General features: G+C 40.1%; 1 long non-coding RNA gene across 1 annotated transcript; it reads right to left on the reverse strand.

Annotated features, from left to right (window-relative positions):
- Positions 1–2,692: 2,692 nt before the first annotated feature.
- On the reverse strand, positions 2,693–46,765 carry LOC129060130 (uncharacterized). The gene is made up of 4 exons (XR_008526556.2): positions 46,714–46,765; positions 39,929–40,026; positions 36,408–36,544; positions 2,693–2,849 (listed from the first exon to the last, which is right to left on the reverse strand). It is a non-coding gene; the product is annotated as an uncharacterized LOC129060130 (long non-coding RNA).
- Between the last annotated feature and the right edge of the window lie 25,324 nt (positions 46,766–72,089).

Raw genomic sequence — 72,089 nt, forward strand, 5'->3', positions numbered from 1 at the left:
TTTATGTATACTTACCACTGAGCACTTGCTTTGTTTCAATTTATTTATTTTTGCCAGTTACTTATATAGGTCTTGACGAGGGAACAAGGGCATCACCTCCGTTGATGTCCGCTTTAAGAGTCCTCCTCCCTCATCCTGTAAACTGACTCTTCATCTGTAGAAATATTTATTTTATCAAAGTCTAAGTACTTGTGAATTTAGAACATCAGATTACTAAGGGAAGAAAAGGTAGAAAGCCTTAAGAGCAGAGTCCCCAAACCTACCTAATTACAGACACAGAAAACATGGAAAACAATATTAATGCTTCGGCTGTTTAATTGGCGACAGCTCACCAGCATTTTATGCATACTTCATATTTATTCTAACTGTTTTGGCTATATTACCATATAGTGAGATTAATAAATTTTTTAATGGGAAGTTATATTTCTGGGTGATGCATGAAAAGATGAACAAAGTACACTTGTGACAGCTCATAAATGCTAAATTAGTGCAAGAGAGCTCTCTAAATTTAGCTACTAGTTGAGTTTACCCCTATATAATAAATCTGGCAATAACCCTGAATCTCATCACGGCACTGAATCAATGGCAGTAAAATAGTAACTTCTCTTTTTAGTGCCTTTGCAAATTCAAGGCTGGAGGCTAACACTTTAGTGAGCTCATAGCTCTGCTTCTTATATTTTAACTATAGCAAAGGACATGCTACCTGGGATCTGTGGGTTCTCCCAATTAACCAGTTTTCTCTCTTCAATCCCTTCTGTCTCTCCGTCTCTAGAGAGGGAAGGAAAGCAACAGCAGAGCTCTTTTTTGGAAAAATTTGAAGTTGATTTCTCCTTAGTTTTGGAGGATTGTTTCTGCAGTGCCTTCATTTCCAGATGCCACGGAGACTTAACGTTTGGGCACAAGGACTGCAATTGTAACTCATTATACTGTTCCTTAAATAATGTTCAAAACTCGAAAGTCTTCTGGCAGGGATGAAAAGGAATTTTTTTTTTCTTCTTTTTGTTACTGAATCTGTGACAGCAACAGAAGCTATATTTACAGACACAGGTGATTTCCTTTTGTTGTTGCCGGCTGCTTTAAAAATGTATGAGTGCTTCCCAAAATACACAACTTTTGCAAATACTTGAAATTAACATTTGTGAAAAAGACAAATTGCAGATTGAGTGTCAAGCCTACCAACCTGTAAAGTACTTGAAAGTAAATTGCACTTAGGAAGGAAGAAAGCCTTCCCCCTGCTCTTGGGAGTGGTTTCTCAATAACTGTGGAAATTGATAGTAATTTTCCTAGGAAAAGGAAAGCTTAAATTAAAGTGAACGTGGAGTGAAATAACTCATAACAGTAAAAGAGCAAGAGAGACCTTTTAACGTGTCTCCCCTATGGCACATTCCCTTACTAGAAAGGCAAGTGTGTTCCTGATGAAACTCACTGTGTCCCTCCCTGGCAGAGCAGGCCTACATCAGGTGGCAGATGTAGGCTCTGAAATACATCCATATAGGAGATTTCAAATTTCCCTGTAGAAACTCAGGATAGTCTCCAAAGAAATGGAATGACAGGGACCTAACCACAGCACTCATGTATACAGAATGGGTGTTAGAAACAGAAAGGAGGTAGAGATTCCAGAGTTACTTTTCATAGAAAATTAGCTTGAAATGCTTTCTTCCAATCTGGAAACTACTAGTCAGACAATTTTAGGGGCCAGAAAACCTTTAGGTGTAAATCAAGAGGAAAAACAAAAAGGATATTGGGGGAGAATAATGGTGTGTGAGTCAGTTTTGCATTTCTGTAAAGGCATACCCGAGATTGGGTAATTTATAAAGAAAAGAGGTTCATTTGCTCACAGCTCCGCAGGCTATACAACCACGGCATCACCATCTGCTCAGCTTCTATGAGGCCTTAGGAGGTTTACAATCATGGCAGAGGGCGAAGGGAGAGCCACTGCATTGCATGGCAAGAGAGGGAGCAAGAGAGGGAGAGGTGCCAGGCTCTTTAAACAACCAGCTCTCTCATGAACCCGTAACCACGGGGAGGGGACCAAGCCATTCATAAGAGATCCTTCCCCATGACTCAAACACCTCACACTGGGTCCCACCTTCAACACTGGGGATCATGTTCCAACATGAAATTTGGAGGGCACAAGAATCCAAACCATATCAAATAGTGAGGTTAAATTTCAATTATTCTATATACTTCCTGCTGCTGTATGGCTTCCAGCTGTCATGGGGCTGGAGCCCCATGTCTACATAACAAGGTACTTACAGTTGTTCTGGGTACTTATTTTAAGTCCACATTTGGTTAATTCCTTTCTGTATGCAATATTGTCTGCAAATAGTGAGTTTACCCAGAATTATTTCCTCATCGACAATAAATCAGAATGCCAGCATGTAAACATTTGCTATCTTCCACTTTCATTCTGCCTTAGAAAAAAAATTTTTCTGTTTGCATGACTCAATAATTTTTGGGAAATGTTAAATGGAAGCACTGTAAGAGAGATGACATCCATTCTCACTCCACTTTCAAATCTGAGAATGACTGCTAAATATCTAGATTTATGCACATATATCCAACAGTGTGATACCTGTTGATTTCTTTATGCTATCTTTATCCCAGAGGTATCAGAGGAAACAGTGCCCACACTTCCTCCTGAAATGCTGGAAAAGTCATTTTGCCTAAAGGACTCTGGTAAGGACAGTATCCCCAAGGCATTATTTATTCAATAAAAACCCATGGGAGAGGAGAAGTGAATGTGGTGCTCAGCATGAACACAGATGGCCTTGTTCAAGGTTGGGCGTGTAACTCACTCAGCCAACCCAGTCATTCTTCTGTCCTGGAAAAGCCCTGGGGATTCTAACCTGTTAATAAAACACAATTATAAGAAAAACTATTAAAATGTGTTCATTGCATTTCACTTTAAGTTTAGCTTTAACTGGGCAGGAGATTTTTTTTTCTGTGTAATTATTAGTTTTTATTATGTATTTGTACTGCATCAATCATTCTGAAAGTATAATGGACAAAGCAAATGGATTTCAAAGCCAAAGAGTATAAGTCATGTAAGCATATCCGCTTGGCTTAAATAAAATGGTAAAAATAACTCTGGGGTTTGGGGGCTGGGGAAGATAAATGATGAAATTTTAATCCATTGCAATCCTTCATGTAATGCAGTGCAAGAAGCAACTCATCTACTTACCCATTTCCACATCGTTTATCTGCTAATACCTTGGTATTTAAAGGAGAGTATTAGATGAGATCAAAAGAGAGAGGGTATAGATTACATTTTCTCCTCTTAAACCTGAGAAGCCTGCTAGAAAGCTTTTATAGATATGGGTGTTTAAACCAGGGAAGACCATGAAGTTTGATGGAATAAGGCAGGAACTTGCAGTCAGGTGACCTCTGCGGTCCCTCCTTCCAGCTGCCCATTTTCTCAGACTGAGGTGTTGGCTTCAGTTCCCCCATCTGTGTGTTGGAATCAGAACGCCAACCCTGTCCAGCTCAGATTATGTTCATAGGACATTATATACATACACAGATATGGGACAACAATATACCTACATTAAAAAGCTTTGCAAACTATGAAATGCCTTGTTAACATCAGGGGAAACTAGGTTATGCCAAGAATACTCTTCAGAGGAGATACGTTTACAGTTTTGTTTTTGAAATCTTGATTTTCCTCTGTTGCATTCACTCAGGAAACTAGAAAAGAGAGAAGTTAAGTCACACAGACACAAGCAGAAAGCAGCCTGACCTCTCTGTGTTCATCCTGATCCTCTGTGCATGCAAAATCCACCGATTCCAAAACCCAAACGAGGGCTCAGAAGAGAAAGAATAAATATTTATATGAAGTTTCATTCATTATATTACTTGGGTTTCAGTTCATTATATTGGTTGTATGTTGCCTAGCACAGACCTGAACACGTAAACCCTTAAGTGTAATATAATAATTTCTGAACAGAATTTCTTTCTTTTTTTTTTAATTTTTTTAATTTTTTTTTTTTTTTTTTTTTTTGAGACAGAGGAGTCTCGCTCTGTCACCCAGGTTGGAGTGCAGTGATGCAATCTTGGCTTACTGCAACCTCCACCTCCTGGGTTCAATCAGTTCTCCTGTCTCAGCCTCCCGAGTAGCTGGGATTCCAGGCACACGCCACCATGCAAGGCTAATGTTTGTATTTTTAGTAGAGACACGGTTTCACCATATTGGTCAGGCTGGTCTCGAACTCCTGACCTCAGGTGATCCACCCACCTCAGCCTCCCGAAGTACTGGAATTACAAGCGTGAGCCACTGCACCCAGCCTAAACAGAATTTCTTAAACATAACTTCTGGTTTCATCTGATATATCTATAAAACCAGCTTTAGAACACCATTTAATTAAATTCCTGGTTTTGCTTTAATCCAAGACATTAAACATCTTTTCCGTTGTTCATACAATGTATAGTTGTATATTTACTAGGAGGGAAGTATTACTTCCTCCACATTTGGGAAACTGAGATGCAGGGCCATATTCGGAGGGCCAAATTCAATTTGCCCTCTGAATTCTACAACAGGATGAACAGTATCTCTTAGTTTCTTTTTTATTTATTTTTATTCTTTTTGAGACAGAGTTTTGTTCTTGTCACCCAGGCTGGAGTACAATGGTGGGATCTTGGCTCACTGCAACCTCTGCCTCCTGCACACCCAGCTAATTTTTTTTTTTTTTTTTTTTTTTTAAATAGAAACAGGGTTTCTCCATGTTGGTCAGGCTGGTCTTGAATTCCTGACATCAGGTGATCCACCCACCTCAGCCTCCCAAAGTGCTGGGATTACAGGCGTGAGCCACTGCACCTGGCCTTAGTTTCTTTTTTCTAAGGAAATAGTAGCCAGCCACTTTCCTTGAATGTCTTTCTCACCTGGGTGATTCTACTCATAACATTCTTTAACCTAATTGCTGTGGTCCTTCAGAAGTAGGCCTCACTTACATTAATCTCCCAGAGCACACCAAATTAACGCTGCTATTTAAGTCTGTGTATTTCAATCTCAACATTTACAGATAGAAAAAAGGCATTAACTTGCTCATTTTATTGAATTTGTCATACATGGCGGGGAGGGGCACTTGAAGGAGCTTCAGGAGAAGTGATTTAGAAGAGTGATCGGGTCCTTTGGGAAAGTGTTTAACAATTTACCACAAGTCGGGCAAGTATGTCTTTTGATACCTTGTACAGTTAGGTACTTATGTTACATTTTTGAAGCACAGGTATACATCAAAATAATAATTAGAAAAGATCTCACAAAACATAAGCTACTCTATTGCCTGTCAAATTGGTAACTCTGCCTTGAAGTGAACAGAGTAAAAATTCATGTGCTAATCTTCCAGCCTTTGTTCTGCATCTTTCTGCACAGGTAGGAAGTGATAGGATCCTCTGTTGTTAGCAGTAATAAGGGCCATATAAATACATGTTGATAATTAAGGCTAAATCTTGTATTAAGAAAAATTCCAATTATCCTCACAAGGACATGTTTCAAATCTTCTACCCAAGTGCCAGAAGCAAGTCCAATTATCTGAATACAATTGTTAGACATTATTTGATAAACATGAGGATAGTGCCTGTGATTGCATGATTTAAAAACCAGGAACCTCTGCTTTTACCTATTTAAGTATTTAGATTTTCAGCCCAATGAATTCTTTCTCCAGTTCTTTCCAAAATGACTTTACAGAAGGTGTCATATGTTTATATTAAAGGACCCCTGGAGAAAAGTGATTACTATGGTCACGCATATATTCAAATTGCATATTATGGAGTCGAATCTGCTTACACTGAGTTAATTTAAACGATTATGACAAGAACTTCTGGGAAATATGTCAGCTAAATTACGTGTTTGCAAACTCCTCTGGCTCTTCTCTTCAACCCACAAAAATAATGTCATCAGACACGAATGCAAGGAACTAAGAATAAAGCAAAATTCCTCACTCTCAAACTGAAAACTTGAAAGCATACAGTTTGGATGAGTGGAGAGCATTCCAGACACACCATGGTGCAGTGTTGAGGTTGGGCAGGGGTTCAGTGCAGGAGGTTCTGAAGACCCCCCTGGACCCCCTAACTAGGAAGGAGAGACGCACAGACCACAGGATGGGAAGGCATACCCTGTGCTGTTGAGTTTCCCTGTGTAGGGTGTCAGCAGAGACAGTGGAAGAAAAAGGAAACAAATATAGCAAATATTGCATAGATTTTTTTTCTTTGACTTGGCTTCCAAAGGAAGAGAGCTAAGATTTGCCGTAATTCTTTGCAGTCTCAGATCACAGGTGACCAGAGAAAGAATACACACTGACTCGCAAAACCAAATGGCCACAGGTTTTGGGGCATCACTAATTTCTTCTGTCATCCACCAGCTTCACAGCTCAAAAGCAGGGCAACACATTCAAACATGGCAAAGGCCAATCCCTCACCTGGGAGCTGACCTATGGAGCAGAATCTCAGTTAATTCTGAGGAAAAACACAGAAACAAAGCCTCTCGGGCCCCAGCTGTCTCCTGGCCTAGATCCCCTCAGGTAATTATACAGCTGGACAGAAAACATGCAGCATCAATACTCAGTCCTCCAAATCAAGAGCTCAGGGGAAGACCTCAATGGGGCTTCATGAGAAGCCGCAGAAGGATTCACGAGGGTTTTACTTACACTAAGTTCAGGCAAATAGCAGAAGCACGTAGAACCCCCCACCCCCATCAAAAGTGAGTAAACAAAACAAAAAAAAAATTAGGGCTGGGTGTGGTGGCTCGCTCCTGTAATCCTAGCACTTGAGGAGGCTGAGGCAAGGGGATCGCTTGAGATCAGAAGTTCAAGATCAGCCTAAGCAACATAGCAAGATCCCATGTCTACAATAAAAAAAAAAATTAAATTAGCCAGGCATAGTGGCATGGCTACTCAAGAGGCTAAGGCAGGAGGATCGCTTGAGCCCAGGAGATTGAGGCAGCAGTGAGCTATGATGGCAACACTGTACTCCAGCCTGGGTGACAGGGCAAGACCCTGCCTCTTAAAAATAAAATAAAATAAAATAAAAGCATTCAGAAGGGATAGATTAAAAAATTCCACATTAAGAAAACAAACAAACAAATGAAAATACCCTGCAAATGATAGATGAGGAAACACTTTTCCCAGGGAACAGGAAGACCATTAATCTACAACAGATTCTTAAAGAAATTAGATGACAACAAAATAATAGTTTTAAAAAGCCTGATATAATTGAGTTAAGTAACTGTGGAGAAATCCACAATGGCATGGAATTTAAAAATGAACCGGAAACGACTAATAGTGAAACCAGCAGAAAACTGCATTGGTGCAAGGGGGTATCTTGACAAAACCACACAAGATGCAAAGAAATGAGAAATGATAATTAGAAGAATATCGACAATAGAGATTTAAATACAGAAACATCTGATGATTGGCAATCAACAAATCCAGTGATAAAACAAAAACTATTTAGATATATTAGAAAAAATAATGTCTTTTGAAACAAAGGTACATGAACTTTTGTATGTTAAAGGAATTCATCATATTCCAGAATAATGTCATAAAGTTTTCCAATACCAAGACATGTTCTGGTGAAGCTTTGGAAGATTACAGAAAGAATCCCACAAGCTACCAGACAAAGGAAGCAGGTGACTTACTAATGTAAAAATAATAATCATCATTATCATCATCTAACTACAAAATTCTTACCAAATTTAAATTTTAGAAAAGGATGAGAAATGTCTATAAATTTAAGAGGAAAGTAGGTGTAGTCTCTTTCCTCCACCTCCTCCACTCCAATAATTTGACTCACGTATTCTGGAAATTTACAGAAAGTACAGGTAAAGTTATAAAGACACACCAGAGCAGAACAACAACTAAGTAATTTGGGAGGAGCGTTGGGTACAGCTGCCCAATTGGTGTGAAGGCAGCACGACGGAGGAGTGAGAAAGAGGAAACAGTATGAGAAGATGCCTCGGGCTGGGGAGAGGCTAGAAAGCCCAGGTGCTCTAGTCAGGGCTGGGTGCTGAGGGGGCCTACAGGTGGGCTCTCCAGGGCTCTGCCCTCATGAGCGAAAGCAATTCCCACCTCTTTCCTTCCTTGACCTGCAGCACTCCCAATTCCAAGTTCTGGCCCAGAGCACCAGCTTATCTGACTTGAATGGGTCCCCTTCTTTGGCTAGTGACTCCTGGGCAGGCACATTGATTGCCCCTTGGTCCTGGAGAAAATCGGAATGCTGTTTCTAGAAGAGGAGGAAATGTAGGCTTTCTTGTTGCCTGAACCAGATGTTTTGTTCAGACCACAGTGTGATACATCTGTGAATGCATACCAGAAGAAGAAATAATTAAGATGTCCTCAACTCTTTGAGCAGGTTAAAATGCTCTCCTAAGAAAAAGCAAAACAAAATTAAAAAACAAACAGGGTAGAAAAAGGAATACAACTGTAAAATGGATTGTGTAGAAGACAATTATAATGAGAAAGATAAATATATAAGGTATAAAATATACTGACAGCTGTACTCAGGGCACCTTATCAGAAAATAAGTTATTTATAATAATAGAAAGAGAAACCAATTAGTTAAAAGGTATAAAGATAGCAAAATGGGTACACACATACACAATCTGGTTCTTTAGGAGAAACAATGAACAAAACAAGATACAATAAATGATAAAGGAACAGAAAGAACCACTAATGAAGAAAAAAATCTCTGTACAATTCTAAACTAAAATCTGGATGAAATATAAAAACATTAAGAAAATATAAATTATCAAAATTGACTTAAGAAGAAATAGACAACTCAAGCCAAATTGCATCAAAAAAATTTAAAGCATTGTCAAGGAGCCAACATTCCAGAAAAATGTGCCAAACCCAGATGGTTTCATAGGTGAATTTTTTCAAGTCTTTAAATAAGAAATCTCTCCTGTATATATTTTTCAGAGAGAAGATATCTCATTTAATTTTTATAAATTCAACAGAAAATCAAATCCCACACCTTTAGAAACTAGCATTCGGCGGGGCACGGTGGCTCACGCCTGTAATCCCAGCACTTTGGGAGGCCGAGGCAGGCGGATCATGAGGTCAGGAGATGGAGACCATCCTGGCTAACACGGTGAAACCCCGTCTCTACTAAACATACAAAAAATTAGCCGGGCGTGGTGGTGGGCGCCTGTAGTCCCAGCTACTCAGGAAGCTGAGGCAGGAGAATGGCGTGAACCCGGGAGGCGGAGCTTGTAGTGAGCCAAGATCCTGCCACTGCACTCCAGCCTGGGGGTCAGAGCGAGACTCCGTCTCAAAAAAAAAAAAAAGAAAGCAGCATCCAAAAGAAAACTATAGACAGTTTTATATGTGAACATTGAAGTTAAAATTCCTAATCAAATATTTTTAAAATAAGTTGGCAGTAAATGGATGGTCACTGAGTTATTCCAAGAAAGAGAGGGTATTTTGCCATTATAGGTTCAACTAATAAAATTAACCTTAAAAGCCTCGTGCTTCTTCTAGTAAGTGCTAACATTGCATTTGATAAAATTCTGTGTCTAGCCTATGTTTTAAAAAAATATATATTACTTTTTGAAATTATAAAAGAAGAAATCAATGATAGCATGTGATAAAACTTCAAGCTGAGTTGAAAGCCAGCATAAGCACGACGGTTAGCTCTAGCAGTGTCCCCTTAAAGCCAGGAACAGAGATACAAGGTGAAATTAAGTATAGATGAAGAATGATGTGGGATTCTTTTTTCTGTGGTAGAAGATTATATTATTGTACAGCTGGAAAATAAGAAATTGACTCACAAACTGCCAGAAAAAGTAAGAGATTCCAGGAAGATGAGGAGTTAGAAAATTAACATTAAAAAGTCAACATCTTTCCTATATATATGGAAGAAAATTTCCCATTTATAATTCAATTAAAAATAACCTTGAGAATCTGGGAATATTTTGAAACAAAATTATACAATGCCTCTCTGATAATGACAACTAAATTCTACTGCAGAACGTCAACATAATCCAAATCCAAATCCCCATTGACATTTCTTTTAATTTGATGAAGCAATTCTCAACTTTGCCTGAAAAAAACAATATGAAAATAACCAGGCTGTTTCGAAAAAGAAGAGTGATGTTTACTGAGTGGGAACCTGGGTATATACAAAATATAATCTGTAGCTATATAAAACATGTGTGGTATTTAAAATATATCTAGTACTTTACATAGTGTGATTCTCACATGAACTGATTGGCTAATTTCTAGCCATGATTCCACTAATCTATCAATGTAGATAAAGAGGCTGAGAATAAACATACTATTTCAACTGATGAAAAAAGATAGATTATTTATTAAATGATATTGGTGCAACTGGTCACATTTTATTTTTTAAGGCTAGAAACCTATCACACTCATTATGACAAAATTAAATCACAAGTGATCAAAGATTTTCTTTCAGAAAACAACAGAAGTCTGAAAGCACAAAGTAAAAATAACATTGATATTTAAAATGTATAAATACTTTATTTTTTCTAATAGAAAATACCCCATAAACAAACTGAACTGAAAAACAACTAATATAATAATATTATGAATATGTATTACAAATAATCATAGCCCTAATAAAGAATTTTTGCAAATTGATAACTAAGTAATGAACACCTGAACACAAGAGGAAACTAGAAACGTCCCACAAACAGCTGGGAAAAGATGCCCTCACTAGAAGTCGTTTTAAAAATGGACTAGTTTGCTCATTCAATTTGCAAAACTTCAAAACATTGTCAGAGCCCAGTGGAACTGAGGTTTCAGAGAAACCTGCATGCTCTTGCACTATTGGAGGCAGCAGATACAGGTGCCATCTTTCTGAAGAGCGGTTTGGAAATATGCATCAAAATGTTAAAATGTCACTTGGCCTACAAATGTCACAAAATGTCACTTGGCCTACAAATCAAACTTTTAGTGTCATTTCCCAAGGATGGTACGTAGGTATGCCAACGTCCCTGGGCATAGTTGTACAGCATTGTTTACAATAGCAAAACAAAACTTATTACATAAATCATTGCATATATGCCATATACACCCAGTGAAACACTGTGTAACAATTAAAAGTGATGATGCACACATACAGTTATTAAATGATGTCTTTGACATGTATTGAAAAGAAAAACCAGGTTAAAGAACAGCATGTATAGAATGATTAATTTTCCACTTGTTGTGTTACTCATGCACCCTTAATCTATTTATCTAGCTGATATGGTTTGGCTGTGTCTCCACCCAAATCTCACCTTGAATTGTAACTCCTACAATTTCCATGTGTTGTGGGAGGAGCCCAGTGGGAGGTGATTGAATTATGTGGGCAAGTCTTTCCTGCATTATTCTCATTATAGCGAATAAGTTTCATGAGATCTGATGGTTTTTAAAAGGGGAGTTTCCTTGCACAAGCTCTGCCACCAGGTGAGACGTGCCTTTCACCTTCCACCTTGATTGTGAGGCCTCTGCAGCCATGTGGAACTGTATGTCCAACAGACCTTTCTTTTGTAAATTGCCCAGTCTCAGGTATGTCTATATCAGCAGTGTGAAAATGGACTAATACAGTAAGTTGGTACCAGTAGAGTGGGTCATTGCTGAAAAGATACCTGAAAATGTGGAAGTGACTTTGGAACTGGGTAACAGGCAGAGGCTGGAACAGTTTGAAGGGATCAGAAGAAGACAGGAAGATATGGGAAATTTTGGAACTTCATAGAGACTTGCTGAATGGCTTTGACAAAAATGCTGATAGTGATATGAACAATAAGATCCAGGCTGAGGTGGTCTCAGATGGAGATGAGGAACTTGTTGGGAACTGGAACAAAGGTGACTCTTGTTATGTTTAAGCAAAGAGACTGGTGGCATTTTGCTCTTACCCTAGAGATTTGTGAAACTTTGAACTTGAGAGAGAAGATTTGATTTAGGGTATCTGGTGGAAGAAATTTCTAAGCAGCAAAGCATTCAAGATGTGACTTGGGTGTTGTTAAAGGCATTCAGTTTTATAAAGGAAGCAGAGCATAAAATTTTGGAAAATTTGCAGCCAGACAATGTGATAGAAAAGAAACATCCATTTTATCAGTAGAAATTCAAGCTGGCTGCAGAAATTTGCATAAGTAACAAGAAGCTGAATGTTAATCCCCAAGACAATGGGGAAAATGTCTCCTGGACATGTCAGAGGTCTTCATGGCACCTCCTCTCATCACAGGCCCAGAAGCCTGGGAGGAAAAAATGATTTCATGGGCCAGGCCCAGGGTTCCTCTGCTGTGTGCAGTCTATGGACTTGGTGCCCTGTGTCCCAGCTGCTCTAGCTGTGGCTGAAAGTGGCCAACAAAGAGCTCAGACTATGGGTTCAGAGGGGGCAAGCCTCAAGCATTGGAGGCTTCCATATGGTGTTGAACCTATGAGTGCAGAGAAGTCAAGAACTGAGGTTTGGGAACCTCCACCTGGATTTCAGAGGATGTATGGAAATGCCTGGATGTCTGTGCAGAAGTTTACTGCAGGGGTAGGGCTCTCATGGAGAATCTCTGCTAGGGCAGTGTGGAAGGAAAATGTGGGGTTGGAGCCCTCACACAGACTCCCTACTGGGTCACTGCCTAGTGGAGCTGTGAGAAGAGGACTATTGTCCTCCAGACCCCAGAATGGTAGATCCACTGACAGCTTGAACTCTGTGCCTAGAAAAGCTACAGACACTCAATGCCAGCCCATGAAAGCAGCCAGGAGGGGGGCTATACCCTGCAAAGCCACAGGGGCGGAGCTGCCCAAGACATGGGAACCCCCTTCTTGCATCAGCATGACCTGAATGTGAGATATAGAGTCAAAGGAGATCATTTTGGAGCTTTAAGATTTGACTGCCCTGCTGGATTTCAGACTTGCATGGGGCCTGTAGACCCTTTGTTTTGGCCAATTTCTCCCATTTGTAGTGGCTGTATTTACCCAATGCCTGTACCCCCATTATATCTAGGAAGTAACTAATTTGCCTTTGATTTTACAGGCTCTTAGGCAGAAGGGATTTGCCTTGTGTCAGGTGAGACATTGGACTGTGGACTTTTGAGTTAAGGCTGAAATGAGTTAAGACTTTGAGGGGACTGTTGGAAAGGCATGATTGGTTCTGAAATGTGAGGACATGAGATTTGGGAGGGGCCAGGAGTGGAATGATATGGTTCATCTGTGTCCCCACCCAAATCTCATCTTGAATTGTAACTTCCACAATTCCCACATGTCATGGAAGGAACCCAGTGGGAAGTGATTGAATTATGGGGGTGGGTCTTTCCTGTGCAATTCTCATATAGTGAATAAGTCTCTTGAGATCTGATGGTTTTAAAAAGATGTGTTTCCCTGCACAAGCTCTCTTGTCTGCTGTCATATGAGATGTGCCTTTTACCCTCCACCGTGAATGTGAGGCCTCCCCAGCCATGTGGAACTGTAAGTCCAATAAACCTCTTTATTTTGTAAATTACCCAGTCTCAGGTATGTCTTTATCAGCAGTGTGAAAAAGGACTAAAACTCTAGCTCTCTCTCTGGAAGATATGAATGACAAGAAATAATGCTTTTCTCTGAATTATGGAAACTCAGGTGAATTTTACCTTCCTTGTACTGTTTTATGTTTGTAGACTGCTTCTTTCTTTTATTTCATCCTCTGCCTCATCCTCTTTCTCTTCCACCTTCTCCTACTCCTCCTATTAGAGTGTATTAAAGTTAGTAAAGAAAAAAACATCTTCATTTTGAAAGAAAATATTCAAGATTTTTCGATACTTTCAAAACCCTTTAAAAAGTGCGTGTGGAGATGCAGGTGCCTATGTAACTGAAATAGTAGTTAGGAAACTCAGCTATTAGCCATGAGCTTTAAATCGATAGGAGACACACATTTAGAAGCCACATGATGTTTGGGAGTTTAATCTCCTAAGATAATCACACTTCTGCTGTGCTCTATTGTACAACTTGTCTCTTTAATGATATTTTCAAATTGCCCCATCAAGCCTAGATGAAATATTGCCACTGAGGACAGTTAACTACATCCTATTATTCCCACGGCAGCAAGCTTTGTTATCATAAAAAATTAAGACTCAGAATTTAAATTTAAAGTTTGGCAATTTGCAGTGAGGTTTCCAACTTTTAATTCCAACCTCCTCCTTTGGGAAATCCTGTGCTTTTGTGAGTTGTGTAACTCCTGTCTTTTGGGGAAAGAGCAGTCTAGACTCCACTTGGAAAGGGTTTTTGTAATTTCCCTGTGGCCCACAGCAGTGGTTCTCAGGCTCGCGGGAGCATCAGAATCTCCTGGAGTGCAGCCAAAACACAGATTGCTGGGCTCTACCCCACAAGTGCTGAGCTAGGAGGTCTAGGGGCCTTCTGAGGGTCTGCAGCTCTCACGAGGTCACAGGTAGGCTGAAGCTGCTGGCCCAGGGACCACATTGTGAGTACTGGCTTACAGTAATCCAGCTTATTTACAGGTCTGTATTTCCCATCTTTTAAATTGTAAACCTACAGATGATGCTTTTTAAGATACATTAAGAGGGTTGAGTCATTAAGCATGGGGTGCTCTTAAAAGGAGGCAAGAGGAGTTCATCTTGATCCTCCCCTCATGATTTCTGCAAGTGAGCACATATATGGCATATATACAGTGGCTTATGTTCTGCCTAACGGAACAAGACTTGACCATCATGGTCAGACTCATGAAAACCAGGCACCTGGAATAAAATTAATCTGCTGGGTTTCACCTCTTGTCTTTCTTCCTTCTCATTTTGTTTGGTAGGGAGGTGGGAATTTGTATTTGTTGTGGGACCTTTGAGTATGTCTTTATTGAAACTTTTTTTTACCCCTTTAGAGTGGGAGCAGTTGAAGGAAGGGTTGGTAGCCAAGATGAGGGAGAAAAGATGACATTTTAAAAAGAAGTTGGGCTGAAAACCAATTTTTCAGGTTAACTTCGAGGTTTGAAACAATGTTAGTCTAATATCGAAGCCAAAGAAAGTTAATTCTGGCAGGGGCTTGCTAATGAACTCTGTATAGGAGACAGCCAGAATCACCTCACCTTCTATTTCTAAATTTGTGGGTACACCTAAGGAGCTTGCACACTTAAATCTTCCATAAATCATACTTAGGTGAGATACTTCCTCCTGCTCCATTTCTGCAATGATCTGTTGAAAAAAACTCTAGATCTTTATGAGTTGATGTCCATGTTCATCATTAATGAGATTCCCAGTTTAAAAAAACCCTTTTGAGTTCTGTGTACTTCAGCTATCTATTTTTCTTTTCTTATCACCAAATTTTATTTCTTTCAGGAATATTTCAAATTTTTATTAAGAATTTATTCCTATTTTATAGAGAAATGAAAGTTGGAAAGGGGAAGATTTTGTTTCAACAAAATAAAAATCTTTTGAGAAGGCAGAGAGGTGTTTTAAATGGGGATGAAGTGACCCCCACACATTCCTTATTTCTGAAGGTTTTCCAGCACAGGTTGAACAACAATAACAACTGCAGAAGACACTGAGTGCTGTGAAAAGAATTTCAGCCTTGATGGTTTCTAGCGATGACTTCATAACTCACTGATCTTGTGGGTTCTGTCTTTGGGCAGTGGTTTCTCTTCCTTGGTTGGTAGAGTGATTTATCCGTGACATGAAAGCATGACAAACATTTAATGTAATAATACCATTGTTTCCTATGTGCGAACTTACTGGCTACCATCTCCTCCCCATCATCCTCACTCCCTTCATTTGTCATCCTGGAAATAGCAGCAGTGGCATGTGGCCTGAAATAACTGCAGAGTCAAGAGAACAAAATTGAACTTTCAGTGCCCAAGATTTATGCATCAAAAATGTCTAGGTCCCAAAACATGCTTTATGAGAGCTAAAAAGGAGATCTAGTCTCTCTGTCTCAGGTGACAAATGGGCCATATGTCTGTGAGATTTACCTGCTCATTGGCACCTGATACTCGGCAAACCTCTGAAATCATAAGGGATCATTCCAGGGTGCAGCATGGCCTCAGCCCAGTCATAGTAACAATCATCACTCATCATTGCAGTGGGAATTCCAGACTAGCAGACTGTTTAAGAAAGATACAGGGAACATGCAGCCAAGTGATATATATTCACTGTATAATTATTCAACAATCACACATCTTCTCGAGTTACAAAAATGAGAAACTACCTCAATATTCCTGACTGCTGAGCACAATGTCTATGTTGAGTAAGATGTTATTGACATTGATCCTTGGGTCCCCAAACCTACCCATTTCATCCAATATTCAAAGAGTCCACTGGTGTAGAAACAGAAGCAGGGTAGCTTTCAGGTTTGGAAATCTTGTGGCTTTCATTTGATGACCACCTCCTTCCATTCCTATTTCCCTATTCTCTTGAAAAAGCTTTGTTGCTAGTCATTTTCACTTTCTGGTTCTCTGTTTCTTATTATTCATCCATTTAAACTATAAACTAGTTTATAGTTTAAAACTATAAACAAGGTTTAGTTTATAGTGGACTATTATTATGTTGACCACATAATACAACTTATTTTGTTCAATTAACCAAACCATCTATATCTGTGGGGAGGAAAAACAAATATGTACAAAAGTTGTAATGCACGTTCTTGTCTGCTTTTCAAAGACCTACTTTCCTCTCAGAGAGAAATGGGAGCTGTAGCCTACTACAGTTAATTTCCATCTAAGGTCTTTCAAAGGATACTATGTCTTTGTTTTGAGTTAACATTTTTGTTTGTTTGTTCCTGGACATTGGCTGCCCTAACACACAAGGACACTACTACTTGTCAAGGAAGATAACTTTATGTTTTATTTTTAAATAAAAATTACAATTTTTGAAGGATGCTTTCTATGAAATTGTGTTCTACTCCAGAAGTACAGTTAAACCAGTATCTTTGTCACATGTTGCCAAAGAACGGTCTTTATGGCAGTGCCATAAACGGAGATTCTGAGCTATTTCTAGACATGCTTGTCTGTTATGATGACACAGAAGTCCGTGATTTCAGCACACTCATTTAACTAGTGGGTTCAAATAGCCACAAATGATAGCTTTTCCATTTCACTTTTTTTGCTTGCCACTATTACTCACTTAGTTTAATGGAATATTTTCATTTCAGTTATGATTGCACCTCAATTACTAGGTCTGGTTGTTGATGAAATCAATCGAAGTAGCCACTGCTGAAATGGAATATCTTCTGGGTGAATCTTTATTACTTTACTGCCCCAGTAGATCTATACCCTCTCAGGGGTATTGGAAAACTTTCATTAAACCTTTTGAGAGTTATGATCTAACTGGGGAGACAAAATACAAACAGGTTAAAACTAAGTAAGATCACTAGATCTAAATAGAAATTTTCAGTAAAACATATGAGGTGCCACATGGTGGTCTATGATCGTTGTTTAATTCAATGGTGAATCTAATTCTAAGGCAGGATGTCTGATCTTCCAGAGATATATGTCACCTAATAGTTGCTACAATTGATTGGGTCATGCTGGCTGGCCCATATCTGCTCTCCTTCCAACTCCCTTATTTAACTTACCTCACCTCCTGTACTCTATGAAAATGTCATGTTCAGTCATTGAATTCTACTTCCTGAGGTGTAGCAGGGCCAATATTCACACGAGTAGCTGATGCATTCTGGTGTGCAAGAGGAGGAAAAATCATATCATGAACCAAAAAGGAGTTGGGAACTGTGACCTGGATCTTCAGCTCGATTTTTAAGGGTGGTAAGATTTGGAAAGCTTGAGTAGAGGCTTAAAACTGTGTGAATAAAAAGGTAGAGAGGAAAACCCCATCAGGTTGGAAACGATAGGTTACTTGGGCAAGTACATTGGAAAGAGAGGTAGCACCTTATTAAGATTTGGGAGTCATCGGCCAAAAAGTGACTGCTAGCATTGTAGAAATAAATAGGATCGCCAAATAAGGGAATTCAATGAGAAAATAACTGAGGCCTGAAGCTTGAGAGGAGGAGGGGAATGAGAATCTAGTAAAGGAGAAAGAGAAGGACCTCTGTATACTCAAGGATGAAAGGCTCGTTGCTAAGAGGGATATCACATAAATTGAAAATGGGCAATGGTTTGGACCAAATGCTATATAAATCGATACTTTTCATTAACAAAGTGCCTTGTAATTTGATTTATCTTATTTGAAGACAGCATTACTTTTAAAGGGATATTTATGCTCATAAGTTCAGGCATAGAAACGAGCATTAATCAAAGACATTAGCTCATGTTAATTTTTCTTTGCTACATTTATGCTTGAGCCAGGAATACCATTTTGTGCTATATCTACATAAAAATCTATATATTGAGAGAATGAGAGAGAGCAATGTTGTAGGGTAAAAAAGAAAAAAAGTCCTTTTGGCAATTAAGTGGATGGTTGATTCCCTTAATATTCTAAGAGCAAACACAGCTATCATTATGAATCACTATAGTTGATGAGTCTAATTCCTTTTAGTGCCATTACAGCAGATGCTCACATTTCAATCCTCCATGGACAGATCAATCTTCGTCATCTCCTCATACATATTCTAACATCTATACTGGAGTTTTAGCATACTGCATTGGCATGAGATAGCAGCATCACTTTTTGGTAAACTAGCAAAACAGCTGCTTGGGAAACCAGAATAAGACAGCACAACAATTCCTGTTATTTCCAAAAATAACAGTGGCCACCAGTTACCTGTGCATGTGAAGCTGTGAGTGTGAATGCACACACTTGGCCAATGCTGGCTTTCTGGAGGAGTTTCCTCTAAAGGAGAGGTAGTTGAGGCCTTAGCACTTGTCACATGCAGTAGCGTTAAAACAGAACCAGCAGTAGTGTCAATGAAAAAGCCTTTCTAATGTAGGAGATTGAGAATGGCTACACTTGGTGGTCTTTTAAAAACAACCACCACACATACACACACATACACACACACACACAGAGTCACACACATGTGCCAGATTCCTGATTATTCCTGATTAGAATACCACATATGATTTTGGAATAAAAGGTGGCAAAAACTGCCTCAGAAAAGAAAATTTTTGAGTGTTTTTTTTTTTTGTGAAAATTCTAGCCACTTTGATTAGCCGGAATCCTTGAAGAATTCCAAAGACTCTAGCTATTTTTTTTTTTTTTTCTGTTCTACCTGGATAGAGGTTCAAAACAAGGCCTATGGCTGACTGTATCAGTTTCCTGAGGCTGCTGTGAAAAAGTCCCACAAACTGGGAGGCAGAAACAACAGAAATGTATTCTCTCACTGTTCTTGAGGCTGAAGTCTGAGGTCAGATGTCCGCTGGATTGGCACCTCCCCGGGCTGTGTGGGAGAATCTGTCCCAGACCTCTTCCCAGCTCCATGAGGCTTGCTGGTGATCTTTGAAGTATCTGGGCTTCTGCTGCCTCACCCTGATCTACGCCTCCATCATCACATCATGTTCTCCCTGTGTCCAGATACCTGTGTCCACATTTCCCTTTTTCATAAGGACAACAGTATTATATTATGGACCGATCCTACACCAGTAGGACCTCATCTTAACTAATTATATCTTCAATGACCCTATTTCCAAATAAGATCACATTCTGAAGCATGGGGAGTTAAAATTTCAACATGTGAATTTGGGGGGTATGCAATTCAACCCATAACACTGTGGCTGCTAATCCCCCCAAATTCATGTTCTTCTCACATACAAAATACATTCACCTCATCCCAACATCCCCAGCTCTTTCCAAAGATGATCATACCACATCTTCCATCCAACATACATTTTTGCAATGTCACTTGGTCTTTTCCACAGTAAGAGGGAAACTATTTCATCTCCCTTTGCTTTCGGTTACTCTTGACCTGTTCTAATCAACAGAATGTGATGGGAATGACACTGTGTGGCTTCTGAGGATGGGCCTTACAAGAGCTGTAGCTTCTGCCTTCACCTCAAGGAATGTCCATTATTGGGACCCAACCTCCATGTCAGGACAAAGCTCAAACTGCCACTTGGAGAAGCCCCAGTCTACAGCACACTGAACCCAAGCCAGGGATCAATACCAATTGCCAGCCATGATAGTGAGAATACTCTGAACCCTCCAGCCATCCCAGCATTTCCTATAACACCACATAAAGTGGATTCCTGGCCACATGAAGAACTATAATGAATAATTGCTCTTTAAGCCACTATGTTCTGAGGTGCTTTGTTAATAGCAATAGAAAAAGTGAAACAGAATTTGGTATCAGAAGTGGGATGCAGTGAGCAATAACTGCACCATCGTACTCCAGCCTGGGTGACAGGGCAAGACTTTGTCTCAAAATATTTTTTAGAAAATAAAAAAAGAAGTGGGATGCTTCAATAACACAAACCCAAAGCAGATGGTGTTGGCTTTGCTAGATAGAAACTTAACAAATAGCAAGTAGATTTATTGCAGACCAGGAAGGTGGTAAGAAAATTGCCACTCAAACCTGGGAAAATGGTGACCTGCATTCTGTAGTTGAAGAACATTTGGCAAAACTAATACTAGCAGGAACATAGAAGATAGAACATGGACCTAATGAACTTGTGAATTTGGCTAAGGAAATTCCCAGGCAGAATGTTCTAAGTGCCAGCAGGCTTCTTTGAGCTCTTGATAATAAAGTGTGGAGAAAGACCGATTTAAAAAGAAATGGATTTTTAAGCAGAATTTAAAGAAAGTGCTCCAACTTAGATTTTGCTGGGTTAGAAAATACAACTATTTCTCATTTCTAGCCTGTCCAGTGGGCAGAAGGTTCTGAAAGTAAGAGGTGGCTCAGACAAAAATCAAAGACACATACTGCCAGGACCATATGGCTTCAGGTTTCAGGTCAAGTCAAGGACATGGATACAAAATCCTTTGTTAAGGTCAGAGAATGTGTGAAAACGTGCTTGTTACTCCTGAGCTAGTCAAGTTTCTCCTAAGATTCCTAAGAGCATTTACCCATGGAACTCTGATTTATAGCTAAACAGAGAGAAGGCCCATTGCACAGAGATATGTAGGCAGAACTTTTGTCTGGTGGGTTGGATTATAACTGTATATCCTGAAATCCCACAGAGTTGTTTAAGAAGCTGTATCAGTTTAGCCTGAAAGGGATAAAGACAGTGCAACACAGAAAGAAGTCTCCTCTCCCTCAATGTCCTGAGGGCTGTCAGAAAACTACCTAGTTGAAAGCATAGACTATTTCTTATAGAAAAGGAAGGGTGATTCAGAGGGTAGAAACAAAAGCTTGAAGGGAGAAGCCACATGTGGAGGAGAGCTGCTCCCAGTGGGGAGATCTAGGGTTTCTTCAGTGAGCAGGAGGAATTGCAGGGCAGACGTGGCTGCGTTCCAGTCGCTACATGCTTCCCCTTTCCTCCTGTGGAGTGTCTGCTGCAGTTACTGTGTGTGTGGAAGGCAGTTGGCTTGTCTTTTTAATTCATGGGTTTACCTGTGTCTGACTTAGATCATGAGATCCTAGTCTTTGCATTAGACCCTGACACCATAACGAGATGAGAGTTATGGACTCTTGGGAGAAAGTGTCTTTTGCATGTCAAAGAACATAAATATTTTATGGCCAATGGATAGATTCTGGTAGATTATAGACGACTACAAATTCTTGCTTCTTCTCCTATTGAGATGCAGGGTTTATTTTCCTCCCCCTTGCATCTGGCCTGGCCCTTTGCATGGATTTGACCAGGAGAATGCAGCAAGGATGCTGATAGCACCTCTGTGGCTAGGACTTTATCTGCAGCTTCCACCTGTGCTCTTGGGAAAGCTCTCATGGAATCCAGCCACATGTCAAGAACCGAAGTTTGGCCAAGTGGGAAACAGAGAGAGGTCTTGCAGCTCCTCCTCCAAGGTCCCAGACATGCAAATGAAACCATCTAACTATAACTTAATGGCAGTGACCAATGTCTCAAAGAGCAAAATAAATGTCCTTTCCTCTCTGCCTAAACTTATGATGAAAAAAATTGTGAACAAATAAAAGTCACAGACTTTTGGGGGCAGTTCGTTACTTAACAATCTTAACAATGGGTAAACCAAACAACTTCTCAGATGAAACCACCTCCAGTAGGCTTGGCTCATGCCTTGGCCATGGCCCTCTCCAGAGACTGAATTTCCTGAAACTTCAGGTACATTGAGCACTATCCCAGTGTACTATATATATATGTTTAATTAAAATAGAAGGAGTGTGTTTTCATGTGATTAAACTTGAATTATATGGCATACATATTATTGAATTCTCAAAAATGGATCAAGTTCCCTAATATTTTATCTTGGTTATGTTGAATCTATATTATAACTAAAACTGTTAGTCTGACTATACCATTTAGATCTGGTCATATTTGATGAAAATAGGCAGATGATTAATCAGAAACCATCTTAGGACAGTGAGTACAGAGTGAAGAAACACGATTCATGTCTCAGTGGGCACGGTAGCCCTTCTAGATTTTTGACATCGAATCCTTCCATTTCTCCCTCATTTTCATTTGCAGAACACAGTGTTTACTACATGCTGTGGATGAAAGTTCTGAAAAGAACTATGAAGTACAAAGAAAGAAAAGGAGCATTTTAAATAAAGACAAATTCAAAACCCCAAACTCTTTGAAATTTCAAATAGTTTTCCCTCATTCACATCCATAAGCTGTAAATGAGGAATGATATGAGACATCAGGGTCTTTTTTGAGTGTTTAGCTGACCACAGACCTTCTTTCTGTTTTCATGTCCCCTGATTTCCATTTGGGGAGCTGTGAGCTATACCCACAGTTATCACCAAAATTGATTTTGAGTCTACATCTAAAGCATTATCCACTACTTCTCTGAGGAAGATGAAATATATATTTATCAAAATGTCTCAGCTGAATAAAAGATAAATAAAAGCTGATGTAATAATACCAGCATATTTGTATTTTTAAGCAAGAGCATCGTCCTTTTTTTTTTTTTTTTTTTTTTTTAACGGAGTCTCTCCCTGTCTGTCGCCCAGGCTGGAGTGCAGTGGTGAGATCTCTGTTTACTGCAACCTCTGCCTCCCAGGTTCAAGTGATTCTCCTGTCTCAGCCTCCTGAGTAGGTGGTGCCCACCACCATGCCCAACTGATTTTTGTATTTTTAGTAGAGACAGGGTTTCGCCATATTGGCCAGGCTGGTATCGAGCTCCTGACCTCAAGTGATCCACCCGCCTTGGCCTCCTAAAGTGCCGGGATTATAGGCGTGAGCCCATCATTCTTTCACTTCAAATTTTCCTCCTTCCATTCCCATCTGTGAGGCTGGCTTCCCCGAAAGTGTAGTGAGCCGACAAGGGAAGCAGGTGCCGTTAAGTAATAGATGTCTAAGAAGGTTGTCTGCAAAGACAGGTACACCTGTAAAGGACAACTGGCATGCTGTTGGAGTTTCCACAGATAATTACATTACCCAGACTTGTAAAATGTCAGACATAAAAGAATAAACAGGACTCTGGATTTGGTGGTTCTTTCTAATCAAATAGAGCCATCTATGGAGCAAATCTTTATTTCACTGGTTTATGTCAGAATGATGCCCTTTCGTCAGCAGCTCTTTAGTCACAAAATACTGCACAGGCAAGCACTTTTCCCCTCTCCACAGTATTAATTAAATTACATAAAACTGGCAGTGTTTAAATTCCGGCATCTGTATTGTCTCACTTAATTACACCCCTGGACTCCTTTCAAAATCCTTTCATTTGCTACAGGGACATCTATTGGTGAAAGGGGAAGAAATCAGATGCAAGTGATCAAATGTAATTTGGGGTTTGCACCTGGCCCCATCCCCAGCCTTGCTGAACCGATTCCTGCAGTTTGTCTGTCTGGAGCACGTCCTCCCCGTGCAAAGTGGCTATCATTAGACAGCAGAGGGAAACTAACGCAACGTCAGAGATGCATTTTGAAATAAGGAAATTCTATCGTTGGGCCTCACAAATAAAATACTTTTCTATATTCTTTCAACTTTTTTCAAACCCACTCAAGAATACCCTAAAGTGAAATACATTTTTTCCCTCCCCAGTCTCAGCAACCCACTTACATCATTTAAGGAGCTTCCTTATAGCTCAAGCTCACAAGAACTGTCCACAAGCTCATAGTGAACGCCATGCCTCAGAGGAGGTGTCTGAGGGCCAAGCTCAGCAGAGGCCGGTCCTGCCTTCCCAGGGCTTGGGCAGGGTGGACAGGACATTCGCAAGGCAGAAGAGTCAAGCACCCAGCTCCAGCTGTCCGGTTAAAAACTGTTGCCAGAATAAAGATTAAGGACTCCCACAAGATTTTTTTTTCTTGCCAGTTTTTTCTCCTTTTTTTTCTTTTAAACTTAATGTGTCCAAAATCAAATTAGTTTATTCTCCAGATCTGCTTATCTCATTTATGTTTATTACTTTTTTTTTTGTCTTAGTGAATGACTGCCATCCAAGCCAGAATCTGGGGTCATCTTCGATTTTTCTTGCCCCCCAGCTGCAGCCCCCAAATTTCAGCCTCCACCTGCTTCTCACCCCTATTGCCACTGCCTCAGTGTGGACAATGGCTAACCTGCAGCTGGGCTCTCGTGCATTCTCTAGATCCTTGGAACTCTTGGCCCTTTTTCCACATCCTGAACCTGCCACTGGTGAGCCTTCAAAAATGTGAATCTTGCACGGGTACTGCTCGGTGGCTCCAAATTGCCTACACAATAAAATCCAAACTGCTTAGCATAGAAATTGGGACCATCTATGATCCGGACCTTGATTTCCTCATCAACCTCATGTCTCTGTCTATTAAATTGTTCACTGTTGTTGAACCACTAAATAGGATCTATAGACTGAAGTGTTAAAACAGATACTTAGATTCTACTAAGAAAATACGGTGCGAAATTCATCAGATTTTTACTTTTTGTGGAAGCACTTTGAAGAGAGAGAAAAATCTTAGGTTTGATTAAGAAACAGTTATGCTGGTTATAATGGAGCATGGATTTATTTTTTGAACTAAAATTAACATATTTAGCAATTCAGAAGATATTGTTGTTAATCAAACAGCTAAAAGTTTATCTGTCTTTCTTTCATTGCTCATCAAATATTTAATGAATGCTAGCAAAATGCCGTCCAATGCAGCAGGCACTGACCGCAGGAAGATAAATGGGTCCTGTTCCAGCCTTCCATGAGCTCACAGTCTAGGGCAGAAAAAGATAATCAAAGCCACGTGATAGAGTGTGGCTAATCAGAGAAACACAAATACATTTTTAGCTGTTTGGTTAATAATACTATTTTACAAATTGTTACTGTATTAATTTTAGTTCAAAAAACATTGAAGTTCCATTATAAGCAGCAATTGTGTTTCTTTTTTTTTTACTTGTATATTTATTATAACCTCCATGATAACCTGTATTTACAAAAATAAAAAATAAAAATGTAAGTTGTAGGAACAGTATTCTCCAAATTATTTGACATTTAAGACCACTGACAAAAGGAATCACTAGAGACGTTTCTTAATCAAACCAAAGCACCTGGCTTAACCTAGATTGTGTTAATTACATCTCTATATCACATGTATATCACAGGTAGTAAAAACCTCAGGTAAATTTCACTTGAGAAAAAAGAGGTTTATTGTTTTACAAAAAGGAAAATTTCAGGGTGGGGGTTGACATTGACGTTTAGTTACAGTTTGATCCAGGTACCCCACTATGTTCTCAATTTCACTCTCCTTCTCTCAACTACAGTTATATCGCTGTTTGTTTTTCATACATCGACCATCTTCATGTAGTGACAAGTACTGACACTAGAAACTCCAGGCTTTCATTTAATCAGTTAGTCAACTTTATAGAATCAAAGAAACCTTTATAGTAATTCTATAAAACGGTCCCAGATGATTGAATGTTCCTGAACTTGCTTGGGTCACATGCCCACTCTTGATCCAAACATGTAGCTAAAAGAATACAAAGTACTGATTGATCAACATTATCCTCCTAAGCTCGGGGTCAAGGCATGGGGTAAGCTTACTCCAAACAATGCAGGCTGAAAGTACAGAAACAGCAGTTCCCCAAGGGAAATTTACCAAAATAAAGAGGAAAAGATGTTGGACAGGCAAGAAACAAAATATAGTTATTACTGTGCTTGAGCTGAATCTTCAAAGATGAGTAGAAGTTATCCAAGTAGAAGAGATGATGAAAGTCATTCTAGGCAAAGGTAGCAGATACGGAAAGACAGAGCATAAGAACACATGGGACCTTCAGGTACCTTTTAAAATTATTTCAATTTGATAGAATAGGTGTGGATATATTGCAAGTCAGAGATCCGGACATGTTGATTGAAATTGTAATCAGTCGCACTGGAGAGGCAATGTGAAGTACTTTTAAGTTTCAGTAATCTTTTGGGGAAGACTTCACATGCCAGAAACAGAAATACTTTAACATTTCAGTAATATCATTACTAACAATTAGGTAAAGCCATCTTCTGAAGAATTACGACCCTTGTGTCTTCGTCCTTTGCACCCAGTTGTGGTCAAATGGCTAAAGATGGGTTTCTGACTTAAAAGCAAGCTGGGATAAAATCTCTCCCTTTAGAGAACCCCCATATAGGTGGGTCGTTTGCCAGGTCCATCAGATCAGCACTCTAGGGAGAATTAACTAGTAAGAAGTAGACATAGAGCAGTAGGAGAAGAGGTAGAGAGTGGTTGAATAACCTCAATGGCAAGAACTAGACATGGGGTGACAAGAACACAGCTACTAAAGCTGTGGTGTGTCTTAAACCAACATTCCAGTTCCTGCAATAATATTCTAGCTTCTGTGAGACTGTGCTGTGTGGCCTTCCTGTCTGGTTCTGCTGTGCAGATGGAGTCGTTGCTGTTGCTGTCCTTCGTGTATCCCTACAATGAACTCCTAATCTTATGGTCACCCCGGAGGGCCTCTGTTTCTTGCTACCCAAAGGAACTCAAACAATTTAAGACCCTGACATGTGTCAATCCACAGTCTTCATGATAAACTGAAGGCATTGGAAAAACTGAAGCATGTTATTGTAAAAACTCATGTTAAGTTTATGTTTCCCAATTAATTAAACAAAGGAGTACACCCTAAAATGGAGGAAGGAGGAGTGAACAAACTACTCCATTTCTTCCATGTACATGGGAAAGTTTTTCTACTCTCATTAAAAAAGAAACTCTTATTTTCAGCCTCTTCATTTGGTAACAATAAAATATTTTTATAACCAAACAATGCCTTAGAGATCATGGCAGCAAACCCAGGATTTCAGTCTTCTTGATACAGGTGTTACTGCTGTAATGTCAACAATAGAGTTCAGACACGTCTAAGAAGAAAAGGAAATCCAGCACCCAGTCTGAAAATGCCTATAAATAAAACATGGGTGAGTCTCACCTCCAAGGGTCTCAAGATCCTTATTTGTATTACAAAATGATCTATTTCAGTCTATATTTTAAATCTGAAGCTTGCAAGAGTCTATTTGTCTTTAACTATAAAAAGATTAATAATTCTGCCATGAAATAAATGAGTGAAAAAAATTTCCTGAAAATTAATTTACATATTGATTTTTGCAAATGCATTTTACTAAGAACCACAATAGTGATGAGTTAAAAAAAAAGTCATTGTCCTTATATACCACACCAAATAATTGCTCTTCTAAAAATGTAATTTCAACACACGCAAGAATCTAATACATTTTTCTCTTCATGTTCTATGAAAGAGGCACCTGGAAACAGCTACACCAGAGACACAACGGGTGACTTTCATAGACAATTCAACTTTGGGGCATACTCTGGATTTGCAATAGTGTAGCTTCTCTCCCTGCAGGTTATTATGATAAGGTCGAAACATTTACATTTATATTTGTTATCTGGAAGAGATAATTAGATATTTTCACGGCAAAATAATTTACATTAATGGGCTGTAACCTTCAATATGTAGTTTTAAACTGCGCGTTTAAATAATAGAATATCTGTCTCCCTTAATTTTACCATAATTGTCTCCATGCAGTAGCTTTATTTTTCTTTTCAAAAACACAATCAGCTTAAAAAACATCCTAAATGTCTTTAGTGTATGAGTTTGACATCTTGGGACAGGTAAAACAACAAGCTTGTTCAGAATTTTACTAAATTTCTAGTAAGCAGAATGGAAGTGGCTGTGAAGCAAAAACAACAACAGAACTGCAGCTCTGGCTGAAGATCTAAGGACTCCATGTGGGATCAACTTGTCCTCCTGGGGCATGTGGCGTGAGGGAGAAATGTTGGGATTTATTGCTTTAGTCATTTCTGTGTATAATCCCAAATACTTATCAGATGTTAATTAGAAACAAATTTGCCTTACTTAATTATATAACCTAAATTTATTCTCGGCCTATGTCAATAATGACCAGTTATTTGTTAACAACCAGTTTTTATAAATTGTGCACTGAATACTTTGTCTGTTAACTCCCCACTCCCCCAACTGTTCCATCAGCTGTGATCTATGGGCTGAGATAGGTTCACGAGATAGAGAGAGGAATAGCCCTCAAGGAATTCAGTTTAGAATACTTCATATCTACCATCTATAGATGGGCTTTGTCCTAGCAGATTCTTAGCACCAAGATTTACAATTACAAAATTGATTGCCTGTAATGAGGGCTTCTGAAATATAAATGGGATGCTCCCACTGAAGAAACGTAGGCTTAGCCTGAACAAGTCTTTAATTAGAAATCAGAAGTGAGTGTCCCTATGCTCAACTGATATTGGTGAAGTTGGGTATGATTTAAACTATTTATTTTATGTCCTCTTTTTACAATAATTTAGGAAGTATTGAAAGATTCCAATTTCTTGTGAGTTGAGATAGACAATAAAATATACAAATAGGCAAAGTTCTTTAGTAATCTGCATCAAAATATTTCAGGCTTTTGAGTCAGAAGACACAACTTCTAGGTAAGCTAATATGGAAAAAATAACCTTTCTAAGTTACTTAACTTTTTAGAGGTTCAGTTTCCTTGTTAATAAACATGTGCCGTTATCTGTGACATTAAACAAATATTATATGTCACTATTATGTGTGTGTGTGTATAAGCACCATGGAAATGCATATATATATATATAAACACTAAGACTGCAATAATAATAATAATAGTAATAATAGATGATCCCCACATAAGGTCTTTAGGGAATGTTCAAGATAAAATGCTAATCATTCAATCTTCACCTGCTCCCAGGGCTATATTCTTTGTAGCTTCTTTCCTAATTATGCTTTTTCCTAAGTAATATAAACATTCCCCAGCAAACCTGCTTACACTACTAATTAGTCACATCTGGAATAAAGTATTTGCAAAGATAAGAGTCAACAAATAGCTCTCTAAATTATGAAGGCCTTTTTGAAATTAGTAGACTCTGAAAAACGTGGTTTGATTCTACAGAGTATTAGAGTCATTCTATTAATGCTTAATGTGTACCATTTAAAGCAAGAGGCCACTTTTTCATATTCTAAAAAGCCTCTAAGTAAAGAATCCACATCTCTAATGGTACTACTATGGTCTGAATGTTTGCATCCCTCCAAAATTTATATGTTGAAACTTAATCTCCAAGGTGATGGTAATGGAAAATGGGGCCTTTGGGAGGTGATTAGGCAGAGCTCTCATGAATAGGATTAATGCCCTTATAAAAGAGACTTCAGAGAGCTAGCTTAGCCCCTTGTACCATGTAAGGATGCATGAGAAAGTGCCATCTATGAAACAGGCAGTAGGCCCTCCCCAGACACCAAATCTGTTGGTGCCTTGATTTGGACTTCCCAGCCTCCAGAACTATAGGAAATAAATTTCTGTTGTTTATAAGCCAGCCAGCTAATGATAATGTTATAGCATCCCAAACAGACCAAGAAAGGTACTTTTAGTTTCATTTGTTGTTAGCACTCAAAAATATCAGCAAAAATCCAACTCACTGACCAGTATCTAGATCTCTGTATTGCAAGGGTTCTTTTACCATATGAATGAAGTTGCCTTGAAGGTGATTTCGTTCCCAGCCTTTCTATGGCATTTACGTTCTAGATTGAGCTATCATAATTAATTGAATATTATTCATCAGATGATTGTAACTTTGGGCTATTTTTCCTGTGGGTAGCACCTGAGCAGCTCTTACTAGATCATTGTGATTAGGTAAGGGCACCACTGAAATTCCTACTCCGCTGAAACTCTGTTCTGGCAACTTTATTTTTACACACACGTTTCTTGTCTATATAGAACCTGTAACCACACTTTTGTAATTCAAATTCTCTTCAATTAGTCTGATACCATAGAATTACCTTCAGCCTAAAAACTAATATCTGGGATTCCCAATGTAGGAAGCAAATTGAATTGAATTGCACTAGTCATAAAAGTCACCTTCAAAATACTGTGGTCATCACTTGTACGGGTTCCTAGATTGTAAGGATTTTAGTATATTTAATGTGAGAAGCGTGTGCTCTCTAATCCAGCCTTTGCCTAGCCTTCAAATCACATTTACTGCACGCCAGCATCCCAGGTGCTATCTGAGGCACTACAGATATACAGGGGCCCTGTTCTTCAGCATTGTGTTTTCGTATGTTGAAATAGACAACAAAAAGGTTAAAAAATAAAAATAAACATGACAATATTAGATAATGAAAAAAATGTAATGAAAATTTGAAGAGACTGTATATGTGTGAGAGAGATTAGTCAGTTTGGAGATTGGGGTTATTGTGATTGAGAAATTAGGCCTTGAGATCATAATCCAACCAGAGGATTTCAGGAAGAGGGAAGCATCAGACGAACATCTTGGGAGGGAAGCTGAGCTGGCCAGGTTCTAGGGACAGGGAGATGCCAGAGGGAACTTCACATGAGAAAGGGGAGCTTCCGAGGAAATGAGATTAGAAAAGTGAGGTCTGCAGACAAGGATAAGAAGTTTGGATTTCATAGAACACAGATATGCAATGAACTTGTTCTTTTTTTTTTTTTTCCTCCATATATTCTTCTGTACATTTAATTGTTTCAATTTATTTAGTAGAATTATTTTTTGTGTTTTGATATGAAAAACATATTAAATCCAATAGTATCTATGTGAAGAGTTGTGAAATAACTAACTTTGGGTAATTAATATATAATTAAATTAAATGAATTATTCGTATCTTCAAGAGTTACTGGACATTGGTAAGCAGAATGGTCATAAAATTTAAAAATATCAATTTGTACAATTACAATACTGAGAATATAATTGTTAAGGGATGTGGAGAAACAGTGAGATTTACAGAATAAGGGATTTAGAAATTGAATTCATGAAAGAATTCATGAAAAGATGTTTAATAGCACTAGGAATCAGGGAAACGAAAATGAAACCACACTGATGTAACATGTTGCACTCTTATTTGCAAAAATTAAATATCTGACTGCAACAACTATTGTTGAGGTTTGCAGTGGAAACTGCCATTCGCTGCTTGTAAGAATATAAATTTGAACAAGTACTTTGAAGTTCAATATGGCATATTTATAAAGTTTAAAAAATACACATCCTCTGATTGAATCATTCTGTCTGCAGGTATAGGGGCATAAACCTAGGGAGACATAAGCAAGGATGTTCATTGCCCCTGAGATAACTCAGAAACAATCTAAATAATCACTTCCAGGAGGATACATAAAAGAGATGTATTTATGCCACGGAACATGATAGAGAAGTGAAAATAAATGAACTAGCACTACATGTATCAACATAGATACTCTCACAAACATCATATTAAATTAATACACATAGTTTTGGAAAAGTACGTATGGTATTGTATTAGTGTGTTCTCACACTGCTATAAAGAAATACCTGAGACTGGGTAATTTATAAAGAAAAGAGCTTTCATTGGCTCATGGTTCTGCAGGTTGTACAGGAAGCATAGCAGCTTCCGCTTCTGGGAGGCCTCAGGAATGTTCCAATCATGGCAGAAGGTGAAGGGGGAGAGAGGCACTTCCCATGGCGGGAGCAGGAGCAAGAGAGAGCAGGGATGTGCCACATACTTCTGAACAATCTAAACAGTCAGATCTCGTGAGAATTCACTCATGATCACAAGAACAGCGCCAAGAGGATGGTGTTAAACCAGGAGACACTGCCCCCCATGATTCAATCACCTCCCACCAGGCCCCACCTCCAACATTGGGGATTACAATTTAACATGAGATTTGGGTAAGGACACAGATCCAAACCATATTGGATATGATACAAATTCTGCAAAGCTTTAAAAATACAAAACATAATATATATTGCTCAGAGGTATACATAAGTGGCATAATGCAGGGAAGTGATAACAATTTCTGTTTGACACAGGAAAGAATAATCAAATTACAATTTCTGTTTGAGCATTAACTTTTGCCAATTTGTCAACAACTCTGTCAAATTAATCATGTTTGCATACTCACGTTCAGCAGAGAGTAGGCCCAGATCTGTTCATTTATCATTATCAGTAGCTAATTGAATAATGCTTTTTATTAATTTTAAAATTTCTTTCACTTGAAGTAAAAGATATAGCAAAAGTCTTCAAAAATAATGATATGTTTGGCAGAGATTATTTTTGAGACAGGATCTCTCTTTGTCACCCAGGCTGGAGTGCAGTGGTGCACATCGCTCACTGAAGCCTCAACCTCCTGGGTCCAAAGGATCCTCCTGCCTCAGCCCCCCGTGCAGTTGGGACTACAAGTGTGCGCCATCGTGCCTGGCTAATTTTTGTATTTTTTGTGGAGATGTGGTTTCACCATGTTGTCCAGGCTGGTCTTGACTCCCGGGCTCAAGCAATCCTCCTGCCTTGGCCTCACAAACTGCTGGGATTACAGGTGTGAGCCGCTGGCCTGCTTCACATTTTAAATGCCATGAAAACTGAAAGTGATCATGGAATAACAGAATTGGAGCCACTCAATTAAATTGTTTCATTTTTTTCCCACCACGCTTTCAATTTTTATTGTAAATCTGCTGTTTTTACTACAAGGTTTGAAAACGTTAAGAGTCCAAAGTAAGCTTGTATTATCCCAAAACTTTGCAAACTCACTCTCCAAACTGACACATGTAGCTGAGCTCTCTGAAATAACCATCATGTTGGATACAACTTATATTAAGGATAAATAGTAAAAATATGCTTCTTTGGAGTTCACAGATAGATTATTAAAGCTTCATACTAAGAGAACTCGAACCAACAAACGATTGTTTTAAGAGAGTATTTTAGCACTGAAGTAGTTTAGAATTACACAGTCATGGTGATAATAAAAAGCAGGCTGGCTTTTTGTGAGTTTGTTATTATTTGGAAATTTGATACAGACAACATCCCCTCTCTTTGTCTGCACTCAAGAGAGCCCCCGTCTGTAGTACACCATGGATTGATCTGTGAACTTGCCATGTTCTTTTCCATTTTTGCTTAAGTCTTTCTCTTTCCTGATCTCCATATCCTGGCTATCCATTCTCTTGAAGTCTACTTTTAATCCTTTCTTCTGCTAAACCTTCCTGAACCCAAAAATGACAGCAAGCTTTCCAGCACTGGACCTCTGAAGACACTATCCTCTACCATACATAGTATGGTTGATACCTTCCTAGAATTGCCTTCCATTTTTAATACACTTTTAATCTTAAGTAGTCATATTATAAAGTTGCAGAGACTATCACTGTATTTTCACAGGTCTTTTGAAAACCTTATTGACTGATGCAAAGGACAGGAGTGAAGAGAGAAAGGACTTCAATTACATAGCCATTATTTTTGTGCAGAATAAATAAGGCACATTTTAGGAAGCCAAAAATCACTCAGGAAAAGACTCAGAATGCCGACTCCCTGCCCCCACCTGAAAAGACTTGGACCCCCATTATCCTGCTGCAGCAGGAATTTCACATTTTAATCAGTGATATCACCCCCAACCCACCAGCTGACATTGATGCAGATGATCCTTGGACCCAAATGGGAAAAATGCTTTCTCAGGGGAACTGATATTTTCTATTGGACGTAAGACACTAGGGACCTTAGGGTATTCCCATCATGATCAAACTGACCCTGGAATGATAAAGTGAAGCTATTGTCCAATTCCATTTATGTTAGTAAACAAACATTAGAATAAAATAATGATTGAGAAAATGTTTGTATACCATTTAGTGCAATGCAAATATGGCTACTAGTTTTACATTGAGGATGGTGGTTGACAAAATATTATTGTGTATGTTTTGGGTTAAAAAATAGGGGGATGGGGTAAGATCATTGGTTCTGTAGTGTGACTCTTGATGAGATGATTTCAATAAATGTGTTTATACCAATTCATTAATGGTGTGAAATTGATGTGGGCCAAATCCCAGTCTCAGAGGCAGTGCTGAATGCTTTCTCAATGCCCTCAAACAAGTTTTCAAAACCTGCAAAAATGTCTGCAGAAAGTGGAAAGGGGAAATTAAATTTAGTTTTATTTGTAAATAAGAAATATTCTGAATCCAAACACATATGCTCTATGCTAAACTCTTATCAGATTAGCATAATCAGAAAGTTGAATTTGTTAATTCTAGATCAAGGTAGGAGTTCTAATCCATGTGTTTCTTTGCACAATTTGAGGACCTATTGCAGACTCAGAACATGCTCATTTGCCATTTTAATCATGGCATTCTTTTTTGTTGTTGTTGAGACGGAGTCTTTCTGTCACCCAGGCTGGAGTGCAGTGGTGCCATCTTGGCTCACTGCAAGCTCCGCCTCCCAGGTTCACGCCATTCTCCTGCCTCAGCCTCCTGAGTAGCTTTAGTAGAGATGGGGTTTCACTGTGTTAGCCAGGATGGTCTCGATCTCCGGACCTCGTGATCCACCCGCCTCGGTCTCCAAAGTGCTGGGATTACACGCATGAGCCCCTGCTCCTGGCCCATGGCATTTTTATGGAGCACAACTCATCCAAAGTTGTCTTTGCTTCCCTGAAAGCAGCGAGGGTCTCGATAGCCCACTTTGAGGGAGATGGAGGAGACATGGGGGCTGTTTCATGTGCAATATTAAACAGCAATTTGTGATACAAGGTGGAGAAGAATATTGCATTCTTGTGTGGAGAGGAAATAAAGAACACAATCTCCTCGAAAGAAATGGGACTAAAACCAATGCCATGCTTGGTTAAGAGCAGCGGGAGGATGTGACTGTGTCTCCAGTGGGAGAGACTTTCCTTCAGTAGCCATTGCCAGCTGCCTCGCTGATGGCCATTCAGCAGTGACCCTGAGCATGGGCACCTGCCCTGATTCCCAGCCGTGCCAGTAGAGCTTCCTTCAAGGTCTTCCCTCCCAGGAGTGAACCAGGTTAATCTGGGCTTAGCATGGGAACCGGAAGGTGGGAGTTGGATGAAAGTAATTGGCAGGTGAAAGGAAAAGCAACCTCAGGGTAAGGCCATGGCTGGGAGCCTGAGTTTCCGTCCTGCGGTGACTTTAATGAGTCTCCTCTGGTTGACTTGCAGCCCTGATTAAATACCATTCCTGATGAATGAGCCGGCACAGTCCACACTGGGACGTCGTGTAGTGCAGGTGGAAGTCAGAAAGGAATGTTTAAGGACATCACGCAGGTCACACAATGACGAAGCCCAGGGAAGAGCACAAATGTCAGGAAGCCGTTTGCCTTCCCACTAGGAAACTGCACTCCACTCTTCTTCCAGGAAGGTGACGTTCCTCCCACTGTCCTGTTTTCCTCCCCAGGCTTAGCAGCTCACCGCATACCGCGCACTTCAGGGTTCTGAGTTATCAGGACCTGATATCCTCTGGCTCACACTTCATCTACTTAGGCTTGTTAGGAAATGACCTGTTTTATACATGCATATTTTCTAAGTAGACATCAAAGCTTCCTTTTTAGCATGGTAAAATTTATTAAATTATAATACTTATTTTTTGCTCTTTACTTGCTTTGCTTTTTTAAAATATTAAAATATTATACTTCTTTTTAGCCTACGACATATGACTTAAGTAATTCCTTCATGACTCAGGCTCCTTCCTACCTTTGGCTGGGAGTTATTTTGTGGTGCCAGCAAATAGCAATGCAATGTTTGCTCTGACTTGAAATTGTCCTTCTCCCTGGGCCTTTGAACACTTCTGCTTGATTTTTATGCTTCCTTGGCTCTTTCCATCACTTTCTCTCCTTGCTCAAAGTGATGCTGCACGGCTTCCATTCTTCTCTCTCTTCTAATTTGATTTTTAAATATGCCACATGACCAGACTGTTTTTCAGAGTGTATGTAAAGTAAGGATGAATGAGGATCCAGGTGACAACTGATGAACTAATTCATAATGAAACACATGACTTTTCAAGTCATCCATAATGAGAGACCAGACAACTATTTTACTTCTCAGTTGGATTCATTTTTAATGCAAATAGTTGAGGCTGCTGGTTAAGTGACCTTCAAACAAGTAAGATGGGGCTGGGTGATGTCGCCTTCTAATTTTTTGATTATTGATATAATCCCTTCAGAACAGGAACTGGATAACATGTATATAGTTTGTATTAATATTAGTAGTGCCTAGGCCTTATTTGACATACATATTTAAAGGAAATATTAAAATAAGATTTTCAATTTCAACATGAAATATTTCTTTGGAAGATACTCACCAACGAAATGATCTATGTATACTTCTATCCACAGCAGCATTGTTTCGAGTGGCAAAAGGCTGGAAGCAACTTCTATATCCTAGAGAGGGGCAGTCTGAAGCAACCGTGAGCCACCTTTCCAATGGACTAGTGAACAGCTGCAAAAATAGAAGCAAAAAGAAGGATGTTCTGTGTGACTTCTGCAGTGCAATTTCTAATCTGGTGACGAGACTGCTGTAAACAGCTGGCCCGCAGTGCATCCATGCAATGGAGGCTGATGTCTAGTTCTTCTGGTTGGTGGGCAGCTCTCCTATGGGAACTGCACCCTTTTTCTCTTCTGATCCCATTGTCCTCTAAGGCCTCATTGTCTGCATCGAGCTGATGGAATGGAACAGAGGCACGGTAGAAGCAGTTGTTTCTGAAAGCCTTTGATGTGAAAGCGCGCATGCCTTCTACTCCCATTCTACATGAAAGAACTGTCATATGTCCATATTCAGATTCAAGGAAGGCTGGGAAATGCCATTCTGGCTGAGCAGCTGCTTTTGAGCTGTGACTGTTTCCTAGGAAAGGAGAGAATATGTTTGCTGAACACCTACCTGCCTCTGCTACCACCTCATTTACTTATCATTACATGAAAAAGCAAGATACATAATATTGTTACCGTGTCGGCTATTTGTCTAAAGAGGAGTGGCATTTATATCTGTATCTGTATATGCATTAAAAATCTAGTACCCATGGTGACCTCTATATATGCAGTACCCATGCTGACCTATAGGAGAGGACTTTTGGGAATTAGTAAATGGGAGATGAAACAGAACAGAAACTTCGCTACACTGTATACTCTGGTATGTGTTTGAGATGCTACCAATGTAAATTAAATTACCTACTCGGAGAATAAAATAAGCTTAAGATGTTAAAAAAAAAAAAAAAGAGAGAGAGAGAACGCCACCAATCTGGACAGAAGGTAAAGAACATGACTCCCAGACACATTGTAGACCCATCTGGCTCAGGTCCATCCCATCCCACAAGCAGCGTGGGAGTGGATGAAGCCATCTGGGAGCCCCGTCAGGAGCTGCAGTCTTGAAGACTGTGAGCAAAGCGTAGGCGAAAATGTACCAGAACTGATGTCATTAAAAGAAAGCTGCTTTTCTTTGCTCAGAGAAAAGAGGCAGAAGTTTATAGAAAGAAGATCTCACTTCGTGTGATCTGTGAAATATACATAAGCAAAGCAGGTATATTTTCATAGCTTTTATGTAAATGTGTGTTTCTTATTGACCCCAGTGGAAAGGACGTCTCTTTACCACAGAAAATGAAACATCAATGTCACTTTGTATGGTAAATGTCTCCCACAGCGTCCGCCTCTGGGTTTAGAAAAAGTAGGGTATCAATAGACAGCTAAAGAAGGAGTTGCTGGCTGGCTACTGCCTACAAGCAGAAATGTGTCGAGGATATTTCATCCCCATTTTCAAGAATTTTTGCCTATAGGACTCCCAGGAGCACAGGAGCCCACTACAAGGAAGATTATACAAGGAAGACTCCCTGTGATAAGGGCAACAGCTCCAAAGATGGCGGCACACTACCTCCATAGTGTGGTCGGTTCATGCAACCCCAGCTGCTAACCGAGGGTGCCTTTCCTCTGAGAAGGATGTGAAGAGGGTCCCAGGAGGCACGCCCTCTACATTTCTGGGAGTCAGGCTTTCAGGGGGGACCGGAAGAACGTTTTTCACAGTTTGGCAAAAGATTGTCTTAAGCACAGTTGATTGATTGTCTCTGCCCCCATCAATGTTGTGATTATCCAAGAGATATAATAAAGGGCTCTCTCTATCACAGTTACTTATAATGTGCCCTTTTCCTAACTGCCCAGCATTCTCTACTAGATGTTCCAGAATTCCTCCAGTGGGCCCACCGGGAGCACACATGTGATGTCAGTTCTGTGGAAAGTGCCTGACTTTGCATTTCTGGTGTGCCAGCATCCACTAAGATCTTGTAGGAATAATCACAATTTGCATCCTCAAGAGGTACCGTAACTCAAGGGGGAGACAAATATTGAAATTAATAGGATCAGTTGTGATACGTGCTATGATCAAAGCAGAGACTTCTCCCAGATTTTCTGTTTCAGGCATCCATAAAATTACAAATGTAATACACCACAAACTGGCTATTATTTACCTTGTCAAGAAAGTTATTAAATAAAATCTGTCACAATCACCACCATTTCATTAAATAAAGGTTATTGTAACACAAAAGACTAAAAGCTTATGGTATCAAAGAAGAAAGATAGTTCCTTACTTTTCTAAGTTCAGATGGAGGAAATTTTTACCTTAAAAATTTCGGACACTTTATAATATGCAACTTTAAAAATACAAGTTTGTGATTTTGTTTTGAATTTGGGAACCTATATTCAACAGTGTAATAACAAATGGAGCTGGAATGTTCAACTTTTTCCAGTAACATATTTGTCATAGTCATTTCAGAAAATTGTTTCACATAGATTTAATGGTGAAAATTGAAGCAATATTCCTAACGATATTCAGGCTATTCGGCACCCATATTCCAGATAAACTGGTATGAATTAAGGCTCTCATTCCTGTAGCTACTTTTTCCTTAAAGATCTGGTGTTCCTCCATCAAAAATGTGTATGAGAGTGGCTTCAGGTGTCTCTTGTTAGGCAGTCCCTACACCTGGGGCTGTGTCACTCAAGGGCTGTAATCACCAACAGGGAGAATTGAGGAATTTTTTCTAAAAGAGATGCCACATATTAATAAAAATGTCTTGGACCTACACAGGCCTAGTCCCTGGATGTTGGGAATATCTAGTATAATCTTGGATTTACTCTCAGGAGTAAAGGCTGATTTCAAGGAATATTTTTTAAGTCTGCGCATGTTCTCAGGGCCTGCAGACCAGACTGGCTGCGGGTTGTTGATGTCAACATTCCTGCAACACTGAGTTAGGTACCTGACTGTGATGGATGTGTCCTCAGTCTGAATTCTCTTGGGAAACTTGAGGACAATTCCGTTTTTCATGCATTATTTTCTTGTCATTCTCTAAAGTCAAAACACTGGGACAATCATCCCTTCCCAGACCCTCATTCCCACAGTGCCCAGCCCTTCCCACCCTTGACCAAGCTCTCATTATCTTCCTTTCTCCATCACCTTTCAACTTGGAAGATTTGTTCCTTTATGTTTGGTTAAGATGCCTAATTCTTCCCAGGAAACTCTCTCTTCCTCTGGTTTTTCTCCTTTATTCTTGCAATGAGGAAATTTATATTAGCATGTTTCTCTAATGATGAACCAATCTTTCATTGTGGAATAAACCAAATATGGCCAGGGTATGTTAGATTATACATCCCAAAATTTGGTTAACTATTTTCTTTAAGATTAATGCTCCCAGGCACAGTAGCTCATGCCTGTAAACTCAGTGTGTTGGAGGCTGAAGCAGGGGGATCACTTGCGGACAGGAGTTGGAGACCAGCCTGGGCGATGTAGCAAAACCCTTGTCCCTAAATTTTTTTTTTTAATTTAACCAGGCATGGTGGCACATACCTGTAGTCCCAGCCATTTGAGAGGCTGAGATAGGGAGAATCACTTGAGCCCAGGAGTTTGAGGCAGCAGTGAGTATGATCATTCCCCTGCACTCCAACCTAAGTAACAGAGCAAGATTCAGTCCCTTAAAAAATTCAAGTATATACGCTTACAAGTGAAAATAACGTATAATTCCCTTTATTGCCATTCCCCTGTTTTTTTTGTTTGTTTCGTTTTTTACTTAAAAAATCAGGGTTACAATGGCTTTTAAAAATGAGTTGGGAAGATGAATATGTATATCCTACTTTCTAAAAGAGCTTTGCATAAGTTTGGAAATAATTGTTCCTTGCTGTTTGTTAGAATTTCCTCATAAAACCTTTGCGGGTCTTGTTTGTTTTTTGTTTGTGGGAAGATTTTTAAGAACTTATTTAATTTCTTTAAAGATCATATTTTCTTTATCCTCTTAAATCAATTCTGGTTATTTGATTTTTTCCTGGAAATCTTATCCTTAAATTTTCAAATATACCAACCTAAAGTGTTCTCAGGTTTGCTTATAACTGTTTTAATCTTAGCTATATCTAGAGATATGCTCCTCTTTTAAATTCCCAATATGGCTTATTTTGTGCATTCTGTTTTATTCTTTTATTATTATTATTATTTTTAGACAAATTCTCCCTCTGTCACCCTGCCTGGAGTGCCGTGGTGCAAACATAGCACACTTCAGCCTCAGACTCCTAGGCTAAAGCAATTCTTTTGCCTCAGCTTCCAGAGTAGCTGGGACTACAGTCATGCAACACCATGCCCAGCTAAATTTTTTAGTTTTTGTAGAGATGGGGTCTTGCTCTGTTGCCGAGGCTAGTCTCAAACTCCTGGGCTCAAGCAGTCCTCCAGCCTCTGCTTGCTAAAGTGCTGGGTGTGAACCACTGTTCCTGGCTCTGTTTTATTTTTGATTAATATTTTCAAGGATTTGTCAATTCTAGTAGTCTTTTTGGAAACCAGCTTTTGGATTCTGCTGATTCTGCTGATGCTTCTTTTCCATTACATGAAGTTCTGTTCTCATATTTATGATCACCTTTTTCTATCTTCTATGGATTAATTTTTTTAAAAAAACTGCAGGATAAGGTGGATACTCAGGTCATTTGTTACAGCCTGTCTTCTCTCTTAGTAAAACATTTAAGGATAGCAGTGTTTAAGTATCTTCTTAGCCAAATCCCACAAGTCTTAATTAGCATTGCTATTAGAATTCAGTTCTAGTTATTTTTAATTTTTAATTATGCCTTTTAGTCTCTTTTAATTAGAAAGTATTCTTGGTCTTTCTTTATCTTTTATGACCTTCACACTTTTGAAGAGTAGAACTCAGTGATTTTGCAGCCTTTCCTCAATTTGGGATTTGTTGTGACCTTTGCTTTAATGTGTTCTGCACTTTAACCGTGATGGATTTAGGTGCCGATGTCATTCAGTTTTTTTTTCTCCTTAGAATTCACTGGACTTCCTAAATTGGAGCTTCAATTAAGGGTCAGTGTTCTTAAATAATTCTGGAAAATTTTCGGCCATTACATCTCCAAATGTTTTCTTGCCCCTACCTTCTCTATTGTCTCATTCTGGAACTCTGATTAGACATATGTTGGACTTCCTCACTCTATCCTCCATGGATTACTCTCTCATTTTTTCATCTCATTGTTTCTTTATGGTGCGTTCTGAATACATTATTCTGATCTTCTATATCACTAACCTTCTCTTCAACTGTGTCTGATTTGTTTGTCTCATATGTTGGTTGTTGCATCCATTAGTGTCTTGCTATGGAAAAACAGTGGCTTAAAACAACATTTAGCATTCATCATAATCTTCTGGATTGGGTGAATTGTTCCCCCGGTCTGAGATAGGTTGTTTGGTTTCTGTAGTCAGCCAGCAGCTCTGTTGGGTCTCACGTGCCTAAGAACACCTCACTCAGATGTCTGGAGGTTGGCTTGATATTAGCTGGAGTATTGGGGATCACTCAGCTGTGTCTTTCTCATCATCAGGCAGGTTAGCCTGGGCTCATTGACACAATTGTAGGTGCAGGGTTCCCAGTAACATGAAGAGAACCACCCTAATGTGTAAGCTGCTTTTTAGTCTCTGCTTAAATCATGTTGGCTCTTGTTCTATTGGCCAAAGGGTGTCAGATGGCCATGCTCAGAGTCAATGTGAAAAGGGACTGCCTGAGAACATAGACATGGTGAGGGAATTATTTGGTCACTTTTACACATATTATGCCATACTTCTGCCCAGAATTTTTTCTAAATTTAGCTACTATATCTTTCATTTCTAGAACTTGTATTTGGCTCTTTTTCAAATGACTCTTATTATTTAGATAGTCTTTTTGGTTCCCTCATCATTACTTTTAATGTCACTTTTATTTCTTTAAAATATTAAATATTATTCTGTCTGCACCCGATAATTCCAATATCTGATTAGAATAATTAAGTGAATTTTCATTTCACATAAATCACACTCATGGCAATCTGTTTCCTCATGAGGCTAGTGCTTTTTGAATTTGACTTTAGTTCCTTGGAACTTTAACTGTATGAGTTCTTAGATGTCTAGGCTTAAAGAATACATTTCCAGAGAGATTTGTATTTGATCCACAAGATCCCTTAGAATATCTTCATGTAAAAGAACTTTAAACTTACTTGGGATTTTGTGGGGCCCTCAGGACATGTGAATGCAGTCCCTGCACCCTCATGAGGATGGCATGTGGTTAGCAACCCTCAGAGGAGAATCCCCTTTCCCTATCTGTCCACAGTCAAGATGTGACAGGCTCATTTGACCCCTTCTGTCTTGCATTACAGATTTTCCTAATTTAGCCAAGGAATTCCTTCTTTTGGAAGTCTTTGCTTTAAGTAAGTGTTTCTAACTTGACTTTATTTCCTTTTCAAATCTCAACTTTTATTCCTCATCCTTGTTTTGGCGGACATGTTAAAAAGTCATGCTGTAAGCCACCAGGAAGGGGAAGAACCTGTAGGACAAATTCTGGCTCCTACATTCTTTTACCTCATGATTTCACTTTTGGTTAAATGTCTTGGACCTGAAGAAGTTCCTACTTGCATACATCTCAGTCATGTATGTGAATGCATAATACACCAGGAGGTGTTCTCTGAACCTTTGCTAATCAGCTAGCTAAAAACAGAATTTTATATATGCTTTTCATTCTGGGGTTGTGTAGTCAGTGATATTGTTATGGACTGAACTGTGTTCTCCCAAAATTCATATGTTGAACTATTAACCTTCAATGTGACTGTACTTAGAGATAGACCCTTGAAAGAGGTATTTAGAGTTAAATGAGGTCACAAAGGTGGGGACTTATCCAATAGAACTAAAGTCCTTTTAAAAAGAGGAAGGGACGGCTGGGCGCAGTGGGTCATGCCTGTAATCCCAGCACTTTGGGAGGGCAAGGCGGGCAGATCACAAGGTCAGGAGATCAAGACCATCTTGGCTAACATGGTGAAACCCTGTCTCTACTAAAAGTACAAAAAATTAGCCAGGCGTGGTGGTGGGTGCCTGTAGTCCCAGCTACTTGGGAGGCTGAGGCAGGAGAATGGTGTGAACCCAGGAGGCAGAGCTCGCAGTGAGCCAAGATCATGCCACTGCACTTCAGCCTGGTTGACAGAGCGAGACTCCGTCTGAAAAACAGAACAAAACAAAACAAAAAAAACAAAAAAACAAAAAGAGGAAGGGACACCAGGAGTGCATCCACACTAAGGAAGAGCCATATGAGAACACAGTGAGAAGGTGGCCGTCTGCAAGCCAAAGAGAGGCCTTAGGAGAAGTCATAGCTGCTGACACCCTGATCTTGGACTTCTAGTCTCAAGAACTATAAGAAAAAAAATCTCAGTTGCTTAACTAATGTAGCCATGTAAACTATGGTATTTTTTTAATGGCAACTCTAGCAAACTAAATAATACAGATTTTGGTACCACTGGTGCTACTGTAACCAATACTGAAAAATATGAAAGTGGCTTTGGAATCATGTAATGGTAGAGCATAGGTGAGTTTTGAGGAGTATGTTTAAAAAGCCTGTATTGCCTTGTAGAGACTGTTAGTAGAAATATGGATGTTAAAGGTTATTCTGGTGCAGTCTCAGAAATGAGGAACATATTATTTGAAACTAGAATAAAGATAATCCTTGTTATAAATTGGCAAAGAATTTGTCTGAATTGTATTCTAGTGTTCTGTGGAAAGTAGAACTTGTTTGTGCCGAACTTGGATATTTAGCTGAGATTTCCAAGCAAAATGTTGAGTTATGGCCTGGATTTTCCTTACTGCTTATAGTAAAATGCTAGAGGAGAGAAAGTGAAGAAGGAGAATTGTTAAGCAAAAAGGAACCAGAACTTGAAAATTTGAGAAATCCTCAGCCTATCCATATTGCAAAAAATGAGAAAGCATGTTCTGGACAGAACACCAAGAGTGCGGTTGGAAAATCGCTTGATAAAAAGATTATAGGTGTAATTCAAGAAGCCATGCAGTCATCTCAGTGGAAGCCAGGGATAGAGATGGGGTAATAGCAGCAGAAATACAGCCAGTTTGCACTGAAGGAGGCAGAGGTGGGATAAAATGAAGGAAGGCTGTCTGAGTTCCAGAATTCTGCAGGATGGCACAATGGAGCTATCTGACTGTGGACATGTGATATGGTTTGGTGCTGTGTCCCCACCCAAATCTCACCTTGAATTGTAATAATCCCCATGTGCTGTGAAAGGAACCTGGTGGGAGGTAATTGAATCAGGAGGGCGGGTTTGTTCCTTGCTATTCTCTTGACAGTGAATAAATCTCACAAGATCTGATGGTTTTTTTACAGGGCAGTTCCCCTGCACATGTCTTCTCTTGCCTGCTGCCAAGTAAGATGTGTCTTTTTCCTCATTCACCTTCAGCCGTCATTGTGAGGCCTCCTCAGCCACGTGAAACTGTGAGTGCATTAAGCCTCTTTCCTTTATAAATTACCCAGTCTTGGGTATGTCTTTATTAGCAGCATGAGAATAGACTAATACAGCATGTATTATTCTTCAAGAAGAGGGAAACACGGCCCTAAAAGTGATTCCGAGTTTCTCAGGGATGTTTCTCCCACCACAGGTCCAGAGCACACAGGCCTGGGGGACAAGCCTGTCTTCCACCTCCTCAGGGTCAGTAGGCCAGGCTGCAACCACTCGGGGCCTCAGGATAACGCTACTCCTCAGCACCACAGATGGGGCTGTCACCCAAACCTGTTGGGGATGCTGCTGCCACTGCAGTCCCAGAAGGTGGAGCTTCCACAGTGAGGGGCCCATGGGGCAGAGCATCAAGCCAAAGAGGATTATTCTTGAACCTTAAAATCTAATGAGCTTGCCTTGCTAGGTTTTGAACTTGTTTGGGACATGTCACCCATTTCTTTTTTCCAATTTCTCTTTTTTGTGGTGAGAATGTCTATCCTATGCCTGTGCCGCCACTGTATTTTGGAACACATAATGTATCTGGTTTCATATGTTACCAGCGGGAAAGGAACTTTGCCTCAGGGAGAATCACACCTCATTTCCCACCCATACCTGATTTAGGTGATATTTAGATGAGACTTTGGGGTTAGAGTTGATACTAAAATGGGTTAAGACTTTTAGGGGGCTGTTGGGCTGGAGGTGTTTGTATTTGCGTATGAGAAAGGCATAAATTTGGGGAGTTCAGAGGGCAGAGTGCTATGGACTAAGTTGGGTCACCCTAAATTTCATACGTTGAAGCCATAATTCCTAATGTGACTGTATTTAGAGATAAGGCCTTTAAAGAGATACTTAAGATTAAGTGAGATCATAAGGGCTGCACCCTAATCCAATAAGACTGGTATCCTTATAAGAGGAGAAAGATACACCAAGGCATTGCATACACAGAGGAAAAGCCATAAGAGACACAGTGAGAAAGAGCCTCCGGCAAGCCAAGGAGAAGGGCATTTGGAAAATCCAGACCTGCTGGCACATTAATATTGAACTTCTGGTTTTCAGAACTGTAAAAAAATTGATTTCTGGTGTTTAAGCTACCTAGCCTGTGGTATTTTGTTATGGCAGCCATAGCAAACTAATATAGATGTCTCCAGCACTGCCTGAAAATCTTTCTACAAAAACATAATAGTTCATTTTCACATTGCCTGCAGTATAGACTTCTAGTTTTGCTGCTGTCTTCCAGATCCCTATGCCAAAGGCATAAGGGCCCATAACTCCCCACACCACCTACCCATTTTTCTCTCCATATAAACTTCCTTTCATATCTGGCCTAGAGACTTGCAATCCTTTACCTCAACCACTGTCTTGCCTTTGTCCTCAACCATCACAACCACCTCTCGTGAATCTCCAACCCTGGATCAATGCAGCATCCAAGATTTCTAACCCCTTGGCAACATCATAACGATCTTAGTCAGTGGATACTGCTTGAAAAAATCTAACTTGGTAGCTGGCCTTCCCACTTCCAGTCTCCCTCTCTCCAATCCATTCTTGACTTGCTACCTCCAAAGTGTGGCTTCTAGAAGACACCAGCCACATCATTCCCCTGTGTAAAATCCTTCAGGGACTTTGCAAGACCCAGCTACTTGCTTCACATCTATAGTTCCATCTTTACGCAGTTCCCTGATTACATTCTATGTTCTGTTCATTCCAAATGAATTCCAGTTCCCAGAACCATCTAAAACGCTCTTGTCTCTCTGTGTTTGCCTATTTCACTCCCGTAGCCTGGGCAGTCCCTCCTGTCTGTCCCTTCACACTTGCTCTTGTCCCCTGGCGGGCTCCACCAAGTGCCCTGTAGCTCAGCCCATGCCTCACCCGGGGGAAGCATTTCACGGATTCCCTAGTCTGGGCTGGGTGCCTTGAGTTCAGAATGCCTTGGCACACAAGCACTCTCTGTGACCTCATCATGCTGCTTTGTAGCCATAGGTTTATCTGTCTCTTCCTTTAGGAAAGGGTATCTTATTTGTCTGTATTCCCAGTGCCAAGCAAAAGGCTTGGCATAGAGTAAGCACTGAATAAATGATTGCTAATTAATGGGTGAGTGAGTGGAACCATTGGAACACGTGACAATGGAGCCACAGTCATTTGGAAAGAAACTAGCAACCACAAGGTGCGCCATCAGCCATACCCCATCACCTGAATAAGATGGGCAGAGATGTGGCTTTGCCATTTACAGTGCATCACCCCCACGATCCTGTTGAATGGGCTGCCACAGCCATCCACATAGAGTCTTCCACTCTGGGCTCTTTGTTTAATTACATATGCCTTCCAGCCTGGCAATCCTGATAACCTTTATTCCATTTTTCTCCTAAAACACATCTATAATTCTGTCATGTATGCAGTGCATGTATTTATTGTGGTTATTGTTTAATTTCTGGGTCCTCCCACCCAGTAGTGAGTCTCATCAAGGCAGGGTCTTTGTCTCATCCCCTGTTGTATCCCAAACACTTAGAACAGTGCCTGCCACACAGGGAGTTTTCAACATACATTTGTTGAATAAGTGAATTTTCAGATTTTTTTTAAAAAGCCTGAGATTCATGGATGTGATTCACTTAAGGTTACCCATATGGTTTCGAGTGAAACTGTGCATGGAAGGTGTCAGAACTAAATCTATAGCTGATGACAAAAAGTATTTTCATCAAATAACCCAGATTTTAGGTGACCAACTTTCTTGTGCAAATGTACAAATTAACACTTACTTTAAAAAAAATCAAGAAGGTATGCACACTCCTACAGCCTCTGTACTAGATCTCTTTGTTCAGCTTTCATTCAGGTAGCTGGGTTCTTATGGCAAGAGATCAAATTTGACGAGATTCTCATGACCTCACTTAGAATTATGAGCAGCATAAGGAAGGAGCAGGTGCGAGAAAGAAAGGTGATGTTAATGATGTGTGCCCGGACATCTCAAGTAGCGCGGATGACTGAAACCCCTCTAAGGTCCCGAATTTTAAAAGCTTCCCCCAGCATTTTCACCATTAATCTGGGTTCCATGCAGTTGACATTTGAAGTGTGCAGTCCATGATACCTCAAAAACGAAATGATTAACAGCAACACCCTGAGGTAGCTCCCTAACCTCTGCTTCCTGGTGAATGTTTAATGGTTTTGCACAGAAATAACCATAATATGTATCTACCTATTATTTATACATACATATGTATGTATGAGCATATGCACACACACAGAGGCATACACACTCACACGCATACACGCATATGCATATAAGCTTGCACAAGGGCATACACATACATGCATACATGCATGCGCATACATGAATTTATGGTCTTGCTATTTCCAGCTTGATTTTGAAGCAAAGTGTTATCAGTCCACTTTCATTCTGCTGATAAAGATATGCCCATGACTGGGTAATTTATAAAGACAAAGAGGTTTAATGGACTCACAGTTCCACATGGCTGGGAACTGTGAGATTGTGGGAACATGGCCTTACAATCATAGTGGAAGGTGAAAGGCATGTCTTACCTGGAGGCAGGTAAGAGAGAATGAGAGCCAAATGAAGGAAAATCCCTTATAAAATCATCAGATCTCGTGAGACTTATTCACTACCGTGAGAACAGTATGGGAGAAATTACTCCCATGATTCAATTATCTCTTACTGGGTCCCTCCCATAACACATGGGAATTACAGGAGCTATAATTCAAGATGAGATTTGGGTGAGGACACAGCCAAACAATAACACAAGAAGTGATTTGATTTTTTTTCTCCCAAAAGAGGCTTCAAAATTTGTTCCAGAGGCCGGCTGTGGTGACTCATGCCTGTAATCCCAGCACTTTCAGAGGCTGAGGCGAGCGGATCACAAGGTCAAGAGATTGAGACCATCCTGGCCAACATGGTGAAACCCCATCTCTACTAAAAATACAAAAATTAGCCAGGCATGGTGGTGGGTGATTGTAGTCCCAGCTATTCAGGAGGCTGAGGCAGGAGAATCGCTTGAACCCAGGAGGTAGAGGTTGCAGTGAGCAGAGATTGCACCACTGCACTCCAGCAAGGTGACAGAGGGAGACTCTATCTCAAAAAAAAAAGTTTCTTCCAAAAGTCAAAGCACCTGTGTGACATGACAAAGAGAACAAAGAACACAGCTGAGAAACAAGCTCAGAGGAGACTGCTCAGCATACAAGAAGCTGCAGCATTGAGTAGACATCTGTCAACCACTAACACTGGGGCAGCAGGTTGAAGAGTGGTCCCCCCAAAGATACCTCCACCTGGAACCTCAGAATGTGGCCTTTTTTGGAATAAGGGTCTTGGTAGATATTTTTGCAGATTAAGGCAAGGATCTTGAGATAGGATCATCCTAGATTAAGGGTGGGCCCTAAATCCACTGACAGGTGACTAATAAGAGGCAGAAAAGGAGAAGCAGAGACAGTCATAGGGGAGCAGACCATGTGAGGATGGAAACAGGGATAGGAGTGATGCAGCCACAAGCCCCAATGCCAAGCCTTGCCAGCAACAGCAGAAACTGTAAAGGGTAGGTAGAATCCTCCCCTGGAGACTTTGGAGGGAGTGTGATCCTGTCCATATCTTGGATTTTGACCTTTGGTCTCCAGAACCCTGAAAAATCAATTAGTCTTGTTTTATGACACCAAAATTATGGCGATTTGTGTGGCATCCTTATGAAACAAACACTACAGATGACCAGAATTTGCAATACGTTTCGAGGGGAAGTCGACCTTCCATAAAATAAATCCTCTACTAGTAACTCAACACTTAAAGTGTGAAACATCACTGGATCTGAGATCACAGAGGTACAAAAAGTAGGCCCTCAGAAAGGGGCAGGAACATAATCCAGAACACGACTCAGTGATCAACATGAATTGTGTTTCTAGTGGATTGAGAAGTGTTGATGGGGATGAATTATGACTAAAAAGAGGGAGAAGGATCAAGGTTATCCAGGAGAAGTAAATGGATTTAAATTGTTAAATTCAGGAGTGCAGTAGAGGTCAACTGTCTTTGAGAGAGGGAAAATGGACACCACAGTGGAATGCTTTGTTTCCTTTTAAGCACAAAAGTAAAGAAGCTGCCCCCAAGTAAAAGTGCAGCTCTCCCTCCCATGCTGCGTAAACTCCTCTCCCATTTCTCCTGGCAACAAGACCCCTATACTTCCTTACGGTAACATTATAAAGAGAACAGGGTCGGACACACATGTATCTAATTTTGCTCCACCTTGTCTCTTCAGGAAAGCCCAGGAAGGATTTTGGAGGTTTGTGCCACAAAGCATGATATTATGAAGGGGAAGACATGCCTTGTATGTAAAAGGTTTGAAATGAGCCCCAGCTGTCTTGAGAGTCCTTCCAGGGCCAGGGCACCCACTGTGTCTGTTGCAGAATCACTGCTGAGTTATAAGCTAGGTGATTGTGTGTCCCCTTCTTGTTTCCATTTATTTGGACACAACTTCTTGGAAGGAGAAATCAGAAGTCTGCAGTTTTCAAAGAGAGCAGTGGCTGAGATGCTCCTGCTACCTACATCAGGGCTCATGTTTCTGGATGCAGCCACACTTCAGCTGCTCTGCTCTCCTTGCCGTGGGGAGGTGTTCAATCACCACAATCACTGTTCTGCTCTGATAAGGAGCTGGTGAAGGGAGTGAGTACCTGTGATGATTAATACTGAGTGTCAACTTGATTGGATTGAAGGATGCAAACTATTGTTCCTGGGTGTGAGTATTGTTGCTGGCTGTGAGGGTGTTGCCAAAGGAGAATAACATTTGAGTCAGTGGACTGGGAGAGGCAGACTCTCTATCTGGGTGGGCACAATCTAATCAGCTTCCAGCAAGGCCAGAATAAAAACAGGCAGAAGAACGTGGAAAGACTAGACTGGTTTAGTTTTCTGGCCTACATCTTTGTCCCATGCGATACTTCCTGCCCTCGAACACAGGACTCCAAGTCTTTAGCTTTGGGATTCGGACTGGCTTCCTTGCTCCTCAGCTTGCAGATGACCTATTGTGGGACCTCACCCTGTGATCGTGTGAGTCAATACTGCTTAATAAAATCCCCTTTATATATACATCTATCCTATTAGTTCTGTTCCTCTAGAGAACGCTGACTAATACAGTACCCACTGCAAGGCCTTTGTAGGTGGTTCATAAATATGTACAATAAAGGCCATACTATTCTTATGCAGTCATCCTTAATGAATCATTTTGTCTTCTTCATACATTCTGGATAGAGAGCAATGAACTATGCCATGCTGTCTACTAATGTTGGACCAGATGGGCACCATCTGACTCTTAAGATGTTTGTTGACGTTCAGTGTGGGCAAAGCTAGTGAGCAGCCGCCCCTTAGAGCTCCGTCTAGGGCTGTGCTGAGTTGGTGTGCGAGACCTTTCAGACCCACAAGGCGGCGTGGGAAGAAGAGCATGGGCTGTGCGGTCAGCCCGCCGTGCATTCTAATTTTTCCTCTGCCATGGGCGAAGACAGAATCTTAGAAAGCAAAAGTGCTGTGTCTCGGTCTCCTTATCGCTGAAGTTAGAATGATTCTTAGTGCATATTGCTTTTCTGAAAATATAATAATGACTATCAAGGACTTAGTGGGCACTCAAAAAATACCCTAAGAGCAAGGGAGAATGAACACAAGCTGTTGTCAGCCTGGAGGGAATCTACCAAATTCCCTATTTTTAAATGACGATTGATCTGATGGCTTCTATATTTATCTTGAAATTGCGTGTGCATTTCGCAGTCTGCAGCATGATTCCTCCTCGAGGACAGGACTTCTCCTGCAGCCATCCCAGTGTCTGCTTTCTCTCCAGACCTCTGACCCTACGTCTAGGGCAGAGGAAGATATCCAGCTTCATCCTCTTTACAAACTCCAGCTCACATTCCCTCCTACTCTGGTGGATCCACAGTGTCCTACCCATCCCTGGCATAGTTAGCTACAGAGCCCAAATCACCTGCCATCCTTCCAGGGGGATGGTGACTTCTAACTCATGGCTGCTTTTCCAGCACAACACCTGCCCTTATTATGGGATTTCCTCTGATTTTCTCCAGATATCCAATCAGCTCTACATTGTTTCTCCCGATTGCCACAGCGATATAGCTGAGGGTTCCATTTCCAGTCCCCATCTTACGTGGTACCTTCAGTCCAAGAAAAGGCTGGTTAGAAACACGTGTATCTAATTTGCTCCACCTTGTCACTTCAGGAAAGCCCAGGAAGGATTTTGGAGGTTTGTGCCACAAAGAATGACATCATGAAGGGGAAGACATGCCTTGTAGGTAAAAGGCCTTACTCCACCTAGGTTCCGGGGCGCTACTCTCTGGATTCTCTTCTTGTCCCTGAGTCTACCTTCAACCTCTCAGTGTTGGAGGGCCCCATATCTCCAGCTTCTGATCTGTCTTGGATCTGTACTTACTCCTTCAGTGATGTCATTCAGCCCAATGGCTTTGAGACAATAAATACTAGGTATTTACATTCTGATGACACTCAGACTTATTTCTCTTCCCTGAAGTTCTTTTCTGAAATTCAGACTCTTGTATCTCATTCTGAACCCAACATATCCACTTAAAGCTTTAATAAGCATCTTAAACTAAATATGTTATATCATTTCATTTTCACACTGCTATAAAGAACTGCCCGAGACTGGGTCAATAATAAAGGAATGAGGTTTAATTGACTCCGAGTTCAGCATGGCTGAGGAGGCCTCAGGAAACGTACAATCTTGGTTGAAGGGGAAGCAAGGCACCTCTTCACAAAATGGCAGGAAGGAGGATGAACGCAGGAGGAACTACCAAACACTTATAAAACCATGAGATCCAGTGAGAACTCACTCACTATCATGAGAACAGCATGGGGGAAGCCCCCTCCATGATTCAATTACTTCCAGCTGCTCTCTCCCTTGACATGTGGGGATTACGGCGATTACAATTCAACATAAGATTTTGGTGGGGACACAGCCAAATCGTATCATATATGGATTCCTCATTCTGCTCCTGTTCTTTCGCCCTCCCTGCAAGCCCCTGGACATCTCCATTTCTGTTCATTGGCAAGTCTATCTTCACATTGGCCGAGGCCAAATCCTTAGAGTGACCTTTGATGCCTCCATTTTCCCACACCTAGGATGACCAGCTCCTTCCAGTTTGCCCAGGACTTCCTCAGTGTCACACTGAAACTCCTGTATCCCAGGAAACTCTTCAGTTGTAGGTCAATCAGATGGTTGGTCAACAGACTCAATTTTAACAATAAAAGCTCTTCAGTTTGGCTTTCAAAAATATTCAGAATCCAAATATTTTTCACAACTCTCACTGATGCCATCATTATCTGAACTACTGTCATCTTATTGCCAAAGTGTCCTATTTTTCAAACTTTCCTTCTTCCTCTCTTTTCACCTACAGTCTATTCTGAGCAACCAGTCACGCTGCACTTAATGCTGCCCGAACACTCCAGGCAGGCTCCAGCTCAGAGCCTTGGTGCTTGCTGTGCCCTCTACTTGGAACATTCTTCCTCCAGTTCCTGGCATGGTTTGCTCTCTCCCTTCCCAGCTATAACTAAGTAGCATTTATTAGAGAGACCTTCTCTGATCAAGCTGTAGAATATAGCAAAAGTTCCCTGGACTCTACCTAAGACTCCATCCTGCTCCATTGTGTTATATGGCACACACTGTCTGGAGTCCTATACATTTTCTTACTTGTTTGTGGTCCATTCTCCTCCACTGCTCTCCCCCTGTGAATGACATTTCATATAAGCAGGGTCTTTGCTGACTTAGCTCAGTGCTGTATCCCCAGTGCTTAGAAAAGGACCTGGAACGTAGTGTTGAGTGAATATGTATGTTTGTCTCTCTACAATGCTGTCTGGAGTTTCCATCAGGTTAAGTGAATGTTCTGGGCACCTTACCTGCCCTCACACCTTAGCTCCTGGCTGTGCTTCCAGCAGAGTGTGAGTTTGAAAAGCAAGTCTTTATGTGGATGTAAACAGAAGCTTACATGATAGGAGCAGAAAAGGATGCTCTGCTAAAGTTTCCCCTTGCCGTGGGTCCTATGTAAGACCCTGGAAAGGGAAGGAGGCCCTTACCTTAACCCCTGGGTTTGAGTCTGGAGGTTAAGGCTTGGACTATTCTTCACATGCCTCTCTCATTTCTTATCCTCTGCTGGAAACTCTTTCTATTGTGTGTTTCAACGTTTGTCTCTTCCCTGTTAGAAGACAAATCTGCAGGATAAATTCTCTTTCTTATTTACCCCGGGAGTTATCATGGGGCCCACAAATGTGCTTGTTGCAAAAAATGCTATGAAATAATATTTTGGAAGAGGAAAGCACAATGAAAGAGCAGCAGAACTTAGCAGAAAATGGCCGAGGGAATGAAGGGGGCACGGTTGCCTCATCTGGTGTCACAGCTGGCATGTGGAGCCTGGCAGTGTTGGGGAGGCAAGGGGAGCCGCAGTTGCCTGGGTTTGCCTGTTAGAGATTAATTGACTGCGTCTCCTGCCTGCGGGCTTTAGCAAAGGAATGTTTTCAGCCCAATTAGCCTCCAGGTTCCTTGGATTTGGTTTTTTGATATTCAGCCTCATCATCTGTGGTAGGGATGATGCATAATTAGTGAAGCAGTGGTGAATCACTCTCCACAGAGGTGGATCTCTGCCTCCTACGGAGCGTTCTAAGAATAGTTGCTGCAGACATGTTGTTCTCAAAGAACAAAAACTAAACACTTTGTCTATAAAGATTCCTCTTGGTGCCTAATAAGAAAGCATGATGAGAATCAGAAAATAGTTCTCCAGCATTTGACCTATGCGCTGGAGATCCTGGGGAGGCAGAAGAGGCCATTCCCACAGGCTCACAATGCATATTTTTTTTTTATAATAAAAGAGCATCATAGTTTACTGTAGATTTTATAGGCAAAAAAGTTGTACTCTTTTACCTTTTGTACAACTTTCAAAAGATTTTTGTAAAAGATAAGTGAGTCAAAACCATGCTGCTACTCCTTTCCTATCAGATACTCACCTAATTAGAGACAAATACTCCGTTTTTCTAACATATTTAACTCTTTAATCATTTATCCTTTTTCAGTCAATTAGTAAGTCCTTCACCAAATATTTAACTGAGAATTGCCATGTGCCAGATGCTATGGGAGACACAGAGTTGTACAAAAACTTCCCAGAGTTGTCCTGTGTGAATTGCACGCTAGTAAGAAAAGAAGTTAATGCAACTAACTCCAAAAAAAAAAAAAGGCAGAAAATTGAGCAATCAAAACATTTACTCCAGTTCCTGGGAATGTGATTTTTTTGCTGAGCCTTTACCCTAACAATGTAGTGAAATGAGAAAACATCTGAGGAGAAGGTATGAAGTTTTAAAAATATACTTAAAAGACTTTAAAATGTTAGAAAATTGTGACGTTTTCTACTCATGTGGACATGTACATCTATGCTTATTTTTCTGAATCCTGTGTGTTTATTTACTAACTCAACAAGCATTGAGTATGTAATATGTGTCAAGCTCTATGCAACATTCTGGCAAAAGTACGTCTGTGCATTCATGAGGTCTCTGTGCAGTGGAGGGTGATAGCACATGTGTTGTTGAATGAGTTAATATGAGAGGTTATTGAAAAGAGGTGGGTTAAGGTGCCGTGTGAGGAGAAATGAAACAATGGAGGAATCTTTCCAGCAAAAATAAGGCTTGAGCTGGGTCTAAAATAATAATAATAAAGATACTATCTAATACTTAATGAGTAATATCATTGAATTGATATATTAATTGATATTATCAATAAATAATGTCATTGATAATGATAAAGATACTATCTAATACTTCATTATTAGATAATACCTAATAATAATAAATGATTTCTAAGTGCTTTTCCTTCACTGTAATGCTTAATCACAACACGTCTTTTCAGTGAGTATGGTTATCCACAATTTACAAGGGGCTAAGGCAGAAAGACTAAGCGATGTGTTCAGCTTGTAACTGATGACACTGGTATTTAAAACCAGGTCGGATAGATTCCAAATGCTGTATTTAAAACCAGGTCTGATAGATTCCAAATGCTGCTCTCTTAACAGTGCCAATCCTCTCCCAAAGAGAGGAATTTAGCCCCTGTCATGGGAGAGTATCAGTTCGAGCCCCAGACATTGGCAGGAACACATACATGCCTGGTGGCAGGTGGGCCCAGGCTACAGAATGGAGACCCTGGCTGTGCCATGAGGCTGGGGTCCAAGGAACAGGTATGAAGGGTATGGATGACGTGAGACTGAGGTGCGGCTCCACCAACCTGGAAGCTGCTGAAAATTTTAGACAGTGTACAGGTTGTCGGACTTCAATAACTTTGAATTGCTTGTTTTAACAACAATGTGTAAGTGTTTCTGACAGTAGGAGCCTGCAGGAAGGGATGGAGCGGATGTGCCATCCTTCCCTGTAATTCATTCTCTCAACTTGCTGTGGTCCCAGTTGGAGTGCATAGGCTCTCAGGAAGCAAACCCAATTTTGCAACAAGCCCATTGAGCTATGCAATAATAAATGTACATTTTTCATTTTTACTCCATTAAACTTTTATAACAAAGTGTTTCATTTGTCTTTGTCACTGACAGATATGATCCACTTTCACATTTTAGATTTCTTCATCAGATGTTAAGGGTACCCTGCATTGCTTTATTTAGCATACCAAAATGTGCTGTTTCAAGGAATGTCAGCCTGGGGGTTAACTCAGGGAGGACCCTGCCATCACAGAAAGAGCTCAGGACCACAGGACCCCCTTTTAGATCCAGATCCACAGTGAGCAGCTGTGCAGATGAAGGCAACACTTCATCTCTCTTATATTGCTCACAAGTATTAAAAAAGTCTGACAGCACTTTTCTCAATATTCTCAATGATAATGAGATAAGGTATATTAACTAAATCAGTTTGTAAAACAAAAATAAAATTCTAAGCCCCTCAACCGTCAGAATGGACCTCCTCTCAGCCAAGGGAATTCCAAAGTTAACCTAAAAACTAGTCCAGGCCCTGATGGAAAGGGAGCATTGAATGTGCTTCATTATACCGTCCTCCTTTTCAAATGCAGGTCCAGCTGACCAGTGTTAATACCAACACAGACCTTAAGACTAAGAGAACAGATCCTTTAAGTCTGATAAGAGACATTTACAATCTATTCTCGCAGAAGCCTGCTACCTGGAGGCTTCATCTGCTTGATAAAACCTTGGTCTCCACAACCCCTTGTCTGAACCCAGACATTCCTTTATATTGATTCCAGGTCTTTAGGCAATAACTCTTTCAACCAATTGCCAATCAGAAAATCTTTGAATCTGCCTATGACCCGGAAGACTTCACTTCCAGTTGTCCTGCCTTTCCAGGTGGAACCAAAGTACATCTTACATGTATTGGCTGATGACTTATGTCTCCCTAAGATGTATAAAATCAAGTTCAAGTTGTAGCCCAACCACCTTGGGCACATGTTCTAAGGATCTCCTGAGGGCTGTGTCACAGGCCATTGGTCACCGATATTTGGCTCAGAATAAGTTTCTTCCAATATTTTACAGCGTTTGATTCTTTTCATCAACAAATGTACGTTGTTTTTTGTTGTTGCTGTTGTTTTTCTTTTCTTAAAAGAAATGTTAGGGAATGATATGCCTGGTTGTGATGGTTAATACTGAGTGTCAACTTGATTGGATTGAAAGATGCAAAATATTGATCTTGGGTGTGTCTGTGAGGGTGCTGCCAAAGGAGGCTAACATTTGAGTCAGTGAGCTGGGAAAGGCAGACCTACCCTTGATCTGGGTGGGTACTATCTAATCAGCTGTCAGCATGGCCAGGATGTAAAGCAGGCAGAAAAACGTAAAAAGACTAGACTGACTTAGCCTCCTAGCTTACATCTCTCTCCCGTGCTGGATGCTTCTTACCCTTGAACATTGGGCTCCAAGTTCTTCAGCTTTGGGGCTCGGACTGGCTTTCTTGCTCCTCAGCTTGCAGATGGCCTATTGTGGGACCTTGTGATCATGGGAGTTAATACTACTCAATAAACTCCCATATATGTGTGTGTGTGTATACACATATATAATAGAATATATACATATAATAGGATATTATATATATATAATATGATAGGAGATATATATATATATGTGTGTGTGTGTGTGTGTGTGTGTGTATCCTATTAGTTCTGGGCGTCTAGAGAACCCTGACTAATACTCTGTTTATGAAACAAACCATCTTTGAATGCAGTCAACTTGCAGAGTGGCTATGTGTAACTTTTTTGCTTCTTTTCCAGAGATTCCAGAAAATGTTCACAAAATTCAGTAGTAAGTTTAAAAATAACTATTAGTACTGACCAGAAGTTACATATAGGGATGGTTTTTGCGGTCTTGGGTAACACAGAAAGGACCAGAGCTGTCTCTGTTTTCTACAGTGTAAAGCCCCTCTTTTCATAGCCTCCCTTTCTATAGTGGAGGGTGCTCATTAGTTGACAGGTGCCTTTCTTCTTAGAGTATGTAGTAGATGCCAACTGTTTTAGTCACCCTGCACTAAGTTACTATCATGCATATGCAAGTTAAAACACTATGAACACTTGTATGTAATAAATTTAGGCAAATTAGCTCATTCCTTCTTTTCACGAACACTCTCATAAATCAATCTTTATATACTAGATGCATAGGGATATTGTGTTATCAATATTACATAAATATTGTTACTAATCTGTAAATGTAGATTAGGTTTAATGCTAGATGTAATTTACTAAAACAGAGAGCAATTCCCAGTATTAGATTCTACACACAAACACACACACACACACACACACACACACATATTAAATGAGTCTTGCCCCTTGGGCAACATTATCTTAATGGGCAATGCTGTTTCCACTGTGGGTCTGTCCTCAGGGATGCTCTCTATTATGATGCTAAAACCCATCATTGCCATCCCCATTAGCAGTGTAATCCACCTCTTCTCCCCTACCTGGGAAGGTCGCCTACCTGCCTCCAATATTCTGCCGTTATTATCAAACCCACAGTGCAGTACAGGATTGGAAGAGGCACTAGGCATCTGTTAGACCAGATGGATGATTTTTAGTTGTAGGGTTTATACATTTGTAAGACAGGAAACATCTGGGTGTTGGAAATACAGAAGGGCTCTTGTTTTTCCCTGATCTGATGACCAAAGCATCTGCTTTAGAATTTGGGGGGATTTGCGATAAACTTCTAAAACCTAAGAATGTTGGTCAGTTTTAATTTCATCAATAATAACCTACTTGTGAATTGAAAACTGAAAGTTTTTCTATAGGACGCTTTTCAAATTAAGTTAGAAAATGAAATTGATCTTCAGCTCTTGACTGACTCCAAATTCAAGAAAAAGTGAAGGAGCCTTCATTGACGTCTTCTGCTTCTAAGAAAAGAGTTTGACTTGGAAAGGGACGGTTTCTTTCCCTCACTTGAAATCTTCCCTCATGATGTGAGCACTGTCTCTGGCCTCTGAAGGTTGAAATCTGTGGGTGCCTTGTGTCAGCTCTTCTCAGAGGTTGAGATGCTGTCACTCCCGAGCGAGCTGCCTAAGGTCAGCCCTGCCTGCCTGACAGACACAACTCGTAATACGCTGTATCTCGCACTCTTGGGTTTATTACAGTGAATACTGAATGTTCCAGAGCAGACTCAGGGAAGCCCCACCCTTAATATTCTGTAGTATTTAGGTCCAAGGGAGCAGTAATCCCTTTGACAAAAATCTAAACCAGATTTCCTCTTTGGGCTAAGTAAGGTAATACAGCAAATCAGATTCCAGTTCTAAGAAAAACTAAAAGGAACTAGAGAGGCTTCCTATTTCATTCTCCTCTCTGTGCCCCTGATTTTCTCTGTAGCAATCTCTGGACAAATGACTGTCGTTTCCTTGTAAACTCTCAGCAATAGGGGTGCAGTCATTTTAAAAAATATATTCAGATTTTAAGATAAAATGGATAACTTCTTTCTACAGTTTTAACATAACTTTATTGCATAATTGTTTTCCCTTCCCATTTGCATATTTATTTTATGTTAGTGATTTTTGCCTAGTAAATGTTTGAAGACATACAAAGGAATTTTTAGAAACTTTTCTTTTGAATAATACATTTTCATTTAAAATTTCTCTGTAAAATTATTAAGAAAGCAGCACTTATGTGAGTTGTGCGTGTGTGATTTTGGGGAGTGTGCTCAGTAGCGTGATTTTGGGGAGTGTGCTCAGTAGCACGGAACAAATGAATTAGCTGCATCCTCATTGTACAAAATCCTCGGAGGCAATGACGCTGTCCATGTGCAAAGTGCTGATCTCTGTAGAATACTGTATTCTGCAGCCTCTTCACCTTGTTGTCTGGTGTCTCTGCATACCTTTGTTCTCCTTAAATACCAAGTGTCAACACCATCAATTCACCAGAACAGAGGCCATTCTCATTGCAGTTCAGTGAATTGTATGAAAAAAGGGGAAATTTAAGCAACTTGGGCATATAAGATGTATGACAGCACACACTACCCAAAGCATAAAAGCAGGGTGCTTCGCAACACTGAATAATGGAAGAGCAGGAAAGTCAAAGAAAATAAACTCATTGACTTTCTGGTACCATCTGCACGTAATGATTTCAGGTCTAGTCACCTCCTGAGCCTGTCCATGGAGATAAAGGGCTTCCTGAGGACACTGGAAGGCTAAGGCTCAGATAAAGAGACCTCAGCACTGGCACTGTCTTCCCCGCTCTCCCCTGCTGCCATGGCAATGCAGCTTTGATGGTGCTGAGTTTGGTTCTCTTAGGAGAGTCCAGGGTTTGCAAGCATTCCCACGTGTGGAAGTCCAGGGATTGTTCCTGGGATTTCTTACAGAAGAGTAATGTAAACTGAGCGTCTGAGTGCAGAGCAGGAGAAGAGCTTGGTTTTCTTCTCAAGTGTAGCAGAACCCTAGCTGCACAGAGAATGTCACAGGCAGTTGTGCACCCCTTAGAAAACGTAGGGCAAGAGAGTAATTCTTCTAGAGGTTTGTTCCACCTGCCCCTACTCTGCATTTCCACCTCATTGCTGTTAAGTTTTGTTTTCTGGGGTAAACATGTTGGAGCATATAGCAGTTGGGTATTATTGGTCTTTTCTTGCGCATTTACTGGCCACCTGCAATGTTGCAGGGTCATAATACATTGTTATGACAACATCATAGGTGCAGCGAGAAATGTTTCTACAAGGGTTGTTGAAATTCTGGAAAGTAACACAAGCTCATGTAGCTACTTCAGAATACCTAAATTATTATCTAGGTATGTCTTAGCAAAAGTGAGAGATACCTGTTCCATTTGGGATATTTAATGAAAACAAAGTATATTTAAGGTTTTAGTTTTTTTATATTAAAGACAGAATTTTAAAATTCCATTAAATAAAAATGAAGGACTAAAATACAATTTGAAGGCCTATTGGGATAATTATTTTAAATGGTACAAATCCTAAGGTGGGCCAGAAAAGGGGCTATCACTGGTCTTGCTAATAATGATAGATGTAGGCTTGATGTCAATTAGAGATTCCTGAGCATGCATAAACCTGGTTCATGTCTAAAGATTTTCACACGAAATTTTACCCCACAGAATGAATTTGACCAGAAACAGTGATGTTCTAAATATCTTGGCAGATAAAGGAGGACCGTCATGCAGAAAGGCCCTGGCAACAGAATTTCACCCTCCAGGGTAAATGTCCCAGGTTACTACAGGAGTAGCATGTGGTTTAATAAAAAAAAGTTAGGGTGTAGATATAGATATATACTCATGCATAAGTTTATTAGGAATTTTACTGATAACAAAATATTTATAAATAATAAAATAGGGCCAGGCACGGTGGCTCACGCCTGTAATCCCAGCAGTTTGGGAGGCAGAGGCAGGCGGATCACAAGGTCAGGAGATTGAGACCATCCTGGCTAACATGGTGAAACCCTGTCTCTACTAAAAATACAAAAAATTAGCTGGGCATGGTGGCGGGCACCTGTAGTCCCAGCTATTCTGGAAGCTGAGGCAGGAGAATCTCTTGAACCCGGAGGCGGAGGTTGCAGTGAGCCGAGATCACACTACTGCACTCCAGCCTGGGCAACAGAGCGAGAAAATTGAATTTCACAGAAAGCTTGTATTGATTTTTGAAAAAAAAATTTGTTTAAGGTGGACAACCTATGGTTGCACTCGAATACCAAGTATAGCTCTGCCATAAACGTTGATTAAGATTTTTATTTATATTGAATAACATGAACGTGAAACAACACATATGAGGAACTTCACTAGTTCATTAATGAGGCTTCTTTTGTAGATTGGAAGATGGTTTTGAACACCAGAACAATATTCTCTGATGTTTTGTGCCGTTCATAATGTAACAGCAACAGACAAGACCTCGTTTAAATTTTTATCTTCACTGTTGATGTTTTTCAATACTTTCTTTTGTTTAGATGATCAATAAAACCATGAATCAAGCCCTGATTTGTAGCATTTGCTGATTTCTGCAGTAAAAATTCTCCCTACATAGGTGTCAATCTACTGGCATGATTCCATTGAGCCAGAGATGGGGAGAGAAGTGCCGTAGAGCACCATTAGACAGTGTTCCCTCCACACACAGCAGTCAACACCAAGCACCTCAACACCACGGATAATAGTGCAGTATGGGAGAATAGTTAGAAATAATGGAGAAAATTAATTTTGCATATTGATTGCCTTTGAATTTAATATAATTTAATTGTAACTATATAATTTATTTATCAAAACATCTTTGTTAAACAACAGACTTATAAAATTTCTGAAGATTTAACAATCAACTCTGAATAAGAGGTTTTGCTCCTGGATACCAAAGTCTGTTAGTTTCCTATCCTAGAAAATCATGGAGAGTGGAGATCTCGTTTCCTTGTGTCTTCATCTAATAACCAATTTTAAATAAACATTTACATTTTCTCTGAGATCTAGTACTTACAACTTACATTCTACCACCACTTTTATGACGGTTATAATGCATTTGCTGCAGCTAATATTAAGGGTGAATGAACAATAAGTTATTGAAGTAAATTTCAAAGAAGCATCTGCTGATATGCCTTTCAAGTTATTTAGGTTCCTCAAAACAGTGCTGTAAACAATAATGTAAGACATTCAGAAAAATATAAGAGGTTTATGAAAATCTACAACCCAATCATTTGCTCTCATGAAAAAACATCATTGTGAATGTTCACATTTAGGTGAGTTCTATCTCAATAACTAGAGGAGGTGGTTTATTACAAGAATACACACACGTATTTCTGTTTTCACAGTAAGCAAACATTAACTGTAAATGAAAAAGAAAATTCAAATATTCTAGATAACATCACAAAAAGAGAGTAAATAATGCATTTCAGGAAGATCAGTAATTATTTTGGAGGGAACATTTTTTTCTATTACCTTGCAAACTAAATGTAATGATTTGGTTTAAATTTCAGGAAGACTTCTGTGAACATTTGTTTATTATAAGACTACCAAATATCACTTTGGTGCAGGGTGGGACCTTAGAAACCATCTAATTATTTTAAATATTCATTGACTTTGTGGAGTTAAATTTCTATCAAAATAATTTAACAGTGTTCAAATCTACATTGATGGCAGCACCAAAAAAATCACAGACAGTTTCCAAAAGATATTAATGCAAAATATTTCCATTCTGCCTGCAACATTTACATTTTCCCTCCTCCTTGACTAGCCACAGCAACTGCGTCAGATTTCTTTCAGCAAAATTTACATAAAGACCAAAGAAATGGAAAAAGAGAAGAAATTGCAAAGTAAACAGAATTATTTTAGCCTTGCGAAGAGGGGTATCAGCATGTTTTCATGTCTTGACTAAGTCTCAGGATCTAGGATAAAAAAGCAACTTAGAAAGGGTTATTTAGGCTGAAAGCAGTGGCTTATGCCTGTAATCCTAGCACTATGGGAGGCCTAGGTGGGTGGATCACCTTAGGTCAGGAGTTTGAGACGAGCCTGGCTAGCATGGTGAAACCCCGTTTCTACTAAAAATACAAAAAAATTGGCCGGATGTGGTGGTGCATGCCTGTAATCCCAGCTACTCAGGAGGCTGAGGCAGGAGGATCTCTTGAACCTTGGAGGCAGATGTTGCAGTGAGCCAAGATCGTGCCGTTGCACTACAGCTTGGGCAACAAGAGCGAAACTTCATCTCAAAAAAAAAAAAAAAAAGGGTTATTTAATTCAATTTTTTGACTTTGGGTATGACTGTATCTGAAGATTGCAAATAGTATTTTAGACCATGTTCTATGTAGACATAGTAACAGGACAATAGGTGATTCACATAATTCAAATAATTTAAGCAAAAGAACATGTTAAAGAGACAGGTAACAGGGAAGTAGAGATAAAGAGAGACCCCTTGGTCTCCAGTTAGGTGGCTGTTTCAAAATATAGTGTATTAAGGGAAAAATTGAGGTACCATAAGACCAACAGATCAGAAAACAATTGCCATCGAAAAGATAATTTATTACTCATAGTTCCCAAGGAGAGGGAGCATGCCACACCATGCAGGGCTGCAATAGAGGAGTATCGAAGTGGATCAAGAAGCAGAGGTGGACGCCGGGCAAGGTGGCTCATGCCTGTAATCCCAGAACTTTTAGAGGCTAAGGAGGGTGGATCACTTGAGGTCAGGAGCTCGAGACCAGCCTGGCCAACATGGTGAAACCCTGTCTCTACTAAAAATACAAAAATTAGACAGGCACAGCGGCAGGTGCCTGTAATCCCAGCTACTTGGAAGGCTGAGGCTGGAGAATCGCTTGAACCTGGGAGGTGGAGGTTGCAGTGAGCCAAGATTGCACCATTGCACTCCAGCCTGGGCAACAAGAGAGAAACTCTGTGTCAAAAATAAAATAAAATAATGAGCACTGGTAGCAGGAGAACTGTGGGCAAGAGCCTTTCTTGTGGCTTCTGAGAAAAGAATTAATTAGACAGGGTAAACTGGCTTCATATTGGCTAGTTTGAATAATTTCAATGGGCTCTGGGCTGTATAGGCTGTCCCTAATTGTCTGATACCTGGTCTTGGGGTTATTACAGAAGGTGGATAGTGACCTGGAGTTTGCGAGCCCATAAAGGAGATGGTTGGGGTATGGACTCTGGACTGATTAGTTTGTATTTGAAAAGTGGACCTCCAGAAAGAGATCTCAATCCTAGGAAGGGGGGACGTAAGGAAGGGGTCGGGACACTAAGGCAAGGAGATTCAGACATATTATTGGGGTGTCCAGGACAAGGTTTGTCCAGCATATGCCTGTAGGACAGCTGTTAAAACTCCAAGTTTGCAAAAGTTAGAAACATGGTTAATAAGGTTACCCGTGTTCAAAATGTTTCCCATAGAAAAATGAGCTCCTGTCAAATGCCTAGATCTTCCAGTTTGCCTATCGGTAAATTTGGGTGAAGATTTAACATTTACCTTATGTGGGATAAAAAGAGAATTTATGGAGTAACAGTTTATATAACACTCTAAGAGCCTCATGTTTAAAAAGTGCAAAATAGGTTCAGTGCTTAAAATAGCGACAGCAAGCAAACAGCGTAGATTCATGGCAGAGGTTAATTCCATAAGCCAAAAAGCTAATGTTTTGAGTGAAAAAGGGGAAAAAATCTTACATTTGTACTTGCAGTTGTAAACAAGAAAGCATGCTGGGTAGGTAGCCTGAAGCCGCTGGAATTAGAAAAATCCTTTCTGAGATTTTCTTTCCATTATTTATAGGCTAGAGAAGATTCATTGTTTGCAAAACAACAGGGGCAGCTCTTTTTCTACATCCATTGACACAGGAAAATCTTTTCATGGAGGATTTATTCGAAGTTCTGTAGTCATTTTTCCCCTCCTATCTGGATATTTTAAATATAAAAAGTCAAATGGCAAAAGTTTTCCATTTGATACTAAATCAACATTAAAAAGGACTGCTATTCTGAATGGGTTAAAGTTAGAAAAGGGAAAGGAAGAATTGTCAATAATACACAGAAGATTTAATTAGTGGAAATATTAGTTGCTGAAATAATAATTTAAATAGGTGAGGTCCTTGGTTTGTCTCTTTCTTTTTAGCTAAATTCAAGTGTAAGTATTACCAAGAAACTGTTTATTCATTTTTGACATGGGACCTCTATTGAAACAAAGCTGATTTTAGGAGGAGCATTTATGAAGAAGAGTAGAGTGCTAGAATTCAAATTCCACCCAACTGATACACCAGAATGCCCTTTTTGCTATTGTAACCGCTCCAGAAACCTCCAGGTTTAAGGAAAACATGAAGCACATTGGCTCTGTTCCTAAAGGAATTTTTCATTCATGCGTTGATGTTGTTTTGACAATATAGGAATTCTCACCTTCAAGGAGATCTCTTAATTATTCAAATTTTAAAAAGTATATATTTAATGTGTACAACATAATGTTTTGATATATACATACATAGTAAAGTGATTACTACAATCAAGTCAATTAACATAGGAGTGGTTTTCAAAATCTTCATGGAAAATGCATATTATGAAAAAAGTATGCATGGATTTCAATTTTTTTGCAGTAAAATAGACTCATACTAACTTATTGTAACCATGTCTGAACAGAATCTAGTTTGAAGTACTAAGAAGGATTAGACATAAGTTTGAAAAGAAAAAAACCAAAAAATCCTATCAGAACAACATGGATTCTGCAAAAATTGAAGCAATTTTACGGTCAAGCTTGGGTAGAGTAATGATGAAATCATTTGTGCTTTATAAAAAAATGTATGAGGACCATGCCCCAAAGAAGTCAGCGGTTTACAAATACATATCTTGTTTTAAGAAGGGAAGAGATGATGTTAAAAGTTAAGCCCACAGCAGTAGACCATTCTAATCAATTTGTGAGGAAAAGAATTCATCTTGCTTATGCCATAATTGACAGTGCGAACAATAGCCAATGCCATTGGCATCTCATTGCTTCAGCTTACCCATTTCTGACTGAAGGAATTAAAGTTCAGCAAATATTCCACTCAATGGATACCAAAACCGTCGTGCCCAAATAAGCTGCAGACAAAAGCAGAGCTTTCACTAGAGGTTTTTTTTTTTTTTTTTTTTTTTTTTTGAGACAGAGTCTCGCTCTCTCTTCCAGGCTGGCATGCAGTGGCGCCATCTCAGATCACTGCAAGCTCTGCCTCCTGGGTTCATGCCATTCTCCTGCCTCAGCCTCCCGAGTAGCTGGGACTACAGGTGCCCGCCAGCATGCCTGGCTAATTTTTTGTATTTTTAGTAGAGACGGGGTTTCACCGTGTTAGCCAGGATGGTTTTGATCTCCTGACCTTGTGATCCACCTGCCTCGTCCTCCCAAAGTGCTGGGATTACAGGCATGAGCCACCGTGCCCGGCCTCACTAGAGATTTTAAACAAGTGAGATCAAGATACAGAAGCTTTATTCAAAGAATTATAACAAGAGAAGAAACTTGGCTTCACCAGTACAATCCTGAAGACAAAGCACAATCGAAGCAATGGCTACCAAGAGGCGGAAGTGGCCCAGTCCAAGCAAAAGCAGACCAGTCACAAGCAAAGATCACGGCAACAGTTTTGGGATGCTCAAGGCATTTTGCTTATTGACTTTCAACAGAGCCAAAGATAATAAAATCTGCTTATTAGGAGAGTGTTTTTGAGAAAGCCAAAATTTTAGCAGAAAAATGCCCAAGAAAACTGTGCCAGAGCCCTTTCCCACTATGGCAATCCTCCTGCTGATTACTCACATAACATAAGGAAAATTCTGCAAAAGTTTGGATGGAAAATCACTAGGCATTCCCCTCATAGACCCAATTTGGCTCCTTCTGACTTCCTTTTGTTTTGTAATCTCAAAAAAAAAAAATAGTGAACGCTCATTAGTCTGCAGGTAAGAATATAAATACGACTACATTGGAATGGTTCAATTCCCAGGATTCTCAGTTCTTTAGGGATGAACTAAGTGGCTGGTATCATCACTTACAAAAGTGTCTTGAACTTGATGGAACTTATGTGGAGAAATAAAGTTTATATTTTTTATTCTTGTATTTTAATTCCTTTGGCCAAAAACTTTTTGAAGTCCTCTGGTATGCATCATCTCAGATAGTTACCTTTCTTTTCTGTGTGTAAGAGTACCTAAAATCCACTCCCTTGACAAATTTCCAGGATTCAATACAATATTACTAACTAGGGTTACAGTTAGTAACTTGTGGACAGATGTCTAGATTTACTCATGTTACATTGCTGTAATTTCCTACCCTTTCACCTGCACCTCCCCATTTTCCCCCCTTCCTTCTTTCTCCCACCAACCATCATTCTATTATCTATTTCTATGAATTTGATTGCTTGTTTGTTTTTCATATTCCACATATAAGTAAGATAATGCAGTCTTTTTCTATGTCTGGCTTATTTCACTTAGAGTAACATCTTCTAGGTTTATCCATGTTTTCACAATTGGCAGGATTTCCTTATTTTATAAGTTTGGATAATATTCCATCATATATATCACAGTTTATCCATTCATGCATCGATAGGCACTTCAGTTGTTTCCATGTCTTGGCCACTGTGAATAATGCTGCAAGGAATATGAGAGTGCAGCTATCTTACAAGGTGGTGATTTCATTTGTTTTGGGTATATACTCCAGAAGAGGGATTGCTGGGCTATATGGTAGTTCTGTTTTAAATTTCTTTAGAAACCAACACACTATTTTTCATGATGGCAGCAGCAATCTACATTCACACCAACAGGGTAGAAAGTTTCACGTCCTCCACTCCCTTGCCAACACTTGTTATCTCTTGTCTTTTTGATAAAAGCAGTTCTAATAGGTGTGAGGTCATATCTCATTGGGGGTTTGGATTTCTTTTTTTCCCTGCTGATTAATGAGGTTGAACACGTTTTCATTAATCTGTTGGCTACTGTTATGTCTTTTTTTTTTTTTTTTTTTTTGAGATATTCCCATTCAGGTCCTTTGCCTGTTTTTTTTTTTTAATTGGGTTTTTAAATTATTTTGCTATGGAGGTACGTGAATTCCTGAGATATTTTGGATATTCATGACTTGCCCGTTACTCTTAAGATTACCAAATTCAAATTTAAGACAACAAAAGTATTTCTCCAAGTGATACAGAAAACTAGTCTCATTATGTTAGAAAGATTCATGGAATAATTTCTAACTACTTACTCAATTCTTGTGTTATATTCAGATTTCTCCCCAAGACTTAATAAGCTCTGGAGTTCGGTAAGAAACATCAGTCTTATGACTGTATGACTGATGAGTAGCAAAGGAAAAAATGCTGTGTGTCATCTTTTAGGTAGGTCCTTCCTCATGTTCCTTTGTTAATTAGGACCTTTTGGTTGAAAGTGTCAGAAACATGTTTGTGCTAACTGAAACAAAAATCCAGAGGAACACAGCTGAACCTCAGGATAAGACGAGGGTATGAAACGTGAGCAGAATTCTCCCATCTCTTCCTTGCTGTGCGTAGCTGCTTGATTTTTCTGTCTTTGCGGAGTGACTACCTCAGCTTATCTGATCCACATGGAAAAACAAAAAATGGCCATATGCAGTTCCAACATTGATCTGTTACTGGTCAGACCCCCAGAAGGAGCCTGGATCAACAACGGATACAATTTCAGTCTTAGGGGTAAAGCCGCATAGGCAAAACCCTGGTGGTAGCCAGAGACAGGGAGACTTTGGGCAGGCTGCCCAGGGCCTGCAGGCAGGTGTGGGGCGCGTCCTCGGGGAAAGGCGCTGGACAGCCTGAAACACAGCTTGCTTGGTGCATGGTGTTTGAATCACACAATGCCTGATCGGATACCATCATAGCAAATATGAAGTTTGTTCTGTTGTAAGAAATTGGTCTCAATGGCCTTTTAAAATTATATCCCCTCCCCCACTCCACATTGGGAAAATGTGTCATTTTCACTTAGTTGCTTCTGATGGGATCTGGCTTCTTAAAAAATCTACTTTGGCACTGCAAATAATCCCTTTCCTAATATAAGTGGACTCATGTTATTCCTTTGGGAATGTGGATTGTGGCACATGAGGCTACCCCAGGGATTGGTTTTCCATCTGTCAGCCTCTCAATTCCCATTTCCTACCATCCATCCACATGCCTGAATAATTGCCCCTGGAATTGAGACATCTTTATGAACTAATCATGGCCTCCGCTGAAGCAGGATCTTTCCTCTCCATTTGCAGTGATTTTGAGGGTGATCTATTCCATTACTACTGGCATGCCTTCAGACTTACATTTCCACACTTGATCTTTCCTGGCTGTTAAAGGCCATATCTTTTGTAGACGTCTAATTCTAAAATTCCAGTGATTTCATTACCATCTCAAAGTGTATGAGGAAGACGGATTTCTCAAGGGTAAAGTTTCTAGAGAGAATTCTCTTGCATATTGTTGAGATTTAAGGCATTATTAGATAGATTCTGCCCTGATCTACTCAGCCTTCCCTTTCCTTCAGGGACTGATGGTAAAAAGGAAATAAAATTGTGCATGTATTACTTTCTGGGCCACTAATTGATTATTTGATGTAAGACTTTCATAGACAAAGCTGGAGCATGTTACTTAAGCTCAAAGCTAAAGTGAGAAATCCTTTTCTTTCTGAAACAGAAACATACCAGGGTAGCTGATTGCTAGCACAGCAGTCTGAGATCAAACAGCAAGTCTGCAGCGAGGCTGGGGGAGGGGCGCCGCCATTGCCCAGGCTCGCTTAGGTAAACAAAGCAGCCAAGAAGCTTGAACTGGGTGGAGCCCACCACAGCTCAAGGAGGCCTGCCTGCCTCTGTAGGCTCCACCTCTGGGGGCAGGGCACAGACAAACAAAAAGACAGCAGTAACCTCTGCAGACTTAAATGGCCCTGTCTGACAGCTTTGAGGAGAGCAGTGGTTCTCCCAGCACACAGCTGGAGATCTGAGAACGGGCTGACTGCCTCCTCAAGTGGGTCCCTGATCCCTGATCCCCGAGCAGCCTAACTGGGAGGCACTCACCAGCAGGGGCAGACTGACACCTCACACGGCCGGCCAGGTACTCCAACAGACCTGCAGCTGAGGGTCCTGTCTGTTAGAAGGAAAACTAACAGAAAGGACACCCACACCAAAAACCCATCTGTACATCACCATCATCAAAGACCAAAAGTAGATAAAACCACAAAGATGGGGAAAAAACAGAGCAGAAAAACTAGAAACTCTAAAAAGCAGAGTACCTCTCCTCCTCCAAAGGAATGCAGTTCCTCACCAGCAATGGAAGAAAGCTGGACGGAGAATGACTTTGACGAGCTGAGAGAAGAAGGCTTCAGACGATCAAATTACTCCGAGCTACGGGAGGATATTCAAACCAAAGGCAAAGAAGTTGAAAACTTTGAAAAAAATTTAGAAGAGTGTATAACTAGAATAACCAATACAGAGAAGTGCTTAAAGGAGCTGATGGAGCTGAAAGCCAAGGCTTGAGAACTATGTGAAGAATGCAGAAGCCTCAGGAGCCGATGCGATCAAATGGAAGAAAGGGTATCAGCCCTGGAAGACGAAATGAATGAAATGAAGCGAGAAGGGAAGTTTAGAGAAAAAAGAATAAAAAGAAACGAGCAAAGCCTCCAAGAAATGTGGGACTATATGAAAAGACCAAATCTACGTCTGATTGGTGTACCTGAAAGTGACGGGGAGAATGGAACCAAGTTGGAAAACACTCTGCAGGATATTATCCAGGAGAACTTCCCCAATCTAGCAAGGCAGGCCAACATTCAGATTCAGGAAATACAGAGAACGCCACAAAGATACTCCTCGAGAAGAGCAACTCCAAGACACATAATTGTCAGATTCACCAAAGTTGAAATGAAGGAAAAAATGTTAAGGGCAGCCAGAGAGAAAGGTCGGGTTACCATCAAAGGGAAGCCCATCAGACTAACAGCGGATCTCTTGGCAGAAACCCTACAAGCCAGAAGAGAGTGGGGGCCAATATTCAACATTCTTAAAGAAAAGAATTTTCAACCCAGAATTTCATATCCTGCCAAACTAAGCTTCATAAGTGAAGGAGAAATAAAATACTTTACAGACAAGCAAATGCTGAGAGATTTTGTCACCACCAGGCCTGCCCTAAAAGAGCTCCTGAAGGAAGCGCTAAACATGGAAAGGCACAACCGGTACCAGCCACTGCAAAATCATACCGAAATGTAAAGACCATCGAGACTAGGAAGAGACTGCATCAACTAACGAGCAAAATAACCAGCTAACATCATAATGACAGGATCAAATTCACACATAACAATATTAACTTTAAATGTAAATGGACTAAATGCTCCAACTAAAAGACACAGACTGGCAAATTGGATAAA

The sequence above is a fragment of the Pongo abelii genome, chromosome 5 (genome assembly GCF_028885655.2).
Source record: "Pongo abelii isolate AG06213 chromosome 5, NHGRI_mPonAbe1-v2.0_pri, whole genome shotgun sequence".
Taxonomy (NCBI): Eukaryota; Metazoa; Chordata; class Mammalia; order Primates; family Hominidae; genus Pongo; species Pongo abelii.